Source organism: Caretta caretta, chromosome 14 (assembly GCF_965140235.1).
Source record: "Caretta caretta isolate rCarCar2 chromosome 14, rCarCar1.hap1, whole genome shotgun sequence".
NCBI classification, from domain to species: domain Eukaryota; kingdom Metazoa; phylum Chordata; order Testudines; family Cheloniidae; genus Caretta; species Caretta caretta.
Genome location: NC_134219.1, coordinates 28,600,317 through 28,671,479, shown reverse-complemented (window position 1 = coordinate 28,671,479; position 71,163 = coordinate 28,600,317). Strand labels below are relative to the sequence as shown.

General features: G+C 50.1%; 1 protein-coding gene and 1 long non-coding RNA gene across 2 annotated transcripts; one reads left to right on the top strand and one right to left on the bottom strand.

Annotated features, from left to right (window-relative positions):
• The first annotated feature begins 36,213 nt into the window (after positions 1-36,213).
• Positions 36,214-37,749, top strand: LOC142068903 (uncharacterized). Its single transcript, XR_012664797.1, has 2 exons — positions 36,214-36,276; positions 36,641-37,749. It is a non-coding gene; the product is annotated as an uncharacterized LOC142068903 (long non-coding RNA).
• Positions 37,750-46,566: 8,817 nt separating this feature from the next.
• Positions 46,567-69,443, bottom strand: LOC125621831 (E3 ubiquitin-protein ligase TRIM39-like). The gene is made up of 6 exons (XM_048819183.2): positions 69,018-69,443; positions 57,725-57,820; positions 55,913-56,143; positions 54,995-55,017; positions 54,803-54,906; positions 46,567-47,126 (listed from the first exon to the last, which is right to left on the bottom strand). Exons 1-6 carry the CDS (start codon positions 69,441-69,443, stop codon positions 46,567-46,569), a joined length of 1,440 nt encoding a protein of 479 aa, XP_048675140.2.
• Positions 69,444-71,163: the final 1,720 nt, after the last annotated feature.

Sequence of the window (71,163 nt, the reverse complement as noted above, 5' to 3'; positions counted from 1 at the left end):
CAGCTGCTTCCCTCAGGCTCTGGGGCCACCTGCAGAGCCTTCCTCCGCAACATCCGCAGGAGTCTGGCCATCCTGGAACCGAGCGGGGATCAGGGGTGAGACTGGGCTCAAGGCAGCCTTTCACTCCTGGGCCTTTTCCATCCCTCCTCCTCCCTCCTCCAACCACAGCAGCCCCCTCTGCCCCCACAGGAGTGCAGGGAGTGCCATCTACACACATGGGCAGGAGTTCATTGCATGATCTGCTCCCACCGTTCCCCTTCGTAATCCCTGCTGCTGCAATATCCAGGAAGTCTCATCCTTTTCCAGCAAGGAGGTCAGTCCCAAAGACCATCGGTTCTTCTGGACAAGCAGCCCCCTCCTGTCGTCCCAGGCCACTCTCCCGCCCAGGCTAGAGAAGGAACAGAACCCAGGAGCCCGGACTTCTCCTGCAAAACCATTCTCCACGTCAAAGTCACAAAGACCCAAAGCACTGGAAGACCAGGGCCCTCCTCGTTCCCCATTGATTTCCAGGCTCAGCAGCTCACAGGGTCTGGTCCAGCTCAGAGACTCTCAGCCTGGGGAACAGTGTCCCACAAGGGAAGGGCTGGGAGCCCCATTGCTGGAACCTTTCCAAACACACTGGAGACGGCTCTGGAGAAGCCCCTGCCCGGTCTAAGAGTGAGGGGCTCTTGGGGGCTGTTTGCAAATGAAATCCCCCTTTGGAGATAGTCTCTCCCCCTGTTTCTCCTCTCCCCAGACAGACAGGGGAAGACACGGAGGAACCCAAATGCCACTCACTTGCTCTCAGTGATGGGATGATGGATGGCGGATGTTCAGGGTCAGCAGACGTCCCTCGCCCTCCTCCTCACTCTCCAAGCCCAAGGCAGGCTGGAGAGGGTGGTGACCTCAGGAGTTACCCTGCCCAGCCAGCAGGCAGGGTGATGACACGAGGGCGATCGACTAGCTGTGAAAACAAGACTCTGTCTTATTGCCAAGGGACGGAGAAACTCAGCCAGCAGCAGGGGGGTGCAGAACACTGCCCTAGGGTGGAGGTGACAGGGCCTCCAGGATCCTGACATCCCAGCACTTTACACACCTTCCTGGAGCCTCCCAACCCCGCTGGGCTGTAGCCATGGGACCCCAACTCGACTGACGGCAAACGGGACTCAGCTACCAGCTCAGGGTCACACCGAGTCTCAGAGCCATGGATGGACCCCTTCACTAACCACTGCCGCACACTCCCTCCACAGCTGGCAATTGCAACCAGGCCCTAATGGCTGGTCCCCCTGCCTTTGAGAGGGAGGGTCACTCCTGCTTCCATTGCTGCCTCTTGATCTGTGGGACTTTGGGCAAGTTGCTCCCCCTCTCTATGGCTCTCTGGGACTCACATCCCTGAATGGGCTTTAAAAAAGACAATGGTTCAAGTTTGGCCCCAACTAGTTCTTGTTTCTCCAGACTAGCCATTTTAGCAAAGTCTAGAGTTCTTGACATTCAGCACCTGGAAACATCCCTTTCTCCTTCGCAGACAGCCTTAACATCCCTTATCTCACCCAGGCTCACTGCTGCCTGGAGTTAGAGAATTGATCCTGTTCCCATTGGACCTACCCAAGGTGTCACACAGCAAAGCGGTGACGGAGCCAGAAAGAGAAGACAACAGTCCTGATTCCTGTTCTAACAGACAACAACCCCCCGGAGGGAGGGATAAAGCCCAGAAATAAGGTGTGAACATTTGCATGGAAACCGTTTTCTCTCAGAAAATCCATTCAGACGAAACCACTTTGTTTCTTGAAATCGTAACAAGTAGGACGAAAATTCTTTGCAACAATATTTGTTTGCAAAACAAGAGCATCTCCTGTTCTTCACAGCGCATTAAACTGTCTCATCGTACACAAAGGGGAGACACTATGCTCTGGAAAATTAGATGAGATGCTTCAGTCTGAGCTAAGTAGTTGCTGCTCTTCACAATTTCAAAACAATAAAATATAAATGAGATTGAATATTAGGTCATAATCTGCTATGGCGCGGTTTGATAGGACACCCCCTAGTCTGCACTGCTCCGAGTGACACTCTTCAGTGGATCCCCAGCATCCACCCATGGCGAGGTAGGTGGGAGAGGATTGTTATTCGTACTTGACAGAAGGAGAAACGAAGGCTGAGAAAGGAGCAGTGACTTGTCTTAGCTGATGCAGCCAGTCAGTAGCAGAGTTGCTCTCAAATGAGCTACAGACCAACAATTGTTCAACGTAATTATTCAGCAATTATTTCAGAAGAATTGGAATGTTCGAGAGGATCATGAACTGCTCCAAGACAATGAATGGAGAGCAGCATCCACATTGGTCAGACATATAACTGGTTGTGACTTATTTGCTTGGTCATAAAAGAGAACAACAAAGACCAGAGTTTCCTCCCTGTCAATAGCCCCCTCCTCAGCCAATCAAGGTTGAGACTTTGAGGGGTGGGAGGCTAAGGGTTCTCATCAAATAGCCCAAAGAATGGCCCTGGTCACCACCGAGGGGATCACTCTAGGAGCACTAGTCCAGTCTCACCTCTCTGTGAGGGCCTCCCACAACCCCCCGCCCGGCCCTCGCTCCACCTACAGAGCTCCTGGTGGTGGGAGGAGAGCAGAGGAAAAGGACAAAGGAAGCAAGAAGAGAAAGGTAGGAGGGACAGAGGAAAAGGGAAAACAAAAAGGAGAAACCCCAATGTCCCCAGTAATTCTAGGGGACAAAGTCCTAGGTCGGAAATAAAATACTGCCCCCACAATCTAATGTTTTCCATTCCTAAAAATCAGCCGGCACCTCATGGATCAGACTGAACAGGTTCCAAACCTCTCCGAGGCTCTTACCTTCTATACAGGGATGTCTGTTTTCAAGCAAAACCACTAAAAGAAAAGGAGAAAACTCCAATGAGGGTCCTCCTTGCGCTCACGTACGTGCAAGTGAATGCTCTCTCAGTCCTCCAGGAGAGACCTCGAGAAGGAGACGTGCTGAAGCAAAGCCACAGGGATCTCCGAGCTTGCTCCTGTACTGCATCCCTGTCCTGCATCCCTGTCCTGCCTGGCTGATGTCAAGATCTCTCTGTGAGGTCATCGCCTCCCCACCACCTTTGTCCAATAGGCTGAGGTCCTGCCAAAGGCCCTTGTGATGTCACTACCACACCCACCCCTCCCCTGCAGTGCTGATGTCCTGCCCCTGTCCAGCCACATTGGATGTTTCAGCTGCTTCCCCTGGATCACCCCACTCAATGACACTTCCTTGTGGGGTGACACCGACTACACAGTAGAACACAGAGGTTCTTCCCCAGGCCACAATTAGGATCCACAAGTTAGTCGACTTTATGGCCAGAAGGAACCGTTTGAGCATTTAATCTCATCCCCTGCGTATCCTAAGGCCTCCTGTATGTCAGAAGAGCTGGGCTTTTCTTTTACTCAAACATTTTCCAGCAAGGCATCTAGTCTTTATTCAAAGAGATCAAGAGATGGAGAAGCCATCATTTCTCTTGGTTCTTTGTGCCAATGACGAACCATCCTCTTACAAATCTGGGTCTTATTGTCATTATACTTTTTCTGATTTCTGCTTCCATCCATGGGGTCTTGTCATGCCTTTCTCTGCGACATAAAAGAGCCCTTTTATACTCAACATTTTCTCTCCATGAAGTCAAGCAACTCACTTCTCATTCTTCTCTTGTATATACTAAACAGATTGAGGCTTTTCAATGTCTCATTATAGGGCATCATCCCCATCACTCAGTTATGAATCTTTTCTGCACCCTCTCCAATTGTTTTAACATAATATTCAAAATGTGGACACAAGAACTGGATTCAACATTCCAACATCAGTCTCACCAATGCTGTTTCACTTCCCTTTCCATCCTCACTACTCTATCCAGCCAAGAATGGCTTTAACCTTTTTTAACACAGTTTCACATTGACAGCTCATGTTGAGCAGCTCGTCCACTATGGCCCCAAAATCCTTTTCAGGGTCACTGCTTTCCAGCAGATTGTCCCCAATTCTGTAGGGTGCCGCCTGACTCCTTTGTTACTGGAGGTATGGGGTTGCATTTGGCTTTATTAAAACCTAATTATTTAGTCAGTATTTTAGAAGAACTAGCCCATTAGAGAGAGAATCGTGAATTACTCAAAGACAATGAATGGAGAAAAGCGGCAAGAGCAATGAAATACATATTTGGTTACGGCCTATTTCCTTGGTCTTAAAAGAGGGTAACAAGGACCTGAGCCTCCTCCCTAACAATAGCCCCAAGCTCCCCCAGTCAGCATTGAGACTCTGAGAAGCAGAAAGCTGAGAGTCCTCACCAGATGTCCCGGGTCACCACCGGAGGGAGTCACTCTTAGAGCACCATTCCAGCCACATGTCTTTGGGAGGGCCTCCCGCAATGAGAGTTGGAGTGCAACCCTCCCCCGCTCCCCCTCCGTCCCCAACTCCAGATGCACAGACAGGTCCTGGTGGTGAAAGGAAAGCAGGGGAAAAGGACAAAGATGCAAGAGAAGACGAGAAAGGAGGGAGAGACAGGAAAAGGGAAAACAAAAAGGAGAAACCCCAATGTCCCCAGTAATTCTAAGGGACAAAGTCCTAGGTCGGAAATAAAATGCTGCCCCACAATCTAGTGTTTTCCATTCCTAAAAATCAGCCGGCACCTCATGGATCAGACTGAACAGGTTCCAAACCTCTCCGAGGCTCTTACCTTCTATACAAGGACGTCTGTTTTCAAGCAAAACCACTAAAAGAAAAGGAGAAAACTCCAAAGAGGGTCCTCCTTGCGCTCACGAATGTGAAAGTCAATGCTCTCTCAGTCCTCCAGGAGAGACCTCGAGAAGGAGACGTGCTGAAGCAAAGCCACAGGGATCTCCGAGCTTGCCCCTGTCCTGCACCCCTGTCCTGCCTGGCTGATGTCAAGATCTCTCTGTGAGGTCAGCGCCTCCCCACCACCTTTGTCCAATAGGCTGAGGTCCTGCCAAAGGCCCTTGTGATGTCACTACCACACCTACCCCTCCGCTGCAGTGCTGATGTCCTGCCCCTGTCCAGCTACATTGGATGTTTGAGCTGCTTCCCCTGGATCACCCCTCTCAATGAGCGTTCATTGTGGGCTCAAGCCGAACACAGTAAAACATCAGAGGCTTCTCCCCATGCTACGCTCCCATAAATTAGCAGACTTTATGGACAGAAGAGACAATTAGAGCATGTCATCCGACCCCCTGCATATCACATGCTTTCTGTAGAGCATAGGAGCTAGTTTTTGACTACACACGTTCCAGAAAGGCATCTAGTCTTCATTAGAAGACATCAAGAGGTGGGGAATTCCCACCACTTTCCTTTCTACTTTGTTCCTTTGGTGATTCATCCTCACTGTTGAATATGTGTGCCCTCTTTCGAATACGAATTGGTCTCTTTTGAGTTTCCAGCCACTGGGTCTTGTTATGCTTTTCTCTGCTAGATTAATAAGCCCTTTAATACCCGATTTTTTCTCTCCATGAAGTCACTTCAACACTTCAACGACATCACCTCCCGATCTTTTTTATCATCTAAACAGGCTGAGCTCTTTCAATAGCTCATGAGCAGGCATTTTTCTCCAGCCCTCAAAACGTTTCGTTGCTTTTTGCTGCCCCATCTCCAATATTTCAAAATCTTTTTTCAAAGGTGGACACCAAAACTGGATGCAGTATTCCATGATCAGTCTTCCTCATGGTGTGTCACCTCCCTCTGTGCCTCACTGCTCTTTTCATACATCTAATGATGGCTTTAGCCCCATTCACCACATCATCACCCTGGGTGCTCATGTTGAATGGCTTGCCCAGCATGGCCCCGAAATCCTCTTCACAGTCAGTGCTTTCCTGGATACACTTCCCCACTCTGTAGGTGTGGCCTGCATGCTTTGTTGCTAGCTATAGGACCCTTCCTTTGATTATTTTCAAACTTGTTTTCTTTGAATGGGTCCAGCTTATCAAGGGATCCGATTTCTCTGTGTCACTGCCCTGTCCTCATCATTAGTTACCACTCTGCTACTATTTTATCACCCACCAATGTTAGCAGCAGTGATTTTTTATTTGGGTTGCAGTTCATTGATATTTATTTTCAAGAATTAGTCCTTGAGAGCCTCTTCATATCCCTAGTGCCCATAACCTGCTCCACACAGCACAGTGAGAAAAGGCCGCCCGGCCCAGCTGTGCCATAGGGGCTAAGCACAGAACAACCTTAGGAGCTTGTGTCATCCATAGCTTCTGAACAACATGTGGGGGTCATCAGCTTACAAATACATTCTAGACCGGTAGCATAGACAGGCCCCAAATGTATCTAAGTGTCCCGCCTTGAAAAAGAGGAGAGAAAAAAACAGAACCTTGATTAGCTTTATTTTATAGTCGTGGAAACTGAGGCACAGAGAAGCAAAGAGATTCGCTCATGGTCAAAAAGCCAGGAATAGAAAACGGCGGATCTGCTGATAGTCAGTCCTGGGCCCTAGCCGTGTTTGTCCTGGCCTCTCTGCTTCAGCTCCAGCAACAACCCGAGTGGAGGTTTTCTTCGTCTCCATGTCCTTTAACTTCACGTCACTGCAGAAGAAAGATTGTTTCTGACCAGCTGGCTCTAATGCATGGAGATGTCTTTCCAGAAGACGTGCTCTGGCTCAGTCCCATGTCGTAGGTTTTCTGGAGGAAGCGCTCGGTGACGTTCTAGGGCCTGTGTTACACAGAAGATGGACAGAATGGTCCTTTCTGACCTTAATTCTTTTCTTTCGCTAGGAGGGTAACGCTGGACATTTTCTCTCATTCACTTTCCTTTGGAATAATTTCAATCCAGTCCAAAGGATTTCCTCTTCCATTGTGTCTTCAGCTCCTTTCCTAGCAAACAGTTACTGTTCGAGCACAGGTTTCCAGTTTCAGGCTGTCCCAGGGTGAGATGGCCATGAAAGGGGTAGTAGCTCAACTGAACCTATCCCCAGGTGAAGGGAATAAGTGCAGGGGCAGAAGGAGAGGCCCCGAGATAGGACAGATTCTTCTGCTGGGCTAAGAGTATAGTTGGATGCACTTCACTTCACTTCATCGGATGCATTCAGTGGAAAATACAGTGAGGAGATTTATATACACACAGAACGTGAAAAAATGGGTGTTATCATACACACTCACTTCAGATGAGCTATTACCTGCAGGAGGGGGCGGGGGAGAAAACCTTTTGTCGCGATAATCAAGGTGGGCCATTTCCAGCAGTTAACAAGAACGTCTGAGGAACAGTGGGGGGTGGGGGTGGGGGAATAAACATGGGGAAATAGTTTTACTTTGGGTAATGACTCATCCATTCCCAGTCCTTATTCAAGCCTAAATTAATTGTATGCAGTTTGCAAATTAACTCCAATTCAGCAGTCTCTCGTTGGAGTCTGTTTTTGAAGTCATTTTGTTGTAATATAGCAACTTTTAGGTTAGAGATCGAGTGACCAGAGAGATTGAAGTGTTCTCCGACTGGTTTATGAACGTTATAATTCTTGACATCTGATTTGTGTCCATTTATTCTTTTACGTAGAGACTGTCCGTTTTGGCCAATGTACATGGCAGGGGGCATTGCTGGCACATGATGGCATAGATCACATTGGTAGATGTGCAGGTGAACGAGCCTCTGATAGTGTGGCTGATGTGATTAGGCCCTATGATGGTGTCCCCTGAATAGATATGTGGACACAGTTGGCAACGGGCTTTGTTGCAAGGATAGGTTCCTGGGTTAGTGGTTCTGTTGTGTGGTGTGTGGTTGCTGGTGAGTATTTGCTTCAGGTTGGGGGGCTGTCTGTAGTCAAGGACTGGCCTGTCTCCCAAGATTTGTGAGAGTGAAATGGCCCACCTTGATTATCACTACAAAAGGTTTTCTTTCCCCCCTTCCACTCTCCTGCTGGTAATAGCTCATCTGAAGTGAGTGTGTATGATAACACCCATTTTTTCACGTTCTGTGTGTATATAAATCTCCTCACTGTATTTTCCACTGAATGCATCCGATGAAGTGAGCTGTAGCTCACGAAAGCTTATGCTCAACTAAATTGGTTAGTCTCTAAGGTGCCACAAGTCCTCCTTTTCTTTTTGCTTAGGTGAATGGGTCTGTAGTTGCCTGGATCACTTTTTTCCCTCTTGCTTTACTATCATCGGACACTAGATGGGGAGGAAGAGCCTCACCAGCTCTATAAAACCAGCTGGGGGAAGGCTGGGAGCAACAGGTATCAGAATAAGCTAGACCCGGGCTTCTCAAACTTTTGTTTTTGCTGGCCCCACTTTGAAAGTATTTCAGGCTATGACAACCCCCGACCCCCAAACAGTCATAGCAAGTTACTGTACGGACTCATAGAAACATACGCATGGTATTGCCACCCTTACTTCTGGGCTGCTACGGGCGGGGCACTGCCCTCAGAGCTGGCAGCTGGAGAGGGGCAGCTGTTGTAGCCCTCTTCCCCTCCTGCCCCCCTCCCCTGAGAATATTTTTGTGATCTCTTGACCCCCCCCTCCCCCCGCCATAGCCTTGCAACCCCCTTTTGGGTCAGGACTCCCAGTTGGACAAATGCCGAGCTAGACAATCTCAAACCATGAACTAGTTCCCAGGCGTCTCTGGGCCGATTCTCAGAGGAGGCAGCTCCCAGAATCAGGCCCTCAATGGCTCTCCCAGTGCAGCAGGCCCTGGGCGCAGCGATCGGTTAGAAACAGGATCCCCTGCAAGATGCTCTCTACCTTCAGTTCCTGACCCCTCCAGGGGCCGAGTGCATCTCCCCCATCCTCAGGCAGAGCTCAGAGCAGAGTCAGCAGCAGCAGCCCCTCCCCGGCGAGAGCTCCAAGCGAAGGCAGGGGCCTGGCAGAGAGAGGAGAGGGGCACAGGCAGGTCAGCGGAGGGGTGGAAGGTGGATCCCACCCCAGGAGATTTAACAGAGAGAGGAAAGCGGGGCTGTGAGAGCGCAGAACAGAGACACCCCCCAGCAAATCCCCCCACCCCAGACACCGAGATCCCGGCCTGGGAGAGGGGTTCGCTCCCCAACACTTACTCAAGACAGCTGCAGCAAGGGGTCCCTGTGGGGCGGGAGGAGCTTCCACCCCGCTCCGGCTAGCTGGATCTGGAAAAAGAGAGAGAGAACAGGGAGAGGAGAGTGCGGTGAGGAGTTGGTGCCCAGGGGTCCCCCTGCCCCGCTCCTAGCTCTGGACCCCCATTGCAGGGGTATCTGTGGGTGTGTTCAGGGAAGGGACGGGGGCTCTGCTCCACCAGGGCTGAGAGTGTCAGAGCAAAGTAACTCTAACACTGCGGAGTATTTTCAATGTTGCCTCACCCTGAATGTCACTGATCCCCCAGTTTAGAATGCGTCTCCCCGGCCGCTTCTCTTGCTAGTTTGAACCTCAGGGAACACATCAAATCTCTCTCCTGTCCCCCACAGCTGCTGGGTTTGGGCCACTGCCAGGGCCCTCTACACCAGGGTTAACATCTGGATCCTGGCCAAGCTGGTTCTAGCCCATGTGGCCAACCCCCAGTGACCAAAAATCACAAGTCAGAGCCCCCCAAAACCATGAGATTGGCTTAAACAAGATGAGATTTTGAAAACAACTGTGGGTTCTATTCTTGATCTCCTGGTGGTGGAGCCCTTAGGGGTCACCTTTTCAAGCTTTTCTCCCCATCTAGGAGGGCTAGAACAAGAAAAACTTCGGACAAAAATGGCCAACCCCACGAAAATCTTCTACCAGAATCAGAAAAAATTAGTCCAGAATGATTGAAAACAGAACAATTTTTGGTTTTTGAATTTTCCAAGAAGACAGTGAATGTTTTTTATTAAAGCCGACACTTTCCACAAAAGGTTGCCTTGAATCAAACACCCAATTTTTCAAAAAAAAAAAAAAAAATTAATTGAACCATTTCAGTGTTTCTCAAACTTTTGTCCTGGTGACCCCTTCCACACAGCAAGCCTCTGAGTGCAACCCCCCGTTATAAATTAAAAACCACTTTAATATATTTAACACTGTTATAATGGCTGGGGATGAAGCAGGGTTTGGGGGTGGAGGCTGACAGCTCATGACTCCCACATAATAACCTCACGACCCCCAGTTTGAGGACCCCTGGACTACACTGAGCATGCACAGAAAGAGAGCCAGAGGGTTGAAAGGCCGCTGGGATGGACAAGACTTGTGGGGCTCTGAGAGACTGCCCCCCCCGCCACCCCGCAGCAGTGTGAATTCAGCTCCAACCAGGGGCAGGAATCTGAAATCAGTTAAACAGCAGAGGTCCGGCTTGCTGGGCAGGGACAGCTCCTTCCCTTCCAGAACATGGGCATCAGCAAAACTCAAGCATCAGAAACCTGAGAATTAGAGGCGAGGGACAGAGGGCCCCCCCGCCACCCAGCCTGGAGAGGGGGAAGGGACGGGGGACCCCCCCAGCCCGGAGAGGGGGAAGGGGAGGGGAGAGGGGGGACAGAGGCCCCCCCATCTCGAAGAGGGGGAGGGGGCCCCTTAGGGGGAGCGGTCGCCAAATGGCGATGCCCAGCCCATGAGTTGGGGTTCCGGCGGGGGGGGCTCTGGAGGGGGGGGGTTCCAGCCCCTGCCCCCCAGTGTCCCAGAAGTCCCCCAGCAAGCCCGGCGTGGGCTGCACATTTCTCACCAGCTCAAGACCCTGAGGGGAAAAGGACCCTGCCAGATTTACTTGGGGGTGGGTCTTTTGCTCATGGGTTGTGTTATGAATCCCACGGGTGGTGTTTCCCCAGCATAATGCCGCATTGTTTCCCTCCTTTATTAAAAGCCTTTTGCTACACTCAGACTCTGTGCTTGCGAGAGGGGAAGTATTGCCTCTTGGAGGCACCCGGGGGTGGTTTGTAATTATCCCAGGTCTCTGGGTGGGGGCTCGAGCTGGTTTTGTATTGCGTTATTGAAACCCCTAGACACTCAACCTGGCCCTTGTTGCTGCTAACTCTGATGTGCAGAAGGGTTACAGTTACATAGGAATTAGATACAGTGCTCCTGTCAGCTAATTTCCAAGTTATCTGCAAAAAAACCCCTAGATTTTTCAGATGCCTAAGTAGTACCTGTTAAAGTTGCCCCCCCATCTGAAATGGCACCCCAGCACCCCCCCCCAGCATGTACTGAGAGTTGGTCAGTCCCTGTCCCAACACATAACACCCCCCCATGTATCTCTACTTTTCTTCAGCTCCCTCCATCCTACCCCCATTTTCCCTGCACCCCTGGGTCTCTCCCTGCCCCCAGATGTCTATGGGGCTGTCTCTCCGAGGCCCCATTCTGGAGAGAGGCGTGTGGCAGAGTTGAGAATGAATGGCAAGTGATAGTTACATTCCACAATTTTCCAGGGAAACTTTGTTCCCTTGGGTTTGTGGCTGGCTGCTTCTTGGCTCTGTTCCCAGCACTGACGTGCTCCCTGGGCTGCTTTTCTGGCCCCCTGCCTGGCATGACCCTGTTCCCCAGCTCAGCTTGGACCCCTGCTTTCTCCTTAGCTCGGCCCCTCTCTCTCTGACCCAGGCAATTCTGGCTCACACAGAGGATGGGACCCCCCTGGCCTCCTGACTCCCTGAGTAACCTGCCCGCCCTGTCAATCAGGCTGACCTGGCGCATTGGCCTCTCCCCATTGTTCCTGGGGACTGGCAGTCTCAGGGTCCTGATTTCCCATTGACCCTTCCCCTTCCTTTTGGTACTGGGAGCTAGCTAACCCAAACACCCCCACTGAGTTTTAGGAAGTGGACAACAGTCGCCTGACATCAGGGAGACTTGTACCCCCAAAGGGAGCAATGTATCCCCAACTTCCTTAAACTGATGTGGCTCTCAGCCACTGTTGTAAAAGCAGGAGGGTTTATTAGCTGTCTGGAACACAGCATAGAGAGTCCTTGGTTAGAACTTGGTCCGGCATGGTCCATCCGCATCAACCGAGAGCCCTTTGACCCCTTTGTTGTCCCAGTTCAGGAAAGTGTCCCCAATTCCAGCGGCCCCACACTGAACAACCCCAACGTGGCTCCTCTTCAGCCCTTTCTTTTTGTTCCTGGGCAAACCTTGTCCCCTGGCCTTCCTCCTCAGCCCTTTGTTCTCCAGCTGGTCCCATCCCACTGGCTTCCTGCAGAGGGTGGGCCATCCATGGTCGTTATTTGCTGGGTGCCAAATGTCTGGGCAATTGGAGTGGCCATTGTCTTCTGGGGGTCTCCATGGGCATGGGGCCCCAGGGCCCAGGCATCTAGGCGTCGGCCACGTCTGTATCTCTGGGTCTCTACAAAGGATAAGCAACCTTTTCCCACCACCTACTTAACCATGCAGCACATAGGGGAAACTGAGGCACATAGTATTCACACAAAATAGTACAGAAAATTCCCACTCTGTCACAGTTCCAACCTTCCCCCAGTCTGTGTCCGGGGCAGAGAGGCCCTTCTTTGCCCCTTCTCCCCCCGTCCCACCAGGCTCTGCTCCTGCTCGCCCAAGGATTGCAGTGGCTCTCAACTTTTCCATACTGCTGTACCCCTTTCAGGAGTCTGATTTACAGACCCCAAGTTACACCTCACTTAAAAAACGTTCGCTTACAAATATGGACATAAAAATACAAAAGTGTCACACAGCCACTATTATGGAAAAATTGCTGACTCTCTCCTTGTTACCATATAATTATAAAATAAATCAGCCGGAAATGTACATGTCGGTGTACACTCCATAGAGCAAGATGAAGACGTCACTGTCTGGAATGTTGGTTTGCACTGATGTCACCAGTGCTTTTAGGCAGCCCCTTGTAAAACTAGGCCAATAGCGAGATGAGCAGAGGCGGATGAGGGTTTCCTGGGGCCCTGGGCCAGAGCAAGTGGACCCTCCTCCCCCTGCGGGGCTCCCGCCCCTTGTCTAATCAGAAGCAAAATGCTAATAAGGCATATGATCTCCCCCGTGCTGTGTAGTTTCATTCTCCTCCCGGCTGGCTTTTTCGGGCGCTTTCCCTTGCCCGAGCCATGGGGGAAGACATGATGTGTGTGAAGGGGGGAGTTGGGGCTCCCCGCTCAGCTAATGCGCAGAGAGGGGGAGATGGAGCAGGGACCTGCCTTGCAAAGGATGCTGCAGCCATGGAGTCCCTGGAGGAGGTAAGCTGTGATCTTCCTCCAGAGCAGTGCCCTGGGAACCTGACTCCCACCCCGGCTCTGCAATGGGGGACTGGGGTTAGGGTGGAAACGGGGGGTTATTCTGAAGATCCCAGTGTCATCGCAGCCCTGTGATTATTGTTACAGCCCCCACAGGCAGGCTGCAGGGCCTCGCAGTGTCTGTGAATGACGTACGATTTGTACTGCAGCTGCTGTTGAATTGTGGGTCCATTCTTCAGCCACAAATTGAGCTTGAATATTTTCGTTTCCCCCAAAGTGAGGTGCTGGGTAAAGGGGAGACTGGGGGGGGGGGTTTCAGGAAATGAACAGTAGCTTTTAGACGTGCCAGAAAACCCAGTAAAACACCCAGAATTGCACCATGCCATTGCAGAGAAACTAAACGAATTCTTTGCAGCAGTCTTCATGGCTGAGCATGTGAGGGAGATTCCCAAACCTGAGCCATCCTTTTTAGGTGACAAATCTGAGGAACTGTCCCAGATTGAGGTGTCATTAGAGGAGGTTTTGGAACAAATTGAGAAACTAAACAGTAACAAGTCACCAGGACCAGGAACTCAAATGTGAAATTGCAGGACTACTCACTGTAGTCTGTAACCTATCATTTAAATCCGCTTCTGTACCCGATGACTGGAGGATAGCTAATGTGACGCCAATTTACCGGAACTGGGTAAACAGGCATCTCAGTGGGGTGTTAACCCTGAAATCTGCCACCCTGCGGGAGCCCACCCCAGCAGAAGGCTCTGGGTGCATCATTGCCATCCCATCAGAGCTCTTCTGGGGTGATGCTGGTCAGGGAGCCACCCACAGCCATCTGCTCAGGTGGCTGTGGGCTGGGCTCTCCCTTCTCTGGGACAGATCTCACCCCGAGCCAGAGGCTGGTGGCCTGAGGGCAGGGAGATCCCGGCCTGCCCAAAGAGTAGTGCTGGGCCTCCTCCCAGCCCAGCACATGACTACTGTGAGTAGCCAGGATGGGACCATGGGGGAGGATTTGCCTGTGGGCCTGGATCCCACCCTGTTCCCAGGTGGGAAGCGCTGGCCTCCAGCTGAGTGGCTGGGGTCACACCATGGCCGCTGGGTTTGTGCTGCTGGCATTTCACTCCAGCCGCCCCCTGCAATACAGCCTGTCCTGACAGGCCTCTGGCCTGAGAGCTGATGTAAACTGTCCAGGGAGCCCTGGACCCAGCTCTTCTGTGTGGCGTTACGGCTGCTCCTCGCCACGCTGAGAGTCACCTGGAACTTGCGCCCGGGGCAGTTTGGGTGGGTTGGGCCTGCAGGGGCCCATCCAGACCCAGCTGGGCCGGGTGGGGGCGGGGGGGCAGGGGAGAGAGTAGGAACTGGGTTAATACCCACCTGGCATAAATGCCCCATGGAGGTCAGTTGATCTTAGAACCTTTCCTGGCCTTGCTGCCCCACTGCCCCCTTTCTAGCTGGGGCCTGTGGCAGGTGCAGGAAGGGGAATCATGAGGGGCTGTGAGTGCAGCAGCTCCCTGCACTGTGCGAGAGCGTCTCTCCCTGCCTGTGACTGATGGGAAATGTCCAACTCCTGCCTGACACCAGCTCCCTGGCTTCTGTCTTGCAGGTTTCCGATCGGAGGAGGAGGAGAATGCGTGTATCTGAATGGGGTCAGCAGCTTGCGATGCACCAGTGAGAGACACTGGATCTGCACCAAACCTGATGCATTTACACAGGCACAGGAGGCTGCCATAGTAGGGGGCTCGTAAGGAGAGTACTGTGGAATTCGTCCCAGAAAAGCCGGACTGATCTCTTTACAAGATCACATCTGAGCAATTCCAGAATATCGGGGAATGCTCTGCGCATCACTGAGCACTGTAGATGCAGGTGAAAACCAGAGATGCTATTTGCACATCTTGTCCCCCCACCCGTGCTGTCTCTTTTTCTGCCAGTGGAATGGCTCAAATCCAGCCTTTCCTACCCCTCCTCAGCTGGACCAGGAACTCTGCCGAACTGAGCCAAGGCACCAGCCTCAGCTTTCACTGCCCTGACATTCCCCCACAGGAGCTTTTTACTCTAGAAAATTATCTATGGAATCTTTTAAAAATATTCATCATTCCCATTCTGTGGTCTGGAATAGAGCTGAGGGGGGGATGTTCTCCATTCCCCTCCCCTCCCCCAGCAACTTTTTAACAAGATTTTTTTATGGGTCAGTTTTTGGGGTGTTTTGAAAACACAATTGATTTTGAAATTTGCAGGTTTACACCACAGTTCGTGTTTTTTGTTGCCAGATATTGCTTTGGATGAAAGAATGAACATTTTAAACTGGTTTTAATTTTCCATTTTTAGTTTTAAGAGCGCTGCACCTGCCAAGGGAGTAGAACCCCTGTTACACTCCTCGTGGGACACCTAGGGCCTGGAACGTATGAGTAAGAGGAGAAATGTCTGTTCTCTCCCTTCCTGGAGCCCAGTGGGTATGAAAAGGGCAGGGAGTGGGTAGGTGTGACACATACAGACCAGGTGCCAGGTTATACCAAAGTCCCCATGTCTGCTGTAGATCCTTCTGTTACCTTTCGAAACTTTGTAGCTTAGTTGTGTATGTATATTCACCCGCTTTAGCCTTGTAAATAATTCTTATTTCCTTTTCAATAAATTGTCATATAATAAGACTGACTTTGGTGTGACATCTAAGGTGCAGTTCACCTGGGGTGCCTGGACCTGTGGGACTGGGAGTAACCTGAATACTGTTGTGATTCTGAGTGCAAGAGACCATCCGTCTCACAAAGGCAGGCTCACCTGGGTTGCGAGACAGATCGGAGAACCCAAGGGGACTGCATGGCTAGGCTGTTAGGATGCCGGAGGAGGTTACCCTGCATGTTTGGTTGGTGAAATCTAGGTCTAGAATTCTCAGCCAGTTTGGATTTGTGCCCTGGTTCCCGGCAGTCTGCCCTGAGGTTGGCGCCACTCTCTCAGGACACTGCAGACAGCGCTATTGCACGGCCTTGGCTCCAGTTCCCTCCTTGCAGGAGAGAGGAGCTGAGCCTGCCCAGAGATGGAGTTTGGGGGAAAGATGTATGTGATCCAGGGACCCCTTGGTGCCAAGTGGCAGGCAGCACAGAAGGTTTTACAGGAATCCCCTGGGTCTGATCTTTACATCAGTCATTTTAAACCTTTCCAGATGACTGCACCTCCTTCAGGAGTCTGATTTGTCACCTCTCTTAAAAACTACTCGCTTGCAAAATCAGACATAAAAAATACAGAAGCGTCACAGCCACTATCACTGAAATGGCTGATGTTCTCATTGTTACCATATAATAAAATAAATCAATGGTAATATAAATCTTGTACTTCCATTTCAGTGTATAGGGATAGAGCAGTGTAAACAAGTCACTATCTGAAATTTTTGTTTGTACTGACTTCACTCGTGCTTTTTGTGTAGCCTGTTTTAAAACGAGGTAAATATCTGGATGAGTTGATGTATCCCCTGGAAGACCTCTGCATATCGCCAGGAGTACATGTACCCCTGGTTGGTGAACTATTATGTAGACCACTGGTTCTCAAAGGGGGCATGTGAGGTCTGTGTCAAGGGCCAGTAGCCCAATGGTCACCATAATCAGAGCGAGACCTCTGTACGGATACTATATAAGGAGCTGTGTCTCCAGACGGACAATGGTGCCCTTAAGGTCTTGGAGTCAAGGCAGGTCAAGGGAGGTGATGTACCCCAGATGCTCCTTTCAGACAGGAGGCAACTGAGGTTCCCTCCCTGTCTGGCCATCTGTGTATTCTGTGCCTGCCGGAGGATGTCTCTTTGCGCACTGAGCCAGGTGCAAAATTAGATTGGAAAATCCATAAAAAAGGGAAATCTACAGGAAGAAACTAAGAGCAGGGGGCTGTGTGTGTGTCCATCTGTGGTGTTGAAAAATAAAGACAAAGGATCGGTCTGATCTCTCTTGGTGTGCGGAGACATCCTGGATCCTTCCCCTCGGAGACAAACTGACCGTACGCGTGTCTCATGAAAGAAGGGTCCGAGCTTGCCTGGCTGTAAAGTGCTGCAAGGATTTTGGGTGAGCTGTACTTGGTTAGACAGGAGAATATCTTGTTAGTTCAGTCTCGGCTCTAGAACGCATGTTATGACTTTGTTATATGTAACCATTTGTTTCCAACACTTCCACTTGACTCTTCGCTTTGTTGAACTGAGGCGTGATTTCGCTGTGAGCCTATGGCAGCGCTGTGTGCTAAGTGGAGCAGTGATCTGAGCTGGACCTGGTAAGCTGGGGCCGAGGATGTCACTGTTCCTTTGGAAATAGTGAATCTGTGAATAATACCGGTGCCCAGGGGACCAGGGACTGGATGCTCCAGACAGATGCTCAGAGGGCTTGAGGGCAGAGTGGGCCTATTGCTACCCTGCAGTGACGGCAGGCCCAGCAGCGAGTGCGTGTGGCCAGTGGAGTTGGGGAGCTGACCCCTGGCAGGCACAGACAAGGCTCCCTCAGGCAAAGGGCAGGTGGTGGCGAGGTGCCTCCCAGCCCCGGGTACCCGGGTACATTGCAGGGTATTAACTTACTGCAGGTCTGGGGCAGTTAAAAATTACACCCCTAGGCCCCAGCCCAGTGAGGAGGACCGAGGAGAGGAACTGTGACTGCGCGGGGCACCTGAGTCCCCGCACCGCCCAGAGTTCTGCTCTGCCTAAAGCCCCAGTCCCGCCCCGTGAATAGGGCTTTACCAAATTCATGACCATGAAAAATGCATCACAGACTGTGAAATCTGGTCTCCCCTGTGAAATCTGGCTCGGCGGGGGAGGGGGGGAATATGTCACAGAACTGCCACCCTTACGTCTACCCCGCCTTCAGAGCTGGGCGGCCAGAGAGCAGCAGCTGCTGGTCTGGTGCCCAGCTCTGAAGGCAGCGCTGCTGCCAGCAACAGTGCAGAAGTGAGGGTGGCATGGTGGGGGGAGGGGCCAACCTTATGGGGGGGTGATGCAGGCAACTGCCCCGATCGCGGTGGTCAGGAGGGAACCCCGCCACCCGCCAGCTCCAGGCCCTTTTAACCTCTGAGTGCTGGACCCTGGAACGGGGGAGGGGCAGGGCTGGGAGTGTCCTGGGCAGGGGCTCCTACTGTGTGCCAGGCTCTAGCTGCAAGATCGGGCTGGGCTGGGGAGGAACAGGACCTCGTCCCCTGCATGGGCTGCTCCCAGGGCCAGATCAGAGCCACTTCCAGGAACCTCCCCCAGCAGCAGAAAGCTCCTTGGCTGCCGGCTGGGAGCCCAGCTCTGAAGGTAGCACCACTGCCAGGAGCAGTGCTGAAGTCAGGGTCGCAATACCGTGACACCCCTCCCCCAATAGCCCTGAGACCCCCCATGACCCTTTTCTGGGATGGGATCCACACAGTTACAACAGGGTGACATTTCAGATTGAAATAGCTAAAACTGTGAAATTTAAAAGACTTTTAAAAATCTCATGACCATGAAATTTACCAAACTGGATGGGTGAATTTGGTAGGGCCCTACCCATGAGACTAAACGGGGGGGGGGGGGTACTTCACATTACAGATACACAAATGTGGATCCTCAGTTGCACTGTTTATATCACGGCCACTTCTTTCTGGCAGATCCATTTGAGCTCCGCGGCACACGTCTCAGACAGAACCTGGCTGCCTTTTATCCACCCGCAGCTGTTCCCATCTGCAGAGCCTGAGAAGCTGCAGAGTGAGAGAGAGTCCGTGTCACTGTGGGTCCCTGTAACAAGGAAAGGCCCAGGGGTGAGTCTTTCCTCCCCCTCCCTGTACTGGGAAGCTGGGCTCTGGTGTTGTCCTTCATCTCTAACTTTCCTGCGGAGTGTCAGTCGAGAAGACGTCCCAGGCTGTGAGGTGAGTTAGGGCAGTGGCTCTCAACCTTTCAAGACCACTGCACCCCTTTCAGGAGTCTGATTTGTCTTGCGTACCCCAAGTTTCACCTGACTTAAAAACGACTTGCTTAGAAAATCAGACCTAAAAATACAAATGTTGCCACAGCCACTATTACTGAAAAATTGATGACTCTCATTTGTACCATACAATTATAAAATAAAGCCATTGGAAATAAGTATTGTACTTACATATCCGTGTATAGCATATAGAACAGTGTAAACAAGTCAGTGTCTATCTGAAATTTTAGTTTGCACTGACTTCGCTAGTGCTTTTTATGTAGCCCGTTGTAAAACTAGGCCAATAGCTAGATGAGTTGACCTATTCCTCGGAAGACCTCTGTGTACCCCAGGGATACATGTAACCCTGCTTGAGACCCCCAGAGTTGGGGGTCTGGAGCAAGGACCATACGAGGCTGAATCTCATGGGGTTGGTGACCTGGTACTTGTTCATTGGAAGCGCCACCTTGATCTCCTACATCTCAGCTTTCCTTTAAAAACGAAGTCTGATGGGTGAGAGGAAACCTGCACCGTGAGACCTGGGTAACGGGACAGCTGCAGGGAGCTGAGGACTTGTCCCGATGAACGGTTAGGGCTGGATTCACAAAGAGACTTAAGAGGCTAAAGGCCACTTCAGACACCTCCGTCCCAGAACCGCATCCCCCTGGGATTCACCAAACCCCAGCTCAGCCGCCACCAAAACCTGGAAGCGCCTGAACTTGCTCAGTGCCTCAATTTTCTGAGTCAAAGTTTACGGGGTGTCTGTGTGCGCCCCGAGCACCTGTGCTGCTCCCTCCCTCTAGGCTGCTGGCTGCCTAAGCCCCAGTACGATCCAGGAGCCAGTCTCCGCCTGACTTGCCTTGGGGCCCCAAGCCAGTGGGCATGTTCAAAGGACCTGTACCAGCTTGGGCCCCACAGGTGAGCGTCCACAGACTGGCAGCGAGGAGCATGCAGCCGATGAATGCATCCGATGAAGTGAGCTGTAGCTCACGAAAGCTTATGCTCAAATAAATTGGTTAGTCTCTAAGGTGCCACAAGTCCTCCTTTTCTTTTTGCGCATACAGACTAACACGACTGCTACTCTGAAACCAGAGAGGAGCAAGCGCTTCCTGGTAACATTTAGCCCAGGGGTTCTGGCACTCACCTGGAAAGTAGGAGACCCCAACTCAAGTCCCCCTTGTAGCTGGGTAGGAGAAGGGATTTGAACAGGCGTCTCTCACCTCTTAGGAGTAGGCTGACGCCACTGAGCTAGGGGACAGTCTGAGGTGGTGGTGGTGGGGGGTCCCTTATTCTCTCCTGTTAACCCTGTTCCAGACTCGGGATAAAGAGTGATTGGAGCAGACAGACTAACTGTCACCTCGGGGCATGATGCAGAGAGATGATTTCTAGCCCCCACCTTTCACTTCTAAAAGGGGAACCACAAAACCATGTGGATGCTTGTTGGATGGAAATTGCACAGAGCTGTCACCAGGGTCAAATGTCTCCTAGTATCACGGACTCTCCTTAAAAACAGCATGAGAGGCTCAGACGAGGGGCTTGTCTACACTCACAGCGCTGCAGTGAAGACGCTACCTACGCTGACCAGAGAGCTTCTCCCATCAGCAGAGCCAATCCCCCTCCCCAAGGGCGATAGCTATGGGGACAGGAGAAGCGCTCCCCTCAACGTAGTGCTGTCTACACTGGGGGTGAGGTCAGGATACCTGCATCACTTGGGGGGTGGATTTTTCACACCCTTGAGCAACATAGTTATACCGTCATAAGTCTGTAATGTAGACTGGGTCTAAGGGCAGGTCTACACTACCCGCCGGAAACGCAGGTAGCGATCTATCTATTGGGGGTCAATTTATCACGTCTAGTCTAGACGTGATAAATCGAACCCCGAGCGCTCTCCCGTCGACTCCGGTACTCCAGCGCCGCGAGAGGTGCAGGCGGAGTGGAGGGGGGAGCGCCGTGAAGATGCCAAGGGAAGTCGACCTGGATACGTCCACTTCAGTTATGCTAGTCTCGTAGCTGAAGTTGCATGTCTTAGGTCGATCCCCCCCCACACACACACACCCAGTGTAGACCAGGGCTAAGTGTGTACCCCAAATAAAAAAAAGACAGGAGGAGGACCAAAAAAATGCTCTCCTGGCTAAACAGCAGAGTAATGGAGGCCATTAGAGGCAAAAAGCATCCTTGAAAAACTGGAAGTCTAAACCTAATGAGGAAACTAGGACGGAGCACAAACTCCAGCAAGTAAATTGTAAAGTATAAGGAGGCAGGCCAAGGAAGAGTTTGAGAAGCAACTTCCTAAAGATGCAAAACCTAAAAAAATTAAGTACATTAGAAGTAGGAAAATATAAGGTCCCTCACCAAAGGCTTTTAAGCAAAGGAAGCTGTCATGGGATAAGGGGAAAGGTCCTCTCATGGATCAGTAACTGGTTAAAAGATAGGAAACAACAGGAATAAATGCTCTGTTTTCACAATGGAAAGAGGAAAATAGCTGGGTCCCCTAAGGATAAGTACAGTTATATCCATATACAACTGCTTCTACCACTATTGCTTATGCCAGCTCCCCTGATCCCCCTAAGCTACACTGCTATACACACAGAGATATTGGGAGAACTGCAGTTACACTAGGGCCTTTGCTGGCACACCTCTGTTAGGAAAAATACCCTGAACCAACCTAGTTACGCTGCTAAAAAGACTTTTCAGTGTAGACCAGGCCTCGAACAGACGTTAGACATTTAACATGAGCAAGTTATACAATGGGAGCTTTTCCCAAACATCTCTAAGAGTAAACGTCAAGCAGCACTCACTGCACTGGATCTAATTGGGAACCGTCCACCCAGGTCCATTTCCCCCCTGGGGGTGTCACTTTAAGGCCAATCCAGATGTAGTTTGCATCTTGTACAACATCTTGTATGAAATCCTGTGATGTGCAAAGCAGAGGGGGTGGGGATGAGTATCCTGTAACATGCTAGAATTCCCTTAGTGATCCCATGAAGAGCCTGCTCTCTCCTTCAGTAGCTCTGCCCATAATGCCAGCAGGAGACCCCACCAGCCCCTGAGTTAGTTCACCCTCTCTTCTGGGTGGGCAGGGTCCCAGTGCAGGTAAACGTGGCTCTCTCTATGCAGACATGGTAACATCAGCACCAGTCCTTGGTGGCACAGGGTGAGCTGGCCCTTTAAGGGAGTCCTGGGTTGAGCCTCACCTGTGACTAGGTGCCCCTGGACTCAGAGGCAAAGGTGATGGAAGCAGGTGACCAGGAGCCAGGCCTGGTGGGGCTACAAGGACAGCCAGTCTGGGCAGGGAGAGATTTGATGGGGTAGGAGGTTTGTGTGAATAGCTCTATGTTGTTGCGGTTCAATGACAAGACAGGACATGGCTTTAGGCAAGCAAGCAAACTGGTCTGCTAACGGGCTTCTGCCTGTCAGCTTTCCACCTTCCCCTTTATTCTTTCTCTCCCCCCGCGCATTACATTCTCCAACAGATAAAAGGAATACACTGGCTTTGTTTAACATTCTTATTTACCAATTTCTATCTACCGCATTCCTTGCTCTCGGGCCTTGAGCCCAGTCCTGGGAGGCTTCCCACGGTTCATGTCATCTGGGTGAGATTCCAAGGTTCATGCCCTTGAGAGGAGCTGCGTGTGCACAGCTCCTATACAACACTCTGGGTGTACCCTGAATGTTGCCAAGCACATGAACCTTGTATGAATCCTACATCCCCTCCTTTTTTGTTTATTTGTGCTCAGCCATCTCATGGTAGCCATCAATTTGCTTTTGCAAGCCAATTAACTCCCGGACAGACAAGGTCATAACTCGTGGAGCCTGCCAGGGCGGTTCTCGGCAAAGCCTTAACAAAAAGGAAATATATTGCACACAGCAACAGCAAAAAATAAGCTTAAGAAGGTAAAGCGTAATTGGCTGGGCCCCAATTAGCCATGCTAGAGTACTGGGAAGAGAGGTTCGCGTAAGCAGCGAGCATCGTCTCATTCCCTAATTCCTCAGGGTGATGACATACTGGAAAAAGGCACGTCCCTAACAATTCTTCAGCTGCTACAAAATCAAATAAACAAAAGTGGGTAACATTTGCTATTGAAGCCAATCTTTCCCATAGGTTATATGTCATTCAGGCTCATAACGGAGGAAGCGCTCCCGAGCCAACCCCTACAGGAAATAGCAGGCACAAAAGGCATACAATCAATGCAGAATTAGCAGTAATTTGGGCAAGAATTGCCACAAACAGAGTCTCAGGAATCTCTGGCTGTTGGTTTGCTGCCAGTCTGCGTTAAGCCGCGGCGACCAATGCTTTTACTGCTCCCCATGTCACGGGCTGGCTTGGGACGCTACGTCTCCTCCGTCTCCGTCCTGTCGTTGTCGACCTGGGAGGCACCGCGTTCTCCTCCAAAGTCAGCTGAAACTCTGGTATGGGGTTCGACAGCCCCTGGTGCCATGCCATGCTGTTTCAGTGCCAGTCGCACACACCGGCCGGAACCCACAACGGTCCTGCAGGGAGAAACACAGCAGCATATCCCCAACCCCAAGTGATTAGAGGCACTGGGCCCAGCCATTGCGGATCGGGCAGCTGATGGTAATAGACACGCGGTCTTTCCAGTACCTCGGATTTGTGAAAATGCCGATCTGCGGGAGTCTGCTGATCTGCGTTCAGTGTTAAATTATGTAAAGTAAACAAAAGGATATGCAGTTATTGCTGAATGTCCCCTAAGGTTCGGAGATGCAGCTCCCCTTGTTTTCATTGTTTATCGAGCAAGGTTTTTAGCGTGCGATTTGCACGTTCAACAATAGCTTGGCCTGTGGAATTATAAGGGATCCTGTGTTTGAGACGGACGTCCCATTGGGCACAAAAGGTGGAGAGGGGTGTGGAGCAATAGGCAAAATATCTGTTTTTATCTGGCTCGGGCGACCCATAACAGTGAAACAGGCTAGCAAATGATGACTAACTGGGGGAGTGGCTTCCCCACGCTGTGGGGTCGCCCAGAGGAATCCCGAATAGGTATCAATGGAGACATGTAAAAACGAATAGGGGCGGAATTGTGGCATGTGAGTGACATCCATTTGCCACAGCTGATTCGCTGCGGTACCTCTGGGGTTAATGGCATAAGAAAAGGTAGGGGCAGCAGCGGCACAGTGGGGTCAGGAACGAACAATAGAACGGGCATGATCAGCAGGAATGTGAAACTGTCGGGCCAAAACAGAGGCAGACTGATGAAAAAAGGAATGGCTTTCAATGGGGTTAGAAAAGAGGGAATTTACCTGACCATGTATTGTGCGATCGGCGCGCACATTGCCCTCAATGAGTAGCCCATGTAGAGGGGTATGACTGCGAATATGAGCAACAAAATAAGGGAAATTATGAGTGGTGAGGAAATACTGTAAGGACAAAAACAGGCGAAGAAGGTCCGCATCGACCTGAGGGGTAATGAGGGCAAGGGGTAAATGATCAATTACCTCATAAACATAATGCGTGTCTACGATCAAATTAAAGGGACAATCAGCAAAAAGTTGAAAGGCCAAAATAACAGCAGCTAGTTCCAAGAACTAGAGAAGCTCTCCAAGCGCTGTGCATGCAAATGTTGTTGTACAAGTGAATTAAGTGCTTTCAGCTTCTCTAGGGAGAGGGGCCACTGGTCAATCCATACGGGCTCTAAGGATTGCCATACCAATGGTAATGCGGATGGCAACGTGGGTGAGGGAGGATTTTGGGCCATTATATGTTAATATCAAGGGTGGTGTCCAGCTTTGCAAGTAAATCACGGCCCCAAATATTGAGGTGGACAGAGAATACAAAAGGGCAGATCGTAGCAAGGGCACAGCCTCCTGGTTTAGAGACCGTGACCCAAGACAAACTTTGGCGCTCGGGTTTGCTACTCCCGATCCCCCACAACTCTTTAGAAGGAACTTCTAAATCTTTCCGACCGGCCACTCCAGATCATGAATCACCGTAACGTCAGCTCCAACCAACCGGCCACTCCAGATCATGAATCACCGTAACGTCAGCTCCAGTATCCACCAGCCCTGTAAAAGGAACATTATTTAAGAGAAGTGTTAACTGAGGTTTCGAGGGGCGGACCGACATTGTTAGAGCAACAAGTGGAGAGGACGTGTTGTGAGACGGCGACTGAGCCAGTGTCGATCCAAAGCCGCCTCCGCCCCGGGCTCAATCCTCTGCGGCTGGCACCTGATAGGGGACTAAAATCAATTGCGCAATTGACCGTCCACGCGGGAGCGACTGTGGAAGATGGGTCCACACCTGAACCTTAATAACGCCGTTGTAATCGGCGTCAGTGACTCCTAGGATGACAAAAAAATCCTGTTTCCCAGCGTGTGAGCGAGGGAGAACCAGACCCACAAATCCGGTAGGGAGAGGTCCCGTCACCTGTGTAGGTATGGTGCAAACCTCCCCCGGCAACTGAAAATCAGTGTCCTCCTGCATAATCAAATCAAGCCCTGCACTTCCAGCAGTCGCCGCCCTCATGGAGTCTATGGATTTTAAAGAAGAGGAACAGTTGTCTGAGTGGGAAACACCCCCGTTTGGCCCTGGGTTCTGGGGAGACCCGTCATGCGGTTTCCCGACCCGCTACAACACTGATTAGCCCAGTGATAGCCCTTCCGACACTTGGGGCACTTCTTTGAGGGGTGGGCGGGCGCCGTCGATGAGCGGCACTCCCGCTGAAAGTGACCCTCCTTACCACAGCGATAACAACCCTTCCCCTCCTTCTCGCTTTTCCGAAGGGCGGCGGCCAGAACCCCAGCTTTATGTGTTTGGGTTCCGATGTTTTGGCACGCCTGCAGCATGTCCGACAGCTCTAGAACGCCAGCAGCTTGTGCCGCCTGGAGAGCATGGCGGCTATCCTTGTTCGCATTTTCAACCGCCATTTTTAACAGGATCTCCTGAGCTGCCGCAGGGTTATCCACCTGTCGGAGGATAGCCTCCTGCAATCTGTTGGCAAAATCCATAAAGGACTCTGATGCACCCTGACGGATACTGGCAAAGCTTTTGGGAGGCTTGCCCGAATTCGGGACCTTCCGGAAAGCATGCTGGACGCAGGTGGAAATAATGGGGAAGACGGCCTGAGGGAGCTGAGACTGCATCTGAACAGTAGCAAACTGGCCTCCCCTGCCAAGTGCTCATAAATGACACCTTGCTCTCTATATACCTGGGCTTGGCGTTCCGCCATCTGCCAATACTCACTAAGCCAAATAACATACTGACTGGGCGTCAGCATCATGCGCAACAGCGCTTTCCAGTCTTCTGGGACCAGGGTGTACCCAGTGCCTAGCCCTTCAATGAGACCACGTATATACGTGCTAGTCAGGCCGAACTCGCGAATCACTTTCTTTACCTCTCTGATCACCGAGTAAGGCAAACTGACCCAGTTTGCAACCTGGTTGCCCTGGCCATCATCCTGCCAGGTCACCGGACAAACTGAGACCAGATCAGCCAGCTCCTCTGCTGTAATATCTGAGCGAGTCTTCGCTGCGTGAACCATTTGTTGCACCAGCGAAAGCCCCTGAGCAGTTGCGGATGACCCCCCGGGGGGCCCCGGAGCATGGGGCCCCATGAGGGGATGGTAATCACACACCGGCTCCGGTGGGGAAGGCAAGGGTGGCGGTGGTAATAGAGGCACTGGGGGCGAAGCAGGGGGAGGGATGGTTGCAGGAGCGGACAGGGGTGGCGGGATTGGCAGCCCCTCTGTTGGCGCAGGAGAGGGCCTTTCCGAGGCGACATGCTGTGTCGCATCGCCAGGAGGGGGGATGGCTGCAGGAGTGGACGGGAGTGGCGAGAGCACCAGCCCCGCGAGGGAGGGCCTGTCCGAGGCGACACGCTGTATCGCATCGCGGCAGAGGTGCCAGGCATGTAAAGCCTGCACGGGCGCCCGAGGCTCTTTGTGCAATGTCTGGCCCAACCGCTCCCAGTCCGCTAGCTTAAGGGTTCTGGCTTCAGGGTACCACGGGCATTGGGCACTCACCTCCTGTAGCAGAAGAGTGAGTTCTCGAGTGGGGCAATCATGCTGAGCCTTACGCAGCAAATACTGTAGCTCATTGCGGTGTTGCACTTGCAAAGCAGAGAGGGAGCTTCCCATACTTACCACAATGAAAAATACTCACCGGGATCCGCGAAGCGGATGAGTGACGCATCTGAAACCCTTGCTGGGCGAGGTGAGTGCTGAGGGCCCCACGTTGGGCGCCAGTTGTTGCGGTCCAAATACAAGACAGAACAAGGCTTTAAGCAAGCAAGCAGGCTGGTCTGCTGACAGCTTTCCACCCTCTCTTTTATTCTTTCTCTCCCTCCTGCGCATTACATACTCCAACAGATAAAAAGAATACACTGGCTTTGTATAATATTCTTATTTACCAATATCTATCTACTGCATTCCTTGCTCTCGGGCCTTGAGCCCGGTCCTGGGAGGCTTCCCACGGTTCATGTCATCTGGGCGAGATTCCAAGGTTCATGCCCTTGAGAGGAGCCGTGTGTGCACTGCTCCGGCACAACACTCCGGGTGTGCCCTGCATGTTGCCAAGCACATGAACCTTGCATGAATGCTACAGGATCTAGATGAAATTACTATAAAATGGGTGCAAACCTGGTTTGAAATCCATAATCAACTAGTAATTATCAGTGATTCACTGCCAAGCTGTAAGGGTGTGTCTAGTGGGGTACCACAGGGATCAGAACCGTGTGTGATACTAATCAATATTTTCATTTATTATTTGGATAATGGAGTAGAGAGTATGTTGGGCTTAGGGATAAACGGTCATTTAGGGTTTGTCTACACTACACAGTTTTGTCAACCAATTTATTCCAACAATCAAAAACTGGTATAATTATATTGCTTCTGCATATTCACACAATGCTCCGTCTGTCAGCGGAGCGTGTCCACACTTGGTGCTCTAGCATTGACAGTGGGAGCAGTGCACTGTGGGTAGCTCTCCCACTGTGCTACTCGCCACTTCCTGCAACTAGATGTTGTGGGAAGGTGGAGTGGATCACAGTGCATCATGGGTGCAGGATCAACGTTCCATGATGTGGTTTTTTCCTTCCCATCATTCCATGGGATTCCGGCTGTGTTTCACTCCACTTTTTAGTGGCCCCTGTTTACTGTGTGCCTGCCATCTCTGTCGGAAAAGATGGATCCTGCCCTGCTGTGTATTGTTGCGGTCACTGTTATGGACATATCGCGGATGGTCATGCAGTATATCATGAACTCCCAATCTGAACAGGAATCAGAACTGCTTGACCTGCTGTGTGCCATGGAAGGAAACAACACCAGATTACTTTTGGCATTCATGGAATAGCTGCACATGGTGGACCGTCACGTTTGAGCTCGGGAAACAAACACAGAGTGGTGGGGTTGCATCATTGTGCAGGTCTGGGGTGGTGAGCGGTGGCTGCAGAACTTTCAGATGTGGAAAGCCACCTTCCTGGGACTGCGTGTGGAGCTCACCCCAGCACTGCAGTGCAAGGACGCCAAAATGAGAGTTGCCATCTTGGTGGAGAAGCGCATGGCGGTTGCTGTGTGGAAGCTGGCAACTCCAGACTGCTACCGGTCAGTCACGAATCAGTTTGGAGTCGGGAAGTCCACCACTGGGGCTGCGTTAACGCAAGTGTGCAGGGCCATTAGTCACATCCTGGTTCAAAGGACTGTGACTGTAGGCAACGCGAGTGAAATAGTGAATGGCTTTGCGGCAATGGGGTTCCCTAACTGTGGTGGGGTGATAGATGGCACACATATTCCAATTTTGGCACTGGAGCAACTTGTGACAGAATACATCAATAGAATGGGGTATTTCTTTATAGTTTTGTGTCCTTGTCTGGGGAGGCACTCTGCTGGTGTGTAGGGGGTTTCCGTGAAGGCCACATCTTCAGGAGCACAACAGACAATAAACAGAAGCATGATTGTTAGTTCACACATAGCATTGAATCATTATAGTAAAATACACCACTTTTTACATACAAATCACTTTCTCACTGTCCCCAGGCAAGCGCACGTCTCGGTGAGCACCCTAATCATGGTGAGTTTGGACAGCGGAGAGGTGCTCAAGATGGGGCAAAGGGTCTAGGTGACTTTTTAGGGGATCACTGCAGCTGACTTGGAAGAATATTGTAAATTCTGCCACCATTTTCCACAGGCAGGGGTCATTGAAACCGATATCTCATTCCTGAGGGCAAGGAAGGATGCAAGGGAGCATCTCCTGCATGCATGCAGCTTCAGACTGGGTTCCTATGCTGCTCGCCTGTGTGCTGCTTTGGTTCCTGCACAAGTGATTGTCGATTGGAATGGGAAAGTTTCCTACAACGGGGGAAGGAATAAAGCAGCTCTGCCAAGGAACCTTGGGAAGAGGATTGGCAAGTACCTCCAAGAAAGTTCCTAGAGATCTCTGTGGAGGATTCCCCTGAAATCTCGATGTGCATAAACATAGTTCTGCTGTAGTGCTTAGCTGCACAGGGGAAAGTGGAGCACATGCAAACACAGCTAGTCTTGTACATTTCATAGAATCATAGAATCATAGAATATCAGGGTTGGAAGGGACCCCAGAAGGTCATCTAGTCCAACCCTCTGCTCAAAAGCAGGACCCATCCCCAATTAAATCATCCCAGCCAGGCCTTTGTCAAGCCTGACCTTAAAAACCAATAAGGAAGGAGATTCCACCACCTCCCTAGGCAACGCATTCCAGTGTTTCACCACCATCCTAGTGAAAAAGTTTTTCCTAATATCCAACCTAAACCTCCCCCACTGCAACTTGAGACCATTACTCCTTGTCCTGTCCTCTTCCACCACTGAGAATAGTCTAGAACCATCCTCTCTGGAACTACCTCTCAGGTAGTTGAAAGCAGCTATCAAATCCCCCCTCATTCTTCTCTTCCGCAGACTAAACAATCCCAGTTCCCTCAGCCTCTCCTCATAACTCATTTGTTCCAGACCCCTAATCATTTTTGTTGCCCTTTGCTGGACTGTCTCCAATTTATCCACATCCTTCTTGTAGTGTGGGGCCCAAAACTGGACACAGTACTCCAGATGAGGCCTCACCAATGTCGAATAGAGGCGGACGATCACGTCCCTCGATCTGCTCGCTATGCCCCTACTTATACATCCCAAAATGCCATTGGCCTTCTTGGCAACAAGGGCACACTGCTGACTCATATCCAGCTTCTCGTCCACTGTCACCCCTAGGTCCTTTTCCGCAGAACTGCTGCCTAGCCATTCGGTCCCTAGTCTGTAGCTGTGCATTGGGTTCTTCCGTCCTAAGTGCAGGACCCTGCACTTATCCTTATTGAACCTCATCAGATTTCTTTTGGCCCAATCCTCCAATTTGTCTAGGTCCCTCTGTATCCTATCCCTGCCTTCCAGCGTATCTACCACTCCTCCCAGTTTAGTATCATCCACAAATTTGCTGAGAGTGCAATCCACACCATCCTCCAGATCATTTATGAAGATATTGAACAAAACCGGCCCCTATCCCTTCACCCACTTCTAGACTATACAGAGCAAAGGACAGCTCTACCTCAGATAACTGAGCAGTATCAACACAAAAAGATCACTTACCAAAGCTCTCCTCTCCTGTATCATGCATGCCAGAGCCAGACTGCTGGGACTTGCTAGACCCCTCCTGAGTGGAAAAGAGGTCCTGACTTGCTGCACCACAGGACGACCCTGCTGTGTGCTCCACATTGTCTTCCAATTCAAACTTCTCATCCACAACTTTGTCCTTGGGGTTGAGTCTACTGTCCGCTGCCTGCAGCCCCGCTAAAGTATCCACGAGGCTCTTGGCGGTGGAGATGGGGTCACTGCCAAAGATGTCGGCCAGCTCCTTATAGAAGCAGCAGGTCTTTGGCATAGCACCAGAGCAACGGTTTGCCTCCCTTGCCTTCTGGTACGCCTGCCTCAGCTCCTTTATCTTCACTCAGCACTGTCCTGTTCATACCCCTTTTCCAGTAAACCATGAGAAATCTGCCCACAGGTATCAAAGTTCCTACAGCTGGAGTGCAGCTGGGACTGCACAGCCTCCTCTCCCCATAGTACCAGCAGATCCAACAACTGCGGGGTACTCTGAGTGGGAGAATGTTTGCTGCGTGGAGCCACCATGGTCAGCTGGGGAGATGATATGTGAGCTCTCCATGCCGAGGAAACAAGAAATGGAATTTCAAAAATTCCCTGGCCTTTAAAGGGTGTGTACCTGGATACAGGGTGGCGGAGTTCAAACTGCTGACCAGATCAGTCAGGATGGGCATTTTGGGACACCTCCTAGAGGCCATTTCCAGCAACATAACCAAGCGCGGCGTATACATTAACACTTTCTTGATATAACTTTGTTGCAAATAGCTCTATGCCTTTTGTCGAGGTGGTTTTATTTTGTTGGCAAAGTAGGAGAGTTTTGTTGGCAGAAGGAACACTGCAGTGTGTACACCTCCACTGTTTTGTCAATGAAACCTGACTTTTGCTGACAAAATTATGCCGACAAAATTATGTAGTGTAGACAAGGCTTTACACTAAAAATCACAATATATTCAGGTTGCTTCTAGTCCCAAGAGATCAGTCACTTCCCCCAGATCAGCTGGTACCCTTGATCTTACACCAAAGACCATTCCTGTAGCCAATCCTATAATAAACTATCTAAAGGTTTATTAACTACAAAAATGAAATACGAGAGTTATTTACAGGTTAAAGCAAGCAAATATACACACAAATGAATTACCAGCTAAGATTCCTAAAGATGACAGAGATGTAATAATCTGTCAATTCAAAATGTCTTTTAGGGCAAATGCAGGGGTAGCCCCTGGCGATCCCTGCCTTCATTTAATGTCTCTGGCCTGTGAGAGTCCAAAGAGCAAAGAGATGACAAATCTTCTTGTGACTCTGTTTTTTCTTTTACATTTGGCTTACCAGTCCATGAGAAGAGCTTCCTTGCATGGGGCATTTCCAAGGTGTGATAGGGCCATTCACCAATCCTTTGTATTGTGATGTTTCTTAATGTCAAATTTAATCTTGCTAGGTCTCCTTAAAGGGGCGGGGGGAAGGGGGGAGGGGAGGAGGGAAGTTCCCATGCTTGGGTTTACACGTTCAGAGCAAACATTTTCAAAGTTATAAAGCAAAACTGACATATTTCCTTATAGCATGGAACACAAGTATTACAAGGGAGATTAATGCATGCTGCAATTTATAAGCATTTCATAGAGTCTAAGTATTAAATACATTCATATAAGACTAATATGTATTTTGAACAAAACTAATGTACATGTGAGCTGGTTTGTTTCCAGCTATGAGTTTGTCAGTGCTTAGCTAATGCCTACAGCATTGGTCAGAGCTGGCACTTGGTCTGCCAATGTCATAAAAGGTGGATGACCTGGTTAAAGATGTGTCTTTCATACTCTGCACCCTTGCAAAGCTGGATAGGGGTGTAAACCAGGGACCTCTTGGTGCCAACAGGCAGAGGGCACAGGGGGTGCAGAGGGTTTTGCAGAGATCCTCTGGGTCAGATATAGGAATTGTAGTTAACCGAAGGGTGGCATGTGAGGTCTCTACCAAGAACCCATTGGTTGCCATAATCATTGCAAAATATATGTCCAGACACTGTTTAAGTAGTTATATGTCTCTTCTGAAAATTGTGTTCTTAAGGATTTGGGATTAGGGTGGGTCACTAGGAGGTGATTTAGCTCAAGAATATTCCTTTCAAACAAGAGGTTACAGATACTTATTTCTCTGTCTGGTCATGGGTGCTTTGGGTATTGTATGTTTCACAATGGAGCCTGTTTGCCTACTCTGCCAAATGCTCATCAAAAGAAATCTTCAAGAGCAAAATTTTACAGAAAGGAATAAAGAGCAGGCAGGGGTCCTGTTTACAAGTAAAGACAATGAATTGTTGGGATATATCTGGGCGTGACCTACATTGGAAATGTTCCTTCCACTGGGGGAGTAACAGATACACATCTCTATCCAGATATTTGGGTATTCTATATTGTGTGCTCACACTATAGGCCTATTTGCATAGTGAGCCAGATGCTGTTTAAGAGATTTTGAAATCTACAAGAAAGGAAAATACAGGAAAAAACAACCAGTAGGAGGGTGTCTTCTTTAGGAATAAGGACAATGGATTGTCCTGATATATCTGTGTGGAAGCAGACTGGCAGCATGTTTGCCTCAGGAACGAAGGATCACAGTCAACCTGGCTGTAAATTGCTGCAAGGATTTTTGGGTGAGCAATACTTAATTAGATAGGAGAGTACCTTGTTAATTGAGACTGGGCTCTAGAGTATGTGTTATGATTTTGTTTTAAATTAGGGCTCTCAATTGTAGTTAACTCAAGCAATTAATGCAAAACAAATTAACTAAATTAAAAAAATTAGTCACAATTAATGGCAGTTTTAATTGCACTGTTAAACAATAATAGAATACCAATTTAAATTTATCATAAATTGGATGTTTTCTATGTTTTAAAATATATTGATTTAAATTACAACACAGAATTCAAAGTGTACAGTGCTCACTTTATATTATTTTTATTACAAATATTTGCACTGTAACAAAGATAAACAAAAGAAATAGTATTTTTCAATTCCTTTCAAGTACTGGAGTGCAATCTCTTTATTGTCAAAATGCAACTTATAAATGTAGAATATTTTGTTACATAACTGCACTTAAAAACAAAACAATGTAAAACTTTAGAGCCTACAAGTCCACTAAGTCCTACTTCTTGTTCAGCCAATTGCTGAATGCTGACCACTTCTTATTTACAATGTCACCTGAAAGTGAGAACAGGCATTTTCATGGCACTGTTGTAGCGGGCATTGCAAGGTATTTTTGTGCCAGATATGTTAAATATTTGTATGCCCCTTCATGCTTCGACTTGTAGATTGCAAATTGTACAGTGCAAATATTGGTAATAAAAATAATAATTAGGGCTGCCAATTAATAAGAGTTAATGCATGTGATTAACTCAAAAGAACTCAATACTTTTTTTAATGTGCATTAATTGCATACTAGGGTGCCGTGCTCAGGGGGTGCTGCTGCATGCCTCCAGGGCGGGGGTGCTCCTCCCCGCATCACCCTTCTCCACTGCTGCTCCTCTCTCCCACCCATGGAGCCACCCCAGACCAAGCTACTCCAGACTAGGAACCTGGCTTCACTCTTCTTCACAGAGTGGAAGGGGTGGGGTGGGGGGCTGATGTCGGGGTTCCCCCTGCCCCCACCCATGTACCTGGTTACTGGTGATCTGGGGTCGGGGAACAGGGGGAGCCTGTCTGCTGCTGCTGCTAGCTCAGGAATGAGTGTGGTCGACAGGAGCTGCTGTTGGCTGAAAAAGTGCTCAGGCTTCTGAGTGCTCTGCTTAAAGAGACAACGCTTCCCCAGCGCGCACGCGCACACACACACACACACACACACACACACACACTCTTCCCCCAAAGAGCAAAACTATTTAAATAAATGGTATTCTGTTATTAACAGTGCAATTAAAACTGTGATTAATCACAACTTTTTAAAATCTCGTGATTAATCACGATTAATGCTTTTTAGTCATTTGACAGCCCTATTTTAAATGTAACCATTTGTTTCCAATACTACTTGCTATGACTTGAATCTTGATTCTTTGTTAAATAAAAGTATACGGTGCTTGTTTTCAATATAAAAATAGCTAAGTGCCTTGTGTCAAGCAGCACAGTGACCTGAAGTGTAACGGCTAAACTGGTGTGCACTGTTTCTTTAGAAGCAGCGAATCCGTGAACACTACGAGTGTCCGGTGAACCAGGGGACGGACGCTCCAGGGAGATGCTTGCAGGGTTTGAGGGTTGGAATGAGTCAATCAGTAACGTGAAGTGAGACTGCAGGGCCTGCGGGGCCTAGAGGGCAGTGCTTGTGTTGCCTATGGCCAATGGAGTTGGGAGCTGGCCCAAGGCAGGCGCAGATATGGCTTCTCATGGTAAGGCACGTGGCAGTGAAGTGCTCACAACCCTGGGTACACCTGGGAAATATCACAGGAGGCCAGTGGCACAAGGGTGCAACTGTGCCAGGACCTCAGGACTTCTCTATCATGTGCCAGGCCTGTACTGGCCTCTGTAACCATTGAATAGGGGCATTGCCAGCAGATCAAGGGACGTGATTGTTCCCCTCTATTTGACATTGGTGAGGCCTCATCTGGAGTACTGTGTCCAGTTTTGGGCCCCACACTACAAGAAGGATGTGGAAAAATTGGAAAACATCCAGCGGAGGGCAAGAAAAATTATTAGGGGACTGGAACACATGACTTATGAGGAGAGGCTGAGGGAACTGGGATTGTTTAGTTTGCGGAAGAGAAGAATGAGGGGGGATTTGATAGCAGCCTACAACTACCTGAGAGGTGGATCCAAAGAGGATGGCTCTAGACTGTTCTCAGTGGTAGCAGATGACAGAACGAGGAGTAATGGTCTCAAGTTGCAGTGGGGGAGGTTTAGGTTGGATATTAGGAAAAACTTTTTCACTAGGAGGGTGGTGAAACACTGGAATGCGTTACCACGGGAGGTGGTAGAATCTCCTTCCTTAGAAGTTTTTAAGGTCAGGCTTGACAAAGCCCTGGCTGGGATGATTTAGTTGGGGATTGGTCCTGCTCTGGGCAGAGGGTTGGACTAGATGACCTCCTGAGGTCCCTTCCAACCCTGATATTCTATGATTCGATGATACTATGAATAGGGAGATCAAAAACTGTCCCCTTCTATCCCTTTGCCAGTGCAGGCATGAATCTGGCCCATTGAGCCAAACCTCTTCCAGCCTTAATTTCCAAATCTATACAATGTTTTTGTTGTTGTTTGTATTTCAGTCAATGGACAACAAGTACCACATTGTTCTGAGCTCTGTACAGATGCTGAGCAAACAGACCCAAAGAGCTTACAGCTCAGGGCCCTGATCCTGCAAACCCTTAACATTCTATTAATGGCAAAGGGCCCAAAGTAGATAAAATTATAGTCACGCTAAAGTCCTTACAGGATCTGGGTCTAGGTCATGACAAAATGCAATAGGAGAATGAGACAAATCAACCAAGGGTTGGAGAGGGAGGATGAGAGAACAGTAAACAACTCTTAGAGATTGTACCTCCTAGGATGGTTGAGAGACTTAATGGATATTGATTCCATTGCTGTGAGATGCCTGAATGAAAGAGAAAATGGAAGGTTTCAGACTCGTTTGTATTAAAGACCTGTGTGTGTCTCTGTCCCTCTCGGTCTGTTTCTCTGCCACAATTAAAACACAGTCATGTGAATTAAGAGTGGGGATGTTGTTATAAATATCACAACATAAAATCTCACTGATTTTATCTTTTCTCCCTGTAGACACTCTGCCAGTTGAACTGGAGGAAAAAAAAGAGAATACTCTAGGATCACACAGACAGGGTGAGATTTCAAGGTGGAGATTATTTTTCAGTTACGAGAAAATTCCCATGAAAATGTTTTCTTGAACTTGTAGCTAAGCCAATGCTGACCATGACACAACCAGTCCTAAAAATAAAAACATTACTAAGACGTGCCCAAGTTGAAGTCAGACAAACAATCCAACCCCAACCTTAACGCTGAGTTCATGCCCACAGCAATGAACGGAAACATTCTCACTATCATCCAAACACCCTTAACTCTGACCCTGGGATTTTCATAGATATCCATACGCATTATATATATTAAATTCATAGGAATGAGTGGACAGGCCACTCACCTCAGGGCTGATCTCTGGCTCTAATACTCTGCTTCCCTCTCTCCTCAGTGAATGTGACTCTGGATCCAGACACGGCTCATCCCCAACTCCTCCTCTCTGAGGGTCAGAAAAGTGTCAGACGGGGAGACAAATGGCACAGACTGCCCAACAATCCCAAGAGATTTGATACCCTGGAGTGCGTGCTGGGCTGTGAGGGATTCACATCTGGGAGATACTACGGGGAGGTGGAGGTGGGAGGTGAAATAATCTGGGCTGTGGGGGTTGCCAGAGAGTCTGTGAGGAGGAAGGGATTGTTCTGCTTTAACTCTGAGTGGGGGATCGGGCTATGGAGCAGTGGTGGGGTGAGTTCCAGGCTCTCACCTCCCCTAAAACTCCTCTGCCCCTGAGCTGGGTCCCCAGGAGGATCCGGGTTTGTCTGGACTATGAACAGGGGCTGGTGACATTTCTGGATGCTGATAATGATGCCCCAATCTTCACTTTCCCACCGGCTTCCTTCAGTGGGGAGAGAATCCACCCCTGGCTTTGGGTTCAGAGTGAACAATCACAGCTCAGACTGTGTCCCTGACACTTGGGGAAAACATCCCTTCTAAAGACCCTGAAATCAACTTCTCTAGCCTCAGACACCCTAATTTCTATGACCCTGGAGAACGCTTGTCTTCCTGAAAGCCTTCTACCGTACAATCAGTTTGTATGACCATAAGGCTTGATGGGGCCTCTGAATTGTTAAAGTATAAAGACCAAGATGCTACTGAAATGGAGAAACCAACCGCATTGATCCAAGAATTGTGCAACCTGTTTGTCACTGGCCTGTGTGATCCTTGAGGAGTGTAGCTGACTGTAGGGGTCAGAGACTGTCAGATAGGAGCTCAGAGAGTGGGAGAATGAAAGTGAAAGAAAGTGACAAGGAGAGACATGAGCCAGGGTGACAGAGGGACTGGGAGATGCTACTGAACGTGATGGTGTCATTCATTACGTAATCCATCTATTTAATTCACTGGTTCATGAAAAGTGGAGCCATTTTAATGCCTTGGAAAAGTGATTTCTGCAAATGTTGCACTTTTTCTCTGTTCTGACCTTACATAATCACTCCCTAAGTGATTGAAGCCCTCATTTTTTTGTTAACTGAACCTTTTTAATAAATATAAAGCTTTTTTCTGCTTGGTGTTTTCCACTCTTTTGAGGGAGCGAGGAGGTGCAGAGGATTTGATTCACCACTGACCAAAAGACAAGTTAAGAGTAAGGTGGGGTACACTCTATGGGGGGGCAAGTTGACTGGTTTAATCAAGGGGCTGTAGAGCTGCCACCCTCCATAAAATGACCTGCTTATGAACTTGGAAGTGCATTGAAACCCATGTGGATATATATCTTCCTTCTAAACATGGTACTCTTTAAAAGAGTCTGAAATAGAGCTTGTGAGGCTATTTTGGGGTTATTTGGTCAAGGAGTTCCCAAAACATACCCCCAAATACTCTGCTTTTATCATTTTCAGATTTTTATAACACTTTGTTTTAGAATTAGGTGTAGCAGATTTAAATTAAATCTCAGGAAAAACTTGCTAACTGTAAGAACAGTAGGACAATGGAACAGTGTCTAGGAAAGTTGTGGAAGCTCCTTCACTGGAGGTTTTCAAAAGGAGGCTGGATAGCCGTCTGTCTTGGATGGTTTAGACACAACAGCTCCTGAATCTTGGCAGGGAGTTAGCGTGGATGACCCTTTTAGTCCCTCCTAACCCTGTGATTACCTGAAACAAATCTAGATTTCTGACCGTCCAAAAATGTGTCCCATTGGACTGCCCCTGAGATCAGCTTTTCAATGGCATGAAAGACCATTTTAGGAATATCTCAGAATGTAGTGAGCTGCCAAAGTTTTAGTATCTATGTGAGCAAATGTTTCCTCAGAAACTCCTTTGTCAAGAACACCCATGGCACCATGTACTGATTTGAGGGAATAGGCAGTGTTCGTTGAGCTCAGAAACAAGGAGTTCATTCCTCTGCTCAGGTGATTTGCATGCTGTGCATATTGGCACTCTCAGCTTGCCTTTCTGCTTGGTGTGCGGGTGGCACAGATGACAGTGAGCCACCCCATAGGACAGCTGGGAGGGGAATCTGCTGCTCTGGCTCGTGGGGTATTTCACGGTTACAGAGCCTGAACAGAGTCCAGCCTGTACTCTAATCTCCTAGCACACTCTTGGGGTGAAGACCTATTGTCTAATACCTCCTCTTGAGAATGGGGACCCAGTGTCTGACTGCCTAGACTCTCTGGGTGCAGTGCTGACACCTCAGCCTGCCTCATGCTTAAATGCGCCCTTTCCCAGACCCCACCCAAAAGGTTTGAGGCTCCTGGGTTACAGTTTAACTCTCAGGGGCACACCGTAGTGGTGTTCCTGCAACAGATCAGGATTCCTGTGTCACCCAGTGGTGCCCTGCTCTCACTCTGGGCTGTACAGTGCATACAGAGAAAGGCCAACAAATACTTTATTTATTTAATGGTTATGGGTAGACAGCTTAGAAAGATGAAGTCCGACAGAGGAGCAAGAAGGTCAGAGGTGCTGGGATCTTACAGAGAAATCGACAACAGCTAGGAAATGTTACACTGGACAATGCTTTCCTACCACATTACTCTGGGCAGCCTCCTCTATGGGAACTGTAGTGTGAGCTCTGTGCTGCTTGGATCTGTCACAAATCTCACAGTTGGGATCTGATTCTTCTCACAGAGCAGTTTGAAATCTCGCCCTTGACTCACACACTCTCCCTTCTGGCTCTTCTTGCTTTTGTAAACATGAGTTCTTCCCTCAGGGCTCCTATTACTCCAGGCCCCGCCTGTAGCTGGTAGCAGGGGCATGGTCAGATAAAGGGCATGGCTCAGATGCCACACTGTGCCAGCTCCTGGTGCTGGTTTGGCCAGAAGTTCCTTTGCCCAGCAGTGTCATTGCAATGAGGATGGGAGAAGTCTCGTTCTGATTCCTCTCCCCAGGACTTGGTGATTCAGGCTCAGCTCAAATGGTGCTCACAGTCTGTAGACACCAGATCCTTGGAAGCAGCTTCCACTTGGAGATTTTTGGCTGTGCTTAGAAATACCCTGGGATCTCTCTGCAGAGTGGAAAGAATTTCACTCTCCAGAGCCAGTAATGGAGCAGCAATTAGGCAGGTCCCCTCCTGCCACAGGCTTGTTGTTACTCAGCTGGAATCCCCAGACAGCTGTCCTGAGAACCTGGTCCCTCTGGCATTGTGCAGGAGCAGATTTAAAGAGACATATCCTGGGAGCCAATGATCCAGGATGGTGCAGCCTGGACTTTGTGCAGTAACAGGATGGGAGTATATAAAAACTGTAAAGTTTCTAACCTGAAGGTTTCTGCCTTTTCTTTTCTCCTTCCAGCTATTCCTTTTCTTTCCTCTCACTTGATTTCACCTTCACCCTTTGCCTTGCTTCTTTCTTTCTACTGTATCCCCTTCCCTTATTATTTCAAATCTTCCATTCTCCTGCTCTTTCCTCTCCCCAGCTGCCCCACCTATCTTCCTCTTCTTGGAGTACAAGAAAAAAAGACTGCCTCCAGCTATAAGGAAACAAAGGACACCTCATCAACCAGCAGTGAGGAAAAACTGTCTCTGACCCTAAGAAAATGGAATGAGATGGCATTGCAGTACAGAGCTGAGCAATCAGCCAGTAGGTCAGGAACTGACAATAGTGACAAAGGAACACAAAGGATCAAATGCTAAACCCCTCTCAGTGGCTGAAAGTTCATCTGGTGGCAGGTCACAGGCCACTGTGGAAGGTGCTGGAATCTCAGCCTGGTCCCTAGTGGGGCAGGTGTCACCATCATACACAGATATAACTAGCAGGGCCTGCACTGACTGGTTCCCTTTGTCATCGGTCTCAGCAGCAGAGGCCAACGACTCAATGGCTAGTGGAATCAGAACTTTCATCTCAGCTTTAGAGAGAGATTTTCCCCAGGTCAGGGTTGAAGTCCAATGGCTGTGGGCAGCGTGCATGAGGGGAGCTGGTTAGAGGGCTCCTGCACTGCACAGTGTGTGGGATAAACAGATACGTCCAATCCACTAGGCTCTCAGGACACTTGTCTGTTCCAGCTGCAAGATGGTGATCTGGGAACAGACTGAGGAGACCTGATAGTGTCTGGGGAGCAGCCACCTGGGACCAGGAGTGGAAACTCAACTGTGGTGGGAAAGGAGCAATGACTAGACATGCTACTGCAGATATACTTAGTTCAACTGGGTACAATGCTGTTGACTGAAGTCATGCCAACAATCAAAAACCAGTATAATTACATCACTTGTGCATGTTCACAGAATGCTTCTTCCGTCAGCAGAGCGCGTCCACACTTAGTGCTCAACAGTAAGAGCAGTGCACTGTGCGTGGCTATCCCACTGTGCTACTCAGCACCTTCTGCAGCTAGGAGTTGTGGGAACACAGAGTGGATCGCAGCGTGTCATGAGTGCAGGCTCAACGTCCCATGATGCAGTTTTTCCCTCCCTATCATTCCATGGGCTTCCAACTGTGTTTCATGGCATTTTTCAATGGTCCCTGTTTACTGTGTGCCTGCCATCTCTCTCTGAAAGGATGGATCCTGCACTGCTCTCTACTGTTGTGGTCACTGTTATAAACACATCATGGATGGTCATGCAGCATATCATGGACTCCCAATCTGGACGGGAATCAGAGTTCCCTGACCTGCTGTGTGCCATGGAAAGGAACAACACAAGATTACTTTTAGCATTCATGGAGCAGCTGCATATGGTGGATCGTCGCTTCTGGGCTCGGGAAACAAGCACTGAGTGGTGGGATCATATTATGTAGGTTTGGGATGATAGGCAGTGGCTGCAGAACTTTTGGATGTGGAAATATGGCCAGTTGGTGAAGCTTCCCCTAGGGGAATCTATCCCCCTGTCCCGCCCCTTCCTCTGGTGGCCCTGCCCAAGCTCTGCCCTGCCCCACCCCCACTCTGCCCCACACCCTGCCCCTCTCCACGCCTTGCCCATGCTCCACCCCATGGCTTGCTACCACTTGGCCCCCTTGCCTGCCCCTCACCGTCACTCCTCTTGTCTGCTGAGGAGGAGAGGAGCAAGCAGAGGGCAGAGGAGGCCTAGGGGGAATGGGTGGAGCTGTTCGGCCACCTCCCCACTGAAACCCTTTTCCCACTGCTTGCTGTCACCATTCACTCCTCTCCTCCTACTCAGTGAGCAGTATGTGGTGGGGACCTCAGGGGAATGGGCAGAGCAGAGCCAGGAAGGGGTGGAGTGAGGGCAGGCCTCAGAGGGAAGAGTGGGACCTCAGGGCGGAGTGCAGGCGTGGCCATGGCCCAGGTGTCGCTGTTCACGTGTGGTGGATCAGCAGTTTTGGGAGGCTTAGCCTCTCCTGGCCTATGATCCCTGCCGCCCTTGTGTGGAAAGTCATCTTCATGGAACTGTGTGCAGAGCTTGCCCCAGCACTGAAGCACAAGGACACCAAAATGAAAGTTGCCCTCTGGGTGGAGAAGCACATGGTGATCACTCTGTGGAAGATGGAGACTCCAGACTGTTACTGGTTGGGCATGAATTAGTTGGGAGCTGGGAAGTCCACCACTGGGGTCACATGAATGCAAGTTTGCAGGGCCATTAATCGCATCCTGCTATGAAGGACTCTGACTCTTGGCAATGCGCATGAAATAGTGGATGGCTTTGTGGCATTGGGATTCCCTAACAGCAGCAGGGCGATAGATGGCACACTGTAATGGTCCCTCGCTCTCCCAGGGTGAGGGAGGCCACTCAGTCCAGTCCCGTCTGGCCAGGACCAGAGTCCGCAGGACAGTCAAGAGCCCACAATAGGGCTGAGCGACCAACAGTCACAGGCCAGCTTTAGCCTGGGCTTGGGAGGCTCAAGCTGCCAGCCCTTAAACAGGGTCTATAACTGAACTGGGCCCGGGCTTGAGGAGGCTCAGGCAGCCAGCAACAAACAATCTCAGGGCTGGCTTTAGCCTGGGTGGGGCTCAGGCAGCCAGCAAACAAACAGTCTGCAGGTGGGCTGGGGCCTGTGTTTGAGGAGTCTCAGGCGGCCAGCAAACAAACAGTCTGCAAAGGTGACTGGTAAAGGAGGCTCCTTCTCCAGAGCAGGAGCTTCTCAGAAAAGTGTAGGGAGTTAGCCACCCAGGGTGGGGTGGCAGGGGGACGCGGCCCCACCCTACTCCACCATGTCCCACCCCATGGCCCTGGCAGGGGCAGGATCGGCTGCCCCTGCGTTGGTGGGGATCCAGCCGCAACACGCCGACTGAGCCACAGCCCCTGGGGCTGCCCCTGGGCTACTTCCTGCCTCCCCGGGGGTTGGTACCTGTGGCCTTCAGGCCTCTTCCGGCTCCTCGGGGTACACAGCAGCAGGCTTTCTGGGCCAGTTGGTGTAACAATCAGTGAACCCAAGTTCCCGGGTTCCCTGAAGACGTTCAATGAGTGCTACTTTTTCACCATCACTCCCAGGATCTATTTTCCATCCAACTCCACACTCATCCCCACTCTCCCACTGTGGGCCTGTATACAAAATCAAACTGCCTGCCCAGGTATCCAGTTACTGAACAGAACCGCCCCAGCACAGCTAACACCGTGGCATGGTTTGCAGTAGAATAAAGTTCTGATAAACGTTCCCCTTCCCCCCAAGTCTTGCAGGGTCCCACAGATGCCCTGTGAGGCAGTGCAGCTAAGGGCACAGATGGGACCTTGATCAGTTCTGTCTGTACTGAGGATTCTGAGAGCCACATGTGCTTAGTGGCTCCCCAAAAACAGAGAGTGCAGGGGGCACCCACACCCAGGGATCGGCACCACCATGTTATGCGATGGACTCTTTGCAAAAGTACTGTACTTAGTGATGGACACTGGGGGAGGGGGGGTTATGTCATTCAGTCATTCAACGTTTTTTGAAAAATTATCACGGACCTCAAAATTTTTACCATGGACACTTGGGTCTGTGAATGGACACATTGCCTACCCCTGTTCACACCTCTCCCAACACCATTCCTCCCTTCCCTGACTTCAGCTTTCTCTGTTCCTGGATCCCTCCCTTCTGCCCACTCAACCCTTCCCTGGGATCTCCCCATCCACTTCTCAGAGCTCCACCTCCATATACTGGGGTCTCTTCTCTTTCATTTCTGCAAGGGGCTCTTCCTACTTGTGGCCTTCCCCCCCTCCATTATATACCCCTCCCCCAAGTCTTCCTCTTGTGATCTGGGCTCTTCACTTCCTACTGCTGCAGCCTCCCATCCCACTCCACCCTAGTGTAAGCGGGGGAATGGTCCCATTGTTGTGGGGAACTTTCCTGGCTTATACACTACCCCAATGGAATTGACTTGAGAAAGGATCTGAGTCCTCACTCCTAGTCCCTTTACACAGAAGCCTGCCTAACTTCAAGGGCTCCCCTTCCACTCTCCTGTGTGGCAGAGTCCTCATAACCCCCAACATCACTGGGTCAAGGATTCCTGGGGGGCTTGACCCACAATCTTGTCATTGTCACTTAGGACAAAGGCTAGAGTGTCCCCACTCTGAGGTATTCTCTCCACTCTGGACACTTCCCTGACCCACTGATCGTTATATACATTTCATAGCAAATACAATTTACTGAACAGCAACAAATTAAAAAATATAAGGTGTAAAGATGCTGCCTTTGGTGTGACACTTCTGAGATTATCAGTTCAGGACAAATTGCTTCAAGCAGGGGAATTACAGCCCAAGGTTGGGGTTTCTCCACTTCTAAGGCACACCAAACCAGCCAGACAAAGAGGACTTTGGTTTCACCCCACTGGCTAACCATAAGTCATACAAGCAATTCCCTTAGACACTCCAGTTTCCCAGTATCACCACCAGTGCCACTCATTATGGGGACGAATGGTTATGAAAACCAATACCCCAATAAAAGAAAAAAGGTTCTCTTGATCCCAAAGGGCCAAGCCCCAGACCCAGGTCAATATACAAGTTAGATCTTACCCACAAATCATGCTGTTGCCAATCCTTTAGAATCTAAAATCTAAAGGTTTATTCATAAAAGAAAGAAATATATATGAGAGCTAAAATTGGTTAAATGGAATCAGTTACATACAGTAATGGCAAAGCTCCTGGTTCAGGCTTGTAGCAGTGATGGAATAAACTGCAGGTTTAAATTAAGTCTCTGAGTACATCCACATCTGGGATGGGTCATACAGTTCTTTGTTCAGAGCTTCAGTGTAGCAAAGTTCCTCCAGAGGTCAGAAGCAGGACTGAAGACAAAATGGAAAGGTTTTCAGGGCCTTTTATATTCTCTGCCTGTGGAAGGACCCCTTTTGTTCTTACTGCGGAAAATGACAGCAGCAACATGGAGTCTGGAGTCACATGGGCAAGTCACATGTCCATGCATGACTCAGTTTGCAGGCCAACGCCATTGTTTACGTGTTAGTTTGAACGTTCCCAGGAAAGCTCAGATGTGGATTGGCGTCTCCCAGAGTCATTGTCAGTTATGTGTTTCTTGATTGGGCACTTACTGAGAACAGTCCTTTCTCAAGAAGCTGACCAAAAGCTTCACTAAGGCTACTTAGAATCAAAACTGAGATACAAGTACATAGCCAATATTCATAACTTCAACTACAAAAATGCTACACACATACAGACAGCATAACCATAACCAGAAAATCATAACCTTTTCATAGACATCTCACACAACAACCTTTGTACAATATTTGCTGCAAATATATAATAGTGGTTGCAACAATGATCTATGTGGTCATAGTTTATGTCAATAATGTCACATAAGGAAAAAATGGAAAAGGTTAAAGGAAACAAGTAACCCCACTCTGTGGCACGGGGACGTCACAACCAGAGTCTCTGGAATTTAAGGGCAGTTCACAGTCTGTTCCTCACACGTCCCAGGCCTCCTGCCCAGGCCCTGGCTGTGCTGCAGGAATGCTGCGGGTCAGACACTTGCTCTGGTGGTGACCGATGCTGGGGAGAAGGTGGCAGGACCCATCTCCCCAGCATCGGCCCCCACATCAGGGTTATGGTTTGCTGCCAACCCTGGCCTGCAATGCCTTTTGGCTGGTGGGGTCTTACTGCACTGGGCCCGCTGCCCAGGGTCCTCCTCGCTCTCCCCAGCTGCTCTCCGGACTGCTCCAGCCCCAGCCCCAGCCCCAGCCCCAGCTTCGCTCTGCCCCAGCCCCAGCCCCAGCTTCACTCTGCCTCATCCCCAGCCCCAGCCCCAGCTTCGCTCTGCCTCAGCCCCAGCCCCAGCCCCAGCTTCGCTCTGCCTCAGCCCCAGCCCCAGCTTCGCTCTGCCTCAGCCCCAGCCCCAGCCCCAGCTTCGCTCTGCCTCAGCCTCATCCCCAGCCCCAGCTTCACTCTGCCCCAGCCCCAGCTTCGCTCTGCCTCAGCGCTGCTGCTGTTCTGCCTCTGGCGCAGCTCTCTGGGCTGCTCCTCTGGCTCTGGCTGCCGTGGCTCTGCTCCCAGCACAGCGCTGAATCCTGGGCTGCTTCTCTCGGTCTGGCTGTTGTGGCTCTAGTTTGGCCCCTCTGGGCAGACAGAGGATGGGACCCCGCTCTCCTTACTCCCTCATTGGCCTGCCTGCTTTGTCAATCAGGCTGATCTGGAGCATTTGCCTCTCCCCATTGGCCCTGGGGACTGTCAGTCCAAGGTCTTTGGTTTCTCATCTGCACTTCTCCTTTCTTTTGTTACGGGGAGAGGGCCAACCAAAAATCCTCATTGAGTTTCAGTAAGGGGACAACAGTCCCCCTTACATCAGCAACAGCAGCCACCCCTGACATTGTGTCTACACACATCTCTGCCTCTGCATGCCCACAACCCAGCAGCCTACATCCCCCCCTCTGCCCCTCTCCTCTTCCCTAGCTCACAGGCTTGGTGCTGGGAACTGGGGGGGAGGCGGTGACAGGCAGATGATTCCCCAGGCCATCCTTATAGGAACACACCTGGGGGCTGGTCAGCGCTGGGAGGGGACAGGCTCCTCCATGGGTGTCACTGTCAGGAACAGAGATTCCCTCCAGCCTGAGCTGGGACTGGGCAGATTATCAAGGGAGATGTGTTTCTAAATCCCTCTTTGTAACCAGTATAAAAATAAGGGTGGAGCGTCCCGGAGAAAGTGTCAGTGAAAGTGAAGAGATGGGACTTGTCAGTCACATTGTAAAATGAGACCTCTCCTGCCTCATAGTCCAGGAAAATCCCTACCCGGCTGGGCCTGACGCTCATGGACAGTGGAGTTAAATGGGAGGTGAGGGCCTTGTATTCCTTATATCTCAGACACACTGTCCAGAATCCATTCTCAGGTGATAGGTAAATCTTCCCCTTCCTTGTCACAGATTCTGTACAAACCCCCAGAGTCCAGTTTGTTTTGTCTCCCACCTCCACCTCCCAGTAATGCCTCCCTCCTGTCAATTTGTTAAAGCCCAGGACAATGGGATAAGTATCAAATCTCTTAATATTGTCAGGCAGATCCTGTTGTTTGTCTTCGTATGTCACAGTTTTCTGATCCTCAGACAGGATGAGGCTGGGATGAGCCGTGTCTGGATCCAGAGTCACATCCACTGGGGAGAGAGTCACAGAGTCAGTGCTGGAGGCAGGGGCTGGTCACTGGGATCAAAGGGAAATTAACCTGTGTCCCCATTAATTGTTGTGACACAAGGTTGCTGGCCATTTAAGGGGAGTCAGGGCCCCATCTAAGGCCAAGGGGGCAGGGGAAGGAGAGGAGATGGAAAGAGGGGCAGGTGCTTGTGAGGGACATAGGAGAGGGGAGGAACAAGCATCAGGGAAGGGGAGCGGATGGGAAGGGAAGGGGGAGATCTCCATGGAGTAGTGGGAGGGACGGGGCAGACATCAAGGAATCAGAAAGGATAGGAGGGGAGTAGTGGGGGTTGCAGAGAAGAGAGGGATAAAGGCTGGCAGAGGAAGGGGACAGATGTCAGGGAGGCAGGGGGGGAAGGGCAGGCTGCAGGAACAAGGGTGGTGGTGGTGAGGGAAGAGGAAAGACAGGTGCCAGGGGGCAGAGGGAAGGTGCTCAGGGGTGGGGCAGGAGGTAGGAATTTGGGGCAGTAGCAAGGGACCTGGAGGGACAGGTGCTGTGGGAGTTGCAGAGAGGGGTGGGTGCCAGGGGGACATGGAGGACATTGCAGTGGGGTCTAGAGGCCACTCAGGCTAGTTCCCTGTTGTGCCAGGCACTACACAGACAGAGGTGGATCTTTGCTTATGTCTGAGTGACTGAGGAGCACAGATCCCAGTGACTGCACAAAAAGAGCTTAGGCCTAAGTCCCTGGTTTCAGCTCCACTATGATGTGATCTTTGAAAAGTCATGGAAGACAGAAGAGATTCCAGAAGACTGGAAAAGGGCAAATATAGTGTCAATCTATGAAAAGGGGAATAAGGACAACCTGGGGAATTACAGACCATTTAGCTTTCAGAGTAGCAGCCGTGTTAGTCTGTATCCGCAAAAAGAAAAGGAGTACTTGTGGCATCTTAGAGACTAACAAATTTATTTGAGCATAAGGTTTCGTGAGCTACAGTTCACTTCATGGGATGCATGATGGAGCAAATAATTAAACAATCAATTTGCAAACATCTAGAAGATAATTAGGTGATAAGTAACAGTCAGCATGGATTTGTCAAGAACAAATCGTGTTAAACCAACCAGATAGCTTTCTTTGACACAGTAACATGCCTTTGGATGGGGGGAAGCGGTAGATGTGGTATATCTTGACTTTAGTTAGGGTTTTGAAACTGTCTCGCACGACCTTCTCATAAACAAACTAGGGAAATACAACCTAGATGGAGTTACTATAAGTTGGGTGTGTAACTGGTTGAAAAACAATTCCCAAAAAGTAGTTATTGTTGGTTCACAGTCATGCTGGAAGGGCATAATGAGTGGGGTCCCGCAGGGATCAGTTCTGGGTCTGGTTCTGTTCAATATCTTCATCAATGATTTAGATAACGGCATAGAGAGCACACTTATAAAGTTTGCGGATGATACAAAGATGGGAGGGGTTGCAAGTGCTTTGGAGAATAGGATTATAATTCAAAATGATCTGGACAAACTGGAGAAATGGTCTGAAGTAAACAGGATGAAATTCAATAAGGAAAAATACAAACTACTCCACTTAGGAAGGAACAATCAGTTGCATACATACAAAATGGGAAATGACTGCCTAGGAAGGAGTACTGCAGAAAGGGATCTGGGGGTCATAGTAGATCACAAACTAAATATGAGTACCAGAAAAAGAAAAGGAGTACTAGTGGCACCTTAGAGACTAACCAATTTATTTGAGCATAAACTTTCGTGAGCTACAGCTCACTTCATCGGAATACATCCGATGAAGTGAGCTGTAGCTCACGAAAGCTTATGCTCAGATAAATTGGTTAGTCTCTAAGTCTGATGAAGTGAGCTGTAGCTCACGAAAGCTTATGCTCAAATAAATTGGTTAGACTCTAAGGTGCCACTGGTACTCCTTTTCTTTTTGCGTGTAAGCAGTGTCAGGATGAGCTCCACCCTGACATCTGGTGGTGAGGTGTGGCAAGTTGTGGAAAAGAACTTCAGGGGCCGATCTCATTTGCATAGGCACACCCACCCTGCCTAGAATGAGACCATAGCTGCCCAAATGGTCACTTTGGCTGCTGTGGGATCCCCAGTGTCTACTACAAGCTGAATTCACCTAAGAGCTGTAATCACTGAGTGTTGTGTTAAGTAGTGGGGGAGCCTGAAGATATATTGTGGAGCAGTTTGCGGGACGGCTGGAGTGCCTTGTGGACAGGCTGGTGAAGCAGTTCGACGCGGAGCAGTTCGTGGATGGCAGGAGCTGCTTGTGGGCTGTGGAGCGGAGCTGAGTGAAGGAGTACGTGGGGCGGCTGGCGGAGCGGAGCGCAGCTATGGAGCTGTGGGGCAGTCAGCTTCAGATCATGTAAGGTGCCTCTTACCCCCGTCCCATCTCCACCCAGGTTGGGAGGTAAAGCTCCGCAGATAAACTTTCGAACTCTGGGGCTGCCCTGACCAGGGACAGAGACTTTTGGGTCATTGGACTTTTGGGACTTTGGGTGATTTGGGGTTCATAGAATCATAGAATATAAGGGTTGGAAGGGACCCCAGAAGGTCATCTAGTCCAACCCCCTGCTCGAAGCAGGACCAATTCCCAGTTAAATCACCAATTCCCAGTTAAATCATGAGTTGCTGGACTCAAGAACCAAAGGGAAAAGGGTATGCCCCAATTTGCTTGGGGTGGGTTTTTTTTGCTCATGGGTTGTGTTATGAATCCTGTTGGTGGTGTTTTCCCAACATAATGCCACATTGTTTCTCTCTGTTATTAAAAGGCTTTTGCTACACTCAGACTATGTGCTTGCGAGAGGGGAAGTATTGCCTCTTGGAGGCGCCCAGCGGGGGTGGTATATATTTGTCCCAGGTCACTGGGTGGGGGCTCGAGCCGGTTTGCATTGTGTTATTGGAATGGATCCCCTAGATATTGAACCCGGCCCTTGTTGCTGCCAACTCTGAGGGGCAGAAGGGTTACATGCGAATACAGACTAACATGGCTGCTAGTCTGAAACATGAGATAACAGAATAACACTGTTGCAGAAAAAGGAAACATCATTCTGGAATACATTATCATGAGTGTTGTAAGCAAGACTTAAGAAGAAATTCTTCTGCTCTACTCCATGCTGATTAGGCCTCAACTGGAGTATTGTATCCAGTTCTGCACACCACACTTCAGGAAAGATGTGGACAAATTGGAAAAAGTCCAGAGAAAAGCAACAAAAACGATTAAAGGTCTAGAAAACATGACCTATGAGGGAAGATTGAAAAAACTGGGTTTGTTTAGTCTGGAAAAGAGAAGACTGACAAGGGAGATGATAACAGTTTTCATGTACTGTACATAAAAGGTTGTTACAAGGAAGCGGGAGAAAATTGTTGTTCTTAACCTCTGAGGATAGGACAAGAAGCAATGGGTTTAAATTGCAACAAGGTCGGTTTAGGTTGGACATTAGGAAAAACTTCCTGACTCTCAGGGTGGTTCAGCACTGGAATCACTTGCCTAGGGAGGTTGTAGCATCTCCATCACTGGAGATTAAGAGCAGGTTGGACAAACACCTGTCAGGGATGTTCCAGATAATACTGAGTCCTGCCATGAGTGCAGGGGACTGGGCTGGATGACCTCTCGAAGTCCCTTCCAGCCCTATGATTCTTTTAGTCTGTTCTATTATTCTAAAACTCCTGCTGACCCTGTTGGCACTGAAACTCACTCAGAGCCTAAGTTGTGCAGTAAAAGTTCCCTCAGTGCCTGTGTTTCTCCCATCTCACCATGCACACAGCTAGCTCCTTCGAGGCATGTGGACGCCTATCCCCTGCCTGAGCCCCACCATGATCAACGGACTGGAGAAGACACATTTTCAGCCACCTCACTCGTGTGCCAGGCCCAGTTTGGTAGGTGTGCTCAGGGGCTGTCTATCAGATCGGGTCCCTCAGGCGAGGTCACAGAGAACAGCCGGTGGGGAAGGGCTTGCCTCATAAATTTTAGCCTAGTGGGTAGGACGTGGGGGACTCTTGGTTTAACCTCCACCTCTGCCAGAGGTTAAGAAGGGATTTGCATAGGGCTCAGGACAGTGCTCTACTCACTGGGCTATGCTGATGAGGGGCGTGCCTCAGTCTCTCCTGTTGACGATGTTTCAAGGTGGATAAATAATTAAAGAGTCATTGGAGCAGGGGCACTAGCTCCTTGCTCTCCTACCTCACAGATGGGTGCCCAAACCACCAAGCTGTAGACTCATTCTCAAATTCACTCTCTGGTCCAATGACCTTTAGTTATTTAATCCACAGTGCAACAGCTTCAACAAGGGAGAGTGAGGAAGGCCCAAAACAGCCTCTCTCATACCCAGAGGGTTAAGGTAACTCACCTGAGAGGTAGGGGATCCCTGTTCAAATCCTTATCTCCCCCCAAGCAGATGGGGGAACTGAACCAGGATCACCCACATCCCAGGTAAGTGCTTTAAGCACAGGGCTAAAAGTTATAAGGGAGGCAGCACCAATTGAAGCTCTTCTGGCTGTTTTGTGCGGCGTGAAGAAGGCATCCAATTCATTCCCACAAGAAGTGGTGTAGGTGCCTAAGCCGCCTGACTCCAGTCGAGGTGTTCCCTTTTGTGGCTGACTAAGCAGAGGTAGATACCCGTCTCTGTGAGAGTGACAGGTCTTAGCAGACCCCCTTGTCATCAGTATCTCCCATTGGTTAGCTAATGTAATAACTAGCCTAGTGTGCTGGCATTTGTGAATCAGCCTGAGACGCCAGTCTCTTACCATTCGTTCTACAGGGAGCCTGGGCACCTAACTAAGGCTTTGTGAGATGCAGTGTTGTTCCTGTGATTAAAAATTAGGCACTGGAAGTGCTCAGCATCACAACACCTGTGTCTCTTTGGGGATCCGGGCCTTTGGGTTTAAAATACAAGACATTTCACAAAGCCAAACACTCTATTTTCTCCCTGTGCCCGGCCAGATTGGCCTGCAATGTCCAAAGTTTTCTTCCCAGGCTGGAGCGCACTAAGGAAAAATTGCAGGTGGGAAGCAGTTTAATTTCACAGTCAGAGGGGGTCAAGATCAGAGTTAATATGGGAAGCATCTCCATAGCTCTGAAGTCACAACCACAATCAAAAAACCCTTGCTCCTCCCTTGGGATCTAGACTCCCCGGCTTTACCAGCAGAGTGTGTGAGTCCTCTCCATGGAGATCTCTGGGTTGTGGCACTGACATGCTGCCCGGTGAGTCTGCAGGGCTCGTGTACTCCTCAAACAGCTGCTCCAGGATGGGGCTGCCCAGACACTCCCCACAGAGTTTACAGGCTCCGCAGGCCCCGACAGGAAGAGGTTTCTCTGAGACCCTGAGCTCTGACAGCATTTGTGCTCCTGGCCCAGCTCACTGTGCCCCTGTGGTGCTGACAGGCTGCACACACTGGGAGAGCTGGGTCTGCCCCTCACAGCACATGCAGGGTTATTGTCTGTGTCCACGTCCCCTTCCCCCCATTTCTGGGATGAAGAACAGCAGCCCCAGAGTCCCTCCCTTCACTCCCCAGGACAGGGGAGTGAGAGCCCTCGGCCTCCTGGTCAGTGGGGTCTCCCAGCACCGATTCCTGAGCCAGTGTGAAAGTGTCTCCACCCAGAGAGGTCTGCGCACCTGGCAAATACACAGATGTTCCTTGGGGATCAGGGGCCAGGGCTGGTACTCACCCCCCTCCCACTCTGGGAGGAGAGGGGACCTGTGACCCACCCATGCTGCTCTCTGGCCTGGATGCAGCCAGCTCAACAGGTGACAGAGCTAGTGCCCTGAGCTGTCAGAGCCATCAATGATGGGGCAGGAGCACTGGGGGCTGTGTGCACTGCTGGGACTGTTATGTCTGTGATCTCGGTGCAGGACGTCACAGTGGTCAGTCTTGCTCCAGTCCAGTCTGACCCACATCGTGGCTGTGACGTCTCTGCACTGCTGAAAGCATGTATATGTGGGCCTGAGGGATGGGACAGGCCAGATTTCCATGCTGCAGACAAGCAGGCTTATGAGGTCTCGGTCCCCACAGAGCCTGCTCCACTCATGGGGCCCCAGGGCTTGGCCACAGGAGGAAGCATCACAGGGTTAATTGAAATCACTTTGAACACTGCTGTAGTGATCCCGGAGCAAACCCCTGTGTGACTGTCTCAGTGTCATGCGGACGTGACTCATTGGGTTTAACTTTGTGGCGGAGTGCTCTCCATAGACTCCGGTACTCCACTTCTCGGAGAAGAGTAAGGGAAGTCGACGGGATGCCACAGTGCAGTGAAGACACCGTGGTAAGTCGACCTAAGCTATGTCGACTCCAGTTACGTTATTCACTTAACTGGAGCAGTGTAACTTGGGTCGACTTATTGGGATAGTTTAGACAAGGCCCTAGATGTGACACCCATGGCAGCAGCAGGGCAGAAGCCTCGGTGACTGCACCTGGCTGGAGAAAGCAACTGTAGGTGAGAGCTGTAGAGAACAAAGGTACAGTCTGACCCGACCCCAGATCCAGGAAGGAGGGCTGAGGACTCCTGACTCAAGGAGAGGGAGGAGTTAGAGTAAGAGCCGGGGCTGAAACCGAGCAAAGAAATTATCTTATTTTGATGTTTATTTGGACTCAAAGTAGATGCCAGCAGGGGATTTTTGTCTCAGACCTTTTGGATTGTAATTTAAGGAGTGCTGAAGAGGGGAAGCTGAGGGAAGGCACTTGTTGCAGGGTCACCAGGAGCCAGCTTGGGGGGTGTGGTTCATGGTCCTACCCCATAACGAGTGCAAAAGTGGCACCTGTTTAACTGAACTGTTACCACTTCCCCATGCAGACAGAGCCTCACTCTCTGCAGTCTGTCTGTGTGGGCCCCTCACTACAGTGTCTGACCCCAGCGGAGCCTGTGTCACTGAGTGAGAACCTGGAGTGAACAGTGAGCACAGGGTGCTGTGCCTCCCGCCTGGTTCCCAGAGTCCCTGTTCCAGCTCTCAGGATGCTCCTGCTCCCCAGCAGCCTCCAGCTCCCCCCGATCTCAGGCTGCATCTGCCCTGCACCATGCCCTGGGGGTACAGAGTCCCCTGCTGGCTGGATGCTGAACTGAGGGTGATGCAGGGCCCAGTATGGAGCCAACACGGTCACTACAGTACTCTCTGTCAGACCCAGAAAGGCAAAGGACAGGCCCAGGGACTGGGCGGCCCCACACTGGGACCCTCACACCAACTCCCCCTAGCGTTTGCTGCTCCCCATGATGAGCCTTGTCTGCATTCAGACTAGGAGCCCATCCAGGGCCGGCAGCCCCTTGTTCTGTCTCTGCAGTACCTGGCTCACTCGTGGGCACTATATCAATAATGACTCTTACTGCCCAGCCCCTAAGGGCTGCATGACAGCGAGGGGCCTTACCCATTGCAGATGGGGACCCTGGGGCATGGGGAGTGTGAGGTGCTCGGGAGAGGAGCAATTATTAGGGGGCACTCGGGAGAGGGACGAGCAGGGGGCGCTCGGGAGAGGGGGCAGAGAGGGGCAAACAGGGAGGCTCAGAAGAGGGGGTGGGTGGTGGAGCCTCGGTGGGGTAGGGCCGCAGTCTGGGCACTGTTGCCCCCACTTCTAGGAAGCTTCTAGTGCTTGTGTGTAAGCCACCCCAAATAGAAGACTCACACATTGCCTGTGTCAATTCTCCTCCCCACCCACATGTAAAGGAAATCCAGAACAGTAACTTTCACTGACCAGTGAATCTCTCCAGCATTTCCTTCATGTCAAGGCAGATTTTATACACATTCTTCAGGGCAGGAAAAACAGCTTCTGGATCCTGGAGTGTCACATTCTCACTCCTGTGAAGAAAACGTCTCATCATCACTTGGCTGCTCTGCGCACACATTGCTCACAGGAATAGAAGGAGAAATGGAAATGGGAACACACCTGATCAATGTGCTTTTCACATCCTGAAAGGAGACAGAGAGTCAGAGAGCTGGGTTAACACCACATGCAAAAATCCTGAGTGACTTTCCACACTTGATCAGAATTAATTCACAACATTTAACACATCAGGGCCAGACTCTTTTGTGTAGGATATTCAGCAGTGATCGCTGATTTCAGGTGCCCAGTCTATCCTTGTTCTGATTCTCAAAGGACCTGGGTGTCATGTGACAATGGCGAAGAATGTGATGTTTTGTGAACACTGAACAAGCAGCTTTGTTGGAACAAAAGCAGCAACATCCCTAACGTGCCTCTGTCTGTCCCTCCACTTCCCTGTAGAGCTTCCACACAAACTGTCTCCAGTCTCCCTCCTGTCCAGCTTCCTGCTGCAAATCTAAGGAGAAAGTGCACAGATCCTCACCCTGAGCAGCTGCAGCTCTCATCGCTTCAGCTGGCGTGTGAGTGCTCAGCTCTTCCCAGTATCAGGCCCCAGGTGTCTCAGGCTGGCACCCATTGATGGAATCTCGACCCTTTCATTTCATTAATTTGAGAGCTCACTCTGGGTTGTGGCTCCCCCTTCTGCCCCGCCCCCCCCAGCCCCCCTCCCCACATGGCTCAGAATCTCTGCTCATCAGCCACATTGGGTCAAGATCCAGCAGTCACAGAAGGAACCACATCAGCCCCCTGCTCCTTCCGTTCCATCCCTTTGACCGGCAAAGCCCCCGTTGCATCTCCCTTTCCCTCTAACACAGACTGTGCGTGTCAGCGCTGACAGGGCCTCATGCCTGGGCCTCTGTTTGTGTTGGGAAACTGTCAGACCAGGCACTGGAAATAGGATTTGTCACTAATTCCTGGGATCTAGTCACTGACTGGAGAGTTTAATGCTGCAGGGGTGGATGGGGAGAATGTTAACAGTCCCACCTTCAGCAGCTCAGCAGCCGGTTGCTGGCATTTCTCTTCTACTTCTGTGATCAGCTGCTGCAAAGCGGCACTCTGCTCTGAGAGCTTTGTTATATTGTCCTGTAGTCTCTGCAGAGTCTCCATCTCCTCCTCCGCCAGTCGCTGCAGTAGCAGCTGCTCTTCCTCACTCAGAAACTGGTGCAGTTTCTTAAATTCACACATGATCAACTGTCTCCGATTCTCTACTTTTTCCTTTAGTAAAAAATGGAAAAGGAACAAAGTCCAAGAGTCAGAACTGGGCACATGGCGTGCCGAGTCTGCCTCACAGATTAGGGAGCAGGGCTGCTAGAGTCATGAGCTGCAGGGATCACGCACATGGGAAGGTTTTCAGTGTAATGGAATTGCAAAATCTCCTTCTTACAAAAAGTTACTTGGTCCCACCCCAACCATTGCTCCTGTATCCCCTTCCCACCTTCAGCCTCTCCTGCTCTGTGGGACGGGGGGTCTGAGCAGCAGGGCGGGAAGACTGTGTCCTTTGTCCTGAAGATCCCAGTGCTCTCACTGGATTAGGGCAGGCAGTCACCCCTTGAACACTGATGCTTGAGTTGGAGCATCTGGCAACTCCCTAAAACCACTGTCCTGCCCCAGAAGACTCCTGTGGTAAGGGGAATCTGGGGGTTCAGTAGGGGGTCAGATCTGGGGAGAATAGGGGCCAGTACCTGAAGACAGTGATACATGAAGGGTAGCGGTCAGTGCCTGGAGGCAGTGGTGCGGGGCAAAGGGGGGGGAAATGGACCAGCACACAGAGGCAATTGTATGGGGGGGGGGAGACAGGGGGCAGCAAATGGGGCAGCCCTTTATGTACCTAGGAAGAGGGAGCTCTACCTGCTACACAGGCTGAGAGACCAGGCTCTCCAGCAGCACACGTCACAGCTCTGATTGGTTGCCCATCACTATCAGCCAATCAGAAGGGCTTTCCCAGCAGACTGGGGTGTTCCCTTTAGAGTTGGCAGGTGTCTCAGCATAAGGACTGTGACTCTGTGGGGTGTGTGTGTGTACAAAACAGTTGTTGGGGGGTGTAGTGACAATGGGTGTGGAATGAGTGTGGGTTGGGTGTATGGAACGAATACCAGAAGTGGGGGTGAGTGAACAAATAGAATATATATATTCTACACAAATGCCAACCTTCTACAACTACAGTATCTGCTTTGTGAATATTGGCAGGCCGGCTGGCTGCCCACAGCCATGTAGTTATAATTGTAGGAGGCAGCAGCTGAGGATTAATGAGTCAAGTGGCCCCATGATGGCTGCAGAGGATGGCAGAGAAGAAGGGCTGTCTCTGTCTGCTCAGCTGAGTGAGTCCCAGGGCTGCCCTGAGCTCTGCTCCCTTAGGGCCAAACTCCTAAAGGCCAGTGCAACATCTGCCCACACTGAGCCCGGTGCCCTGGGTGTGGATGTGCAGAGAGCACCTCTGAGGATCTGGCACTCCTGAGGGCTGTCTGCGTCTGCAGTTACTCAGCGTGGTTTGGGGGTATGATGGGGCAATGGACTCACATGCAAACACTGCACACCCATTGTAAGAGTATGTCATCTCCTTCTTGCCCCCAGAGAGCCCGGGGGTGAATCTGTGCCATGGACCATGGGACAGGAACTATCCCCTGGTATGCTTCACTGTGATCCCCACCAGAAACATTTCCCGCTCCTGGTACCATGGCACCATCTCGGAGCAAACAGCCAGAGGAGATTGTAATATCAGCCTATAGCTTTTTGGCCCCTCACCCTGGGAACACTGCAGGGGGAAGGGCTCGGGGAAGGATAAACCCAGACACCCACCTGCCACTCTGTGGTTTTCTCCTCCTCTTCAGATGTCAGCTCCAGGGCCTCCTCCAGCTCCAGCCTCAGAGGGCCCAGGGCTTCCTGGAGTTTCACCTGCAGGGGCACCATGTGTGATAGCCATTAATCTGCACATCTGATGGGTGGAATTTGCAGGAGGCAGGGCCAGATGAAACAGGGGCACTACAAACCCATGTCTAGGCCCCAGCTACTGGAGTTATGTGATAAAATCAGGCTTTTGGCTTTCATTAAAAAGAGAATGTTTCAAACCTTCTGGGTTGCAAAGAAAATATTCAAAACATGCCCCAAATGTGACAGATACAGCGATTCCTGTCTGAGTCTGTAGAGAGCCTGAGCCCAGTGCCATGAGAGGGGACGGCTCCATTTATGTGTATGGAACATTGACACCAAGCCTCACTGCTCTGGGGGACAGCCAACCCCTCCGCAAAAAGAGGGGCTTTGTGTGGCAGCAGGGGGTAGGTCATATGACTCAGCTCCCCCATCCAATCATAGACACCTTGGCTAATAGATGGGGGGGGGGGGGGGCTCCCTGACCCTTTTCGAGTATCTCTCTCTCTCAATGGGAGGGAGAGGATTCTTGCTGTTGATCCTGTGGGGAAAAAGGACCCCCAGCCCCTGGGATTCCCAAGGGGAGGGAGCCCCCAGCCTCTCCTCCTGCTTGTCTAAATAGGTTCACAGGCTCCACCCGCAGCAGACAGCCCTTGTGTGGGTGGCCCCTTCCAGAACTACTGCTAATGGGGCCAGGGCCGCGACAGGGCCCCTTGTCAGCATGTTGCGGCTGGGGTGCCTCAGTCCAGCCCTTTAAGAAATGCACATTTCAATAGCAAAGCCAGGAGAATAACCTGGGCAGAGGCAGCAGCATCAGAGCGGCACGTTCTGAGGCATTGTCTGGCTGAGACACTGATCCTGGGGGAGACTCTTCCCCACTTGTCTGCTCTGCTCCAAGATTTCTCAGAAACGGAGGCGTTTAGCTGAAGTTTGAGGACACTGAGCCAAGCTGCAGCCTTTCAGAACCGAGTGCTCACCTGGGCAGGGGAGGCCTCAGAAGGGAGATGAATGTATGTTTATGGGCATTACCAATCAGTCACCATTGGGCCAAGGATCTGGCCCCTTCTTGTGGTGTGCTGTCCCTTTAAATGTTTGAGCACTCCCCCCTCCCCAGTGCAAAGCCTCACTTGCACAATTTCAGTTTTTCAACTGACAATAAAACCACCAGGGCAGAAGCTGTTTTTCCATCAGCTCGCTTTTAGTGTAAGGGGACTATTGTCCCCTTACTAAAACTCAATGGGGGTGTTTTAGTTGCTAGCTCCCAGTACCAAAAGAAAGGGGAAGGGTCGATGGGAAATCAGGACCCTGAGACTGACAGTCCCCAGGAACAATGGGGAGAGGCCAATGCTCCAGGTCAGCCTGATTGACAGGGTGGGCAGGCTAATCAGGGAGTCAGGAGGCCAGGGGGGTTCTGCCCTCCATGTGAGCTGGAATTGCCTGGGTCAGGCAGAGTGGGGCTGTGCTAAAGAGAAAGCAGGGGCCTGAGCTGAGCTGGGGAGCAGAGCTGGGCCAGATCCAGAGGAGCCAGAAAAGCAGCGCAGGAAGCAGGTCGGTGCTGGGAGCAGAGTCACAGAAGCAGCCCCCAGAGCAGACTTGTCCTGGGGGGAGAGCTGCAGCAACCAGAGCCAGGGGGTCCAGAGAAGCAGCCCAGGGAACTGGAGGCAGAGCAGCAGCAGCAGCCGTGCTGAGGCAGAGTGGTGGAGCTGGAGCTGGAGCTGGGGCTGGAGGAGTCCGGAGCTGGGTGTGGTGAGCAGCTGGGGAGAACAAGGGGGACCCTGGGCAGCGGGCCCAGTGCAGGGAGATGCCCCCAGCCAAGAGGCCTTGCAGGCCAGACTTGGAGGGGGGATCGTAACCCCGACGGGGCAGATGACACTGGGGAGATGGGTCCTGCCACCTAGAGCGTGTGGCCACCTCCAGAGCAAGTTCCTGCAGCATCCCTGCAGCACAGCCAGAGCCTGGGCAGGAGGCCTGGGATGTGTGAGGAACAGACTGTGAACAGCCCTGATATTCCAGAGACGCTGGTTGTGATGTCCCCATGCCACCGAGCGGGGTGACATGTCTTTTCCTTTAGCCTTTCCCATTTTTTCCTTATTTTTTAAAATCGATTGCTGTTTAATAAATTCTATTTGCTTTGAACTGTATGTAATGATCAGTGGGTCAGGGAAGCATCCAGTGTGGAGAGAGCACCCCGGAGTGGGGACACCCTAGTCCCTGACCTGAGTGACCATGACAAGGTTGTGGGTTGAGCCCCCCAGCCTTGTTGGGGTTCCAAGGACTCTGCCACACAGGAGCGTGGAAGGGGAGCCTTCACTTGCTATGAGGGTCGATTGCTAGCAGAGAGAGCACAAGCGCAGCCAGCCAAAGGCAGAATTCTGCAGTTTGCAGTGTGGACACACAACCAGCGGGGGGGGCGTGTCGAGCACAGACAGTGTAGTAACAATGGAAGAATTTCTCTGTGGCAGAAAAGGTCATCCAGGAGGCTTGAAGAGCAGGAGAGCAGAGAAATGGCACCTTTTGTGGGCAATGATGATGAATTTGTTGAAAACTAAAATCCCAGGTGGTGTGCCTCAAATTTTTTGAGCAATTTGTAGCTTGCAGGGTAATTTGTAGTTTCCCAACAGACAACGAATTTCAATCTTGCTGACAGTGACTGGTCTGAAGCCATATGGACTGCCACATGATTTATTGTCTCCAACTGTGCCAAGAACTGCCAAGTATGCCACAATTACTGCCACAATGTGGGAACACTTTTCTCCTACATCATCAGTGATAGCAGAACAATTTCAGTTCCATCAGCAAGATCAGGGAACTGGAAAATCAGTAGCACAGTTTGTTGCTTCTCTAAGGATGTTGTCAGAGCACTGTCAGTTCAGACAAACATTAAGTGATGCCTTGTATGACCAATTTATCTCTCAATTATGCAATGACCAGGTTCAGAAGACGTTACTGACTATGTCACCATTCACATTCAAGAAGGCTGTTGAGGTGACTGTTGCCATGGAAACTGCAAAGAAGGATTTTCTGGACATTAGTATGAACTGAGGAGTTCATATTCTGAATTAGTGAGACAGAGGACCATGGGAACATGAAGAATTTCCATGGGGCTATAGTGCACAAACTACACATGCGGAGAAGGATTACTGGGCATGCCAGGTCATTTGTTAGAACTGCCAGAAGAGAGGACACATCGCTGTGACCTGTCACACAGTTCAGAGACCAGCAACACATAGTAACTGTACATCCAAGAAGACACCTATGAAGACTGAACCTAAGAAATGATGGAAGTTGGGAATTCATAATGCGGAAAAAGACAAGAGCTGTAGGGACACTGATCAAGATTTCAGAGTGGTAGCCGTGTTAGTCTGTATCAACAACAACAAAAACCAAGGAGTACTTGTGGCACCTTAGAGACTAACAAATTTATTTGGGCATAAGCTTTCGTGCATGCATCCGATGAAGTGGGTTTTAGCCCATGAAAGCTTATGCCCAAATAAATTTGTTAGTCTCTAAGGTGCCACAAGTAATCCTTGGTTTTTTAAATCAAGATTTAGCACTTCATGTTTTATCAGAAGCTGGAGTCAAGGATGGCATCTGACTGAAGGAGTTCCCACAAGAATGGAGCTTGATACTGTTTCATTGATTTCTGTATCTGCCTATCACTAGATATTGCCACAAGTTCCTCTGGAAGAAATGTCCACTTTAAAGACTTATACTGGGGAAAAATTAGTCCAAAAAAGAGATATGCCAGGTAAAAGTTCAACTAGATGGCCAATCAGTTGTTTTACCTTTTTATGTGATTGAAGGAAAGTATCCACCATTATTTGGAAGATCTTGACTTGAGAAGCTCAAGATGAATTGGATCAAGATCAAAGTGATCACAGAAGTACCTCAAAATCTTCAGGAAATACTGGACAGACATTCTAAAGTTTTTGAAAGAACTTAGACAGATAAACGTCTCAGGGAAGCTCACTGACAGCCAGCCAAAATATTGCAAGCCCAGAGCTGTGCCTTATACTCTGAAGCATCTGGTGGAAGCTGATCTGGACCGTTCAGTGAACATTGGTATCCTGTCACCAGTTTCACACAGTGAGTGGTCTACACCCATTGTACCAGTGATCAGGAAAGACTCAGTCTTAATATGTGGAGATTTCAAAGTGATGCTTAATCCAGTTTTATGTGCAGATTAGTAACCACTACCTCACACTGAAGATTTATTAAATACTTTTAGTGGTAGACAGTGTTTCAGTAAATTGGATTTGCTCAATGCATACCTACAAATGGAGATTGTGAGATATTTGCAAGATGCTGGCTCAATCAACACACAAAAAGTCTTACTTTGTTATAAAAGGTTGCCTTTTAGTATCACATCAGCACCTGCCCTGTTCTAGAAAGCTGTGGATGAGATTCTGAAGGGACTGAATGGAGTTCAGTGTTACTTGGATGACATCTTTGTTACACGAAAGGATCAAGAGAATTATCTGTGAAATTTGGGTTCTGCTTTGACACATTTGGAAGACCATGGACTAAGGATTTTTCAAGACAATTGTGAGTTTTTCAAATCTTCAGCTGAATACCTTGGATATGTAATTGATGCCCTGGGCTTAAGGAAATTGCCAGAGAAGAGGAGATGGTTCTTGAAGCACCACTGACAGAGAACATGTCACAGTTATGTTCATTCTTAGGACTGCTTAACTGCTGCAGTAAATTTCTTCCTAATCTGGTGACAGTTTTGTCATCTTTAAGAGTGTGTGCATGCATTTAATGAAGTAAAGAAACTGTTGACGTCAGTTTACGTTCTAATGCACGTTGATGTTTTGATTCCATTGCAAGTGGTTTGTGATGCTTCACCATATGGAGTGGGCACAGTTCTCGCCAACATTTTTCCTAATGGTATAGAGAAACCAATCACCTTTGCACCACAAACACTCATCACTTCTGAGAAGAGCTATGTGCAAATAGAGCTAAGAGCTCTCAGCATTATCTTTGGTATTTGGCTGTTCCATACCTACCTATATGGTAGTCTGTAGTGGGTTTGCAGGGGTCCCTCTCCCTCTGGGTCAGTGGGAGGCCACTCCGCCTCACTACATAACTGAGCGTCACTCACAATCAGGGAATTAGCAGAGCACTACACAGACTAGATGGCTCTGGCCTGCAGTCTGGGCAGATCCACAAATGAGTCTCGGGGTCCCAGACCCCCAAGTAGGGCGGGTCAAGAAACTGTCTATGCCTCTGGCCTGCAGTCAGGGCAGAGCAGCAAACAGTTATGAGCCCAAGCCCTCGGTCAGGGTGGGGCAGCAAGGAGTCTGTGGCTCTGTGTAGAACGGCAAGAGGGTTGGGTATCCGAGCTCCAGCAGATGGCCAACAAATGCAGGCCTCTTGGCCTAGCAAGGGGAGACTGCCACCTCAGGAGTGAAGTGGCAGCGGGGCCCAGGCCCACCCGACTCCATCAGGCCCCGACCCAGGGCCCTAACAGTGGTGGAGTATTCCACCACTGGGTCAGCAGGGAATCCAGCTGCAACTCGCTGAGCAGGTCTCCGGCAGCAATACAGCCAGACTGGGGTCGGCTGCCTCTGGGCCACTTCCTACACTCCCCATGGGGTGTACTTGGATCCGCGGGTGGTCCTCCAGTTTGTTGGGGTAGAAGTCCAGTGCCAGTCCCAGCGACTCCTCAGTGCCTTGGTCAGTGCATGGCTCCAGAAGCTCTGGTCACTCCTCAGCTCAGCAGCGGTCCGCTGAAGTCTCCCAGCTCAGGAGAGGTCAAGAGGCATCTGTCTCCTTCAGCAGCTGCAGCCCAACTGAGCTCCAGGACCAGCCCTATATATTTCTTGTCCCACCCCCTGACTTCCAGTCGGAGGGGTGAGCATGGTCTGGCTCTGCCCACCTGAGTTTGGAGAGTGGTCCCTCTGCCTCTGGCTCAGTGAGAGGCCACTTCGCCTCACTACACACACACACCCCTTAAGTCCATCTGGTCTTCATGGCTGCCATCCTGACTCGCCCCAGGTCAGACAGAAAATCTGTGTTAGTGTTATCCTTACCTGCTGAGCGTCAGACAGTAAAGGCAAATTGCTGGAGGATGCGATACCATCTCATCAATCTGGCATTGGTACTTTTCGTGGTATTTAGCCATTTTAAGGCTTTGTGGTCGGTGATCAGTATGAAAGGGAAGATAGCCCATTTAACAGCCAGGGCCTCCTTCTGTATAACTGAATAGTTACATTCTCGGGGCGGGGAGAGCTTCCCACAGATATAGAGGGTGGGATGCTCTTCTCTATCCAACTCCTGGGAGAGGGCTGCCCTGAGCCCCACCTCTGAAGCATCGATTTGGACCAGGAACTCACAGTTGAAATCGCGGCTGAAGAGCATGGGTTCCCTACACAGACTTTCCTTTAGGGCTCAGAACATATCTTCACATTCTGCTCACCAGCGTACCGACATGGGCGGTCCTTGGTTAAGAATGCCATGAGGGGTGCTGTGATGGATTCAAACTGGGACACAAAGTGTCAGTAATACCCAGCTAAGCCCAGAAACTGTCATACATGTCACAACAAGGTACACACCTGATGGATCAGCCGGGAAGTGAAGTTGGTCCCTTGATCCATGAGAATCTCAGGGGGAAGGCCCACACAAGATAATACCTTCACCAGTTCAGCTGCGATGGAAGTGTTCCATAGTGGGATGGCCTCGGGGAAGTGAGTGGCATAATCCATCAGTATGAGGCTATCCTGGAACCCCGCATTACTCTTAGGAGAGGACCCACCAGGTCCATCGCAATTTGCTCAAAGGGATCCCTGACCATGGGTAAGGGGACCAAGGGTGCTTTCGCCACCCCGACAGAGACAGCTAGTTGGCACTCAGGGCATGAGGTGAACTAGACCTTTACCTCCTGATGGACTCCAGGGCAGAAGAAGCATGACAGAACTCAGGCCAGGTTTTTCTCTTGTTCCAGGTGGCCAGCCATGGAAATGTCGTGGGCAAGCTTCAAGATGGCCTTCTTATGATTGTGGGGGACAACCAACTGGGTCCAGACTTCCTGAGTTTGGGAGTTCTGATTAACATGGTAGAAGTGATTGCCTGTCAGCTTGAATTGGGTCCATTGTGCAGCCCTCAGGAGATCAGTCATGGCTCGGTTGACCTGGCCTACCTGTTTGTAGGCCCAGCTCAGTGTGGGCTCATCCCTCTGGTTGCAACAAAAATCTGTAAAGGGGGGTCATCATGGGACTCTCCACAGGGAGGCCCAGCATCGTCATTGGGACTGGGGGCTCATCAGGGTGTTCCCCTTGGGGTTCTTCAGCCTCCTCCTCGTCTTCCGAAGAAGGCTGTCAAACCCCAGCCAGTCTCATCCCAGGATGACCGGATAGGTGAGGTGGAAGCCAACCCCAGTGTCAACACCCACATCAGTCTGTTAATGGTCAGAGAGATCTAGGCACTGGGATACGATTTTACATCCCTGTGGATGCATTGGAGGTGTATCTCTCAACATGCTTGTGTGGGGCCAGGGGCAAATTCCTGGTGGATGAGGTTTTGCCTACAGCCTGAGTCTATGAGGGCTGTGACTCGTTTTCACCCAAACTTCACAGTGGTTGTTTGCTGGCCTGAGACTCTGCGGTACAGACTTGGCCGAAGATGCAGTCCATCTCGGGACACTTCCATTGTAAGTGCCTAAGCCGGCTGCAGGAGAAGCAGGGTCCAGGCTCTAGTTGCCCTGGCCAGGGGATCACCTCTGAGGGATTTGGGTTGTGGTCTTGTCAGCAACGTTGGAGCATCTCTGCCACATGGGCCCAGTGGTTGTTTGCTGCCCTATCGTCATGGGTTTGGATTCGGCCATGGGCTCCTTCGGCCTGGGCTTCCTTGCTGGGCCAAGGAGCATCAAATCGAGCGTTGAGGCCGGGGCTCAGGCTCCTGGCCCAATAGGATTCTCAGTGGCCAAGAAGTCCTCCATTAAGGTGACAGCCGCACTAAATGTTGTGGGTCAGTGCCGGAGTACCCAAGCCCTCCCCTGGGGCAGGAGGACATGAACAAACTGCTCTAGGGTGATCTGCTCAGCGACCTCACCTGCTGACCACTGCTCAGGATGCAGCCATTGCCAGCAGAGGTCTTTTATCTTCTGGGCGATGACCTGTGGCCAGGCCCCCAGCGGGTAGGTGTTAGCCCAATTTTGCTGGTGCAAGGTCTCCAGCATGATGTCCAAGGCATCTAAAATGGGCAACTTCATGCATCCATAATCTTGTGCCTCATCGATTGGGAGGCCTCGATAGGCGATCTGGGTTGCCTCAGTCAGGTAGGGGGCCAAGAGGGCAATGGGAAACGTAGGGGGATTCATTGTACCCCTGGGAGGTGGCCCACTGGGTCCAGGTAGCAGGGTTGCAAGCTGTTGGAGACACTGTTGCTGCTCCTCACGGTGTTGGGCCCCCAAATCCCAGAACAGTTGCTGTTTGGCCCCCAGCACCTGTACTAGTTGCCGTTGTTGCTGGAGTTATGACACCTACTGCTGCTGTTTGCTCTTGGCCAGATACTTAATGAGTTTGTCAAGCTCCATCTCTCCCATTAGGGATATCTAAGGCATGGCATATGCAGAACCTCTTACTGCAGGGGTCAGGTTGCTGCCCACATTCTCCACCAAGCAGGACCCTCCTGCTCTGGGTCAGTGGGAGGCCACTCTGCCTCACTACATAGACATATTACTTTGCAGATGGATCATTGCCCTTACTTTCAATATTTGGACTGAAACATGGAATTCCGTCATTAGCTACTGCTTGCATGCAATGATGGGCATTGCTACTTTTGGCTCATTCCTGTACTATCCAGTCCCATAAAGGGACTTAGCATGGCAATGCTGATAGGCCATCACACAAGCCATACCCAACCTCTCATTTACCCAAAGAAACTTCGGATGAAATGTTCTCTCTCAGCTTGATGAATAGGTTACCTATTACTAGCACAGGCATCAACAAAGAAACTGCTGCAGATGATGTGCTTTCTCTTGTGAAGGGAATGGTACCACAAGGTACAGGGTTCAATTATAAGAACCCCCAGTTTACACAATTCATGTCATGTCAACATGAATTATCTGTGAATTACGGTTGCATCTTATGGGAAATGTGAATGCTCATTCCAAAATCAGTTCAATCTCAGGTTTGGAAGCTCTTCACAAAGCCCATCTTAGAATCGTACAGATGAAGGCCATAGCCTGGAGTCACATCTGTTAGACGGGATTGACAAATTATAGCACTTCATCTTCTTCCAATACCTATGTGCCAGCAAATTCAACATGATCCTGGCCAGATTGTTCAAACACCTTGGTTGTGAACTCAGACACACTGGACACTTAATCACATGGACTTTGCCAGATTTTTAGAAGGTTACATGTTTTTGGTCTTAGTCAACGCCATTTGAAATGACCAGTAGTTTTCAGCATGACTTTTGCTACTACTGCTAAGATCATTGGACATCTTCGCACCTTGTTCAGATAATTTGGTTTACTGTTACAGTTAGTGAGTGACAATGGACCTCAATTCTGTTCTGCAGAATTTCAGAGGTTCCTAGCTTCAAATGGAATTCAGCACATATGCTCATACTATCCGGCTTCAAACTTACTAGCAGAACTCTTTTTGTACAGACACTTAAGCAACCCTTAAAAGAAACAAATCTATTTTGAGTCAGAGACTGGAAAATTCCTTACACATCTACAGGCACACACCCCATACTACTACCCAGGAGCCAACGGAAACTGTTTGCTTGAAGCAATCTTTGCGTCCCTGTTGGGACCTGCTACATCCTGATATTGCCGCACTTGTAGCCAAATCCCAATCTATGCAAACTGATTATGTGAGATGCATCATCATTCTTTTCAAGTTCAAGACTTAATGTGGAATCGCAACTACAGTTGTTGAGAGAATGGGTGCCGGGAGAATGTGTAAAATGCACAGGACTTGTATTGTTTTTGGTAAAACTAGCCAATGGTATTTTATGGAGATCACATATGGACCAGTTGCAGCCTCAACAAGTACCGAAGTCCGGGGATGTCCCAATAGGACTTTCTGTTGCTCGATTGAATCTTCTTCCATTACAACTCCTAGTCTTAATGACTTGTTAAGAGAAACTTTGGTACCAGATCCAGGTGATTGCATACCATATCCAGTTGATTCCTTACCACTGACTGTTCCAGTAGTTCAGGACACTGCCACACCACCATCACAAGAGAATACAATAACGAGCTGTGTACTTGAACTTATAAATTGTTTAGTTAGCGTGTTGCTATTCAACGGAAGCATGATCCCTTAAGATTTAAAAGTATGCAGTAGTCCACCTGCAATTGTTACTTAGGTTATACAGTGTTAGCCATGTAATTGATAGTGTATATGTGTCTGGAAAGTTTTTTACAGCAGGGTGGACGAATGTGATGTACCGTTCCTTTCAATGTTTGAGCACTCCACCCTTTCCAGTGCAAAGCTTCGCTTTCATGTTAGTTTCAGGTTTGCAGCTGAACAATAAAGCCACCAAAGCAGAAGCTATTTGTCAGCTCCCTATGTCTGTCTATTGCCTTCTCTGCTAGTTCAAACATAACATTTCTCTATGTCCCTTCTCCCATTGCCTCAGCTCTCAGGTGATCCGTGTTTGGGGGAAGTCACTAATCTCAGGGCCAAAGTTACCTATTTCCCACACTGACTGGCTCCCCTTCCTTTGTCTGTTCCCCACAGGCTCCACTTCTGCTCCATTTAGCCTCTAATCAAACAACTTCATGGATCTCCACAAGCCACATACACATCCTGCCTAGGCTGGGGAAAGCTGCACTGGGACATGCCTGAGCCTCCCTGAGAGACATCCATGTAATGCAGAATCCATGGTGCCACCTTCCTGATGTTGCAAAGGTGCCAACAAGCCCTAAACCCACTGTTTGAGCCAACCCGTCGGGCCTCACCCACACACTGAAGAGGGAAGGGCACAAGCCCTGGTTTCCCCCACTCAGGTTCTCTAAAGTGTCTGTGGTCACCTGGCACTGGAGGCGCAGCCTGGCAGAGAGATGGACATGGCTGGCTCCACTCTTCACTACCTGTCTGGGGGGCGGGGGAGGCAGCCGGACCCCTCACTGTCCAGCCTGGCAGTGCCTGGCTCCACCTCTCTTAAGCCATGTGAGTCCCCACTCAGCCCCCAGCAGCTGGTTCTGGAGAGAAACACAATGGGGTCTTTAAGGGATTCCTTCGCCAAGAGCAGCAGTGATTCTCACCTTGTAATCCTGGGCAGCCTCCTGTATGGAGATCACAGCATGAGTGTGATGAGTCTGGGACTGCCTGCAAACCACACAGATAGCTTCTCTGTCCTCCTCACAGAAGAGTAGGAGCTTCTCCTTATGTCTCTCACAAAGATTCTCCTTTTGCACATTTCCTGACTTTAACCCCAATAGTTTGATGTTCTTTACAATATTGCCGAGCTGCCTGTTGGGCTGGAGTTTCCATTCCTGGAACGGCGCTCGGCACTGGGGACAGGGGATCTTCGTGCCTGATTGAAGCTCCCTATGCTCACTGTACTGGATGATGCAGTCTCGGCAGAAGTTGTGCCCACAGTCTGTGGTCACCGGCTTTGTCAGGTACTCCAGGCAGATGGAGCAAGTGGCTTCTTCTAACACTTTCTCTATGGAAGGTGCTGAGGCCATGGCTGTCTGTGTCTTGTTGATGTCTGGTCCCCTCACTGCTTGGATCAGCTCTACACATGCACAGAATGAGGTGAGGGAAGGGTGGGGGGGAGTGTCACAGAGTAGGTGGGAAAGTGAAACGGGGTGAGATGTAGAGAACAGATGAGAAAAGTTTATTGACCTTCTCTAGGTTATTGATCCTTATATGGATTTTAGAGCACTTATCATAGAATCATAGAATATCAGGGTTGGAAGGGACCTCAGGAGGTCATCTAGTCCAACCCCCTGCTCAAAGCAGGACCAATCCCCAATTAAATCATCCCAGCCAGGGCTTTGTCAAGCCTGACCTTAAAAACTTCTAAGGAAGGAGATTCTACCACCTCTCTAGGTAACGCATTCCAGTGTTTCACCACCCTCCTAGTGAAAAAGTTTTTCCTAATATCCAACCTAAACCTCCCCCACTGCAACTTGAGACCATTACTCCTTGTCCTGTCCTCTTCTACCACTGAGAATAGTCTAGAACCATCCTCTCTGGAACCACTTCTCAGGTAGTTGAAAGCAGCTATCAAATCCCCCCTCATTCTTCTCTTCTGCAGACTAAACAATCACAGTTTCCTCAGCCTCTCCTCATAAGTCTCATCAGCAAGTTAAAGAAGTATGGGCTGGATGAATGCACTATAAGGTGGGTAGGAAGTTGGCTAGATTGTCGGGCTCAACGGGTAGTGATCAATGGCTCCATGTCTAGTTGGCAGCCGGTGTCAAGTGGAGTGCCCCAGGGGTCGGTCCTGGGGCCGGTTTTGTTCAATATCTTCATAAATGATCTGGAGGATGGGGTGGATTGCACTCTCAGCAAATTTGCAGATGATACTAAACTAGGAGGAGTGGTAGATACAGTGGCAGGTAGGGATAGGATACAGAGGGACCTAGACAAATTGGAGGATTGGGCCAAAAGAAATCTGATGAGGTTCAACAAGGATAGGATGAGGTTGCTCTCCTCATGTGTTCCAGACCCCTAATCATTTTTGTTGCCCTTTGCTGGACTGTCTCCAATTTTTCCACATCCTTCTTGTAGTGTGGGGCCCAAAACTGGACACACTACTCCAGATGAGGCCTCACCAATGTCGAATAGAGGGGAACGATCACGTCCCTCGATCTGCTGGCTATGCCCCTACTTATACATCCCAAAATGCCATTGGCCTTCTTGGCAACAAGGGCACACTGCCGACTCATATCCAGCTTCTCGTCCACTGTCACCCCTAGGTCCTTTTCCGCAGAACTGCTGCCTAGCCATTCGGTCCCTAGTCTGTAGCTGTGCATTGGATTCTTCCGTCCTAAGTGCAGGACCCTGCACTTATCCTTGTTGAACCTCATCAGATTTCTTTTGGCCCAATCCTCCAATTTGTCTAGGTCCCTCTGTATCCTATCCCTACCTGCCACTGTATCTACCACTCCTCCTAGTTTAGTATCATCTGCAAATTTGCTGAGAGTGCAATCCACCCCATCCTCCAGATCATTTATGAAGATATTGAACAAAACCGGCCCCAGGACCGACCCCTGGGGCACTCCACTTGACACCGGCTGCCAACTAGACATGGAGCCATTGATCACTACCCGTTGAGCCCGACCATCTAGCCAACTTCCTACCCACCTTATAGTGCATTCATCCAGCCCATACTTCTTTAACTTGCTGACAAGAATACTGTGGGAGACCGTGTCAAAAGCTTTGCTAAAGTCAAGCAAC

Coding starts and splice junctions, on each gene's coding strand:
- LOC125621831 (XM_048819183.2), bottom strand. CDS start 69,443: ATGGCCTCAGCACCTTCCATAGAGAAAGTGTTAGAAGAAGCCACTTGC. Junction 57,821..69,017: donor AGGCTGCCCAGGATTACAAG/GTGAGAATCACT, acceptor GTGCCCCTGCAG/GTGAAACTCCAGGAAGCCCT. Junction 54,907..54,994: donor GTGAAAAGCACATTGATCAG/GTGTGTTCCCAT, acceptor TTTTCTTCACAG/GAGTGAGAATGTGACACTCC.